This window comes from Gobio gobio (assembly GCF_949357685.1).
Source record: "Gobio gobio genome assembly, chromosome: 9".
Classification (NCBI taxonomy): Eukaryota; Metazoa; Chordata; class Actinopteri; order Cypriniformes; family Gobionidae; genus Gobio; species Gobio gobio.
Genome location: NC_137115.1, coordinates 53,356,443 through 53,428,531, shown reverse-complemented (window position 1 = coordinate 53,428,531; position 72,089 = coordinate 53,356,443). Strand labels below are relative to the sequence as shown.

The following is a 72,089-nucleotide window of genomic DNA, read 5'->3' as shown; positions in this document are numbered from 1 at the left end:
TTCCCCATTATGTGACATAAAACAAATAAAAGAAGATATTCTATGAGCATTACCAAAATAAAGGAAATGTTTAGCGGTACAGTACAGTATTTTAAAGGGACAGGTTTACTCAAAAATTATAATTTTGTCATTCAGCCCGTGTTTTGTTTCCAACTTTTGGCTTTCTAGTTCCCTTTCTAATGGTCAGTCGTACTGCGTCGAAAGACGCATTATGGGAAATAGGTTCTCCTATTCTCGAATACTGAAGCATTTATAAAATCATGAAAATCGCTCTGAGAGCAGCCGGACCCAGAGAGGTAATACACTGGTCATGGGCATCCTCCTGATGCAGGGTTGTGCTGCACCTAACACACAATTGTGACATGTGTACGTTCTCTTTTGTACTTAAAGGGTTAGTTCACCCAAAAATGAAAATTCTGTCATTAATTACTTACCCTCATGTCGTTCGACACCCGTCAGACCTCCGTTCATCTTCGGAACAGAAATAAAGATATTTTAGTGTAAATCTGATGGCTCTGAAAGGCCTCCATTGGCACAATGCACGGTTCACTCTCAAGACCCTTAAAAGGCACTAAAGACGTCGTTACAAAGTCCATCTCACTACAGTGGTTCTAAAATAACTTTATAAAGTGACAAGAATAGTTTTTGTGCGCAAAAAAAACCCTAAATAACGACTTATATAGTGATGACGATTTCAAAACACGGCCTCATGAAGCTTCGAAGCGTTATGAATCAGTGAGTCGATTCAGCAGTTTGGATCACCAAAGTCACGCGATTTCAGCAGTTTGACACGCGATCCGAATCATGAATCGACTCACTGATTCATAACGCTTCGAAGCTTCATGATGCAGTGTTTTGAAATCGTCATCACTATACAAGTCGTTATTTAGGGTTTTTTTGCGCACAAAAACTATTCTCGCCACTCCATAAAGTCATTTTAGAACCACTGTAGTGAGATGGACTTTGTAACGACGTCTTTAGTACCTTTTAAGGGTCTTGAGAGTGAACCGTGTCATTGTGCCAATGGAGGCCTTTCAGAGCCATCAGATTTCAACTAAAATATCTTCATTTGTGTTCTGAAGATGAACGGAGGTCTTACGGGTGTCGAACGACATGAGGGGAAATCATTAATGACAGAATTTTCATTTTTGGGTGAACTAACCCTTTAAGGATACACTGAAAAGTGTTTATCACCGGCGAGCGCAGAGGAGAAGGAGCGACAGCTCGCGGATTGGATGAGAGGCTGGATGGCTCGATTCCGCTGACGGCTCGTCTCTCACGGTAAGCTTATCTTCGTATTAGAAAGGCATCAGCGAGGATAGAAATCTTCGCTGAAGGAGAAAAATCTGACGTTTTGGGGCATTACAGTGTATTTTAAAGGTGCCCTTCGCAGGCTTTTACGGTCAGTTCGCGGGCTTCTGTGTCCAGCGTCACGGGCTTAGCGCCCATAGGTACGCTCAGATACGCTGTTCTGCCATTGGTTCATGCAGTTACCACTGGCCAGCCAATAGCGTGCGAGAAGTCTCGACTCCGTTTTGACTGTGCAGTAGCACTGCGTGATTTTATAAATGCTTCAGTATTCGAGAATAGGAGAACCTATATCCCATAATGCGTCTTTCGACGCAGTACGCCTTCCCTTATCTCAGGGAACCGAGTTTACATAAGTAACCGAGTACGTTCCCAGGAACACATCCAGGTTTGAAAGAACACACGAAGATGAGTGAAAAATGTAATTTTTGGGTGAACGATCCTCTTAATTCTCCCCTCATAAATCATCGAAAAGCAACTTGTAATAATAAAAGTGCTGGTGATTGTATAAATATCAACGTCAGATTGTATTCTATGCTTTCCACGTCACGTCTGAAATGGCCGTTTGCACGACACCGTTTTCAACTAAAGACGGACACTTTTTGTGCATTTTCACTGTTCATTTACACGACAACGGCGTCTTGGTGGACTTAAAACGCAAACTTTTGAAAAGGGGGTTGTAAGTGCATGTTTTTGAAAACGATTGTTTCGTGTAAACTACAAAAGGCGAATCTGTGGAAGCGGAGGCGCCATGCGCATGCGTATTAGTGCCCATGTTTCGTGTCGCGCGATCATAACTGTTTTGATAACTTTATCGTTAAACACATCGTTGTCGTGTAAACGTACCCCAAATAATTTATAGATAATCTAATGATTCATTTTAAAACATAAAAGCAACGTTGGCCCAAAAGACACAGCTGGTCTCAGTAACATTACGTTCAGTCACAGACTTCCAAACTGCATCAAACATACACTGAAAAGGACCAAACAAAACATTAACATGACAGATGAGAACATGTAAATACAATCTCAGTCAGTATTTTTTTCCTGGCCTTGCTAAAGTCCGTGTTTTATAAACATAACCGAACACAATGAACTAAAAATAAACATTTCATCTCTGTAACCAATTTCAGTAGTAATACAACCATTTTCAAATCACAATTGGGTGATAGATGAAGCCATTCAGGTAAAAAATATTAACATTTCACCTGAAGTGCTCAATTAGAATCAATTCTTTAGGAGGAAAACACACAAAAAGCTGACATGTGAATGTAGCAACTGCTTCATCATTCATGTATGATATCAGAATACAAGTTTTTTTTATATATATATAGAAAAAAAACTGCATCATACTAAAGACAGAAAGGCACCGGACCTCAAGTATTTGTAAGACAAATGCTTGATCAAATAGGCAACCGAGCAGTGAATGTCATGCTGTTACTGTCATGTATTGTGTATCTCGAGGTCTTCAATTTGGAATTAAAGCTCTGTTTTTTGGGGGATAATGGAATGCATATGCTGCTAATAATTTAATAGTAGAGTATATTCATCTATTTCAGTCCTCAGAGTTTAAAACCTGTCTACAGGCCTGCTGTAGTGTGACAAAAACAAGCAGTCACTCCGAGAGGAAAGGAAGTCCGGTAGAGACGGTTATTTGGCAACCCTGCATTGCCACGCAGACGGACTCTCATCTTGCAACCGCTTCATTTTCTTTCCGAAGAAGATCCACCAGCAGAGACCAATCACAACACACACCACAGACTCCACATAGTAGCCGTCCAGTGTTGTCACGCATGCGCCGCCCTCTCGGACGCAGAGCTGAAGACGATACAAGAACGGGTTAAAAACGAGAGGCATAGTGAAGTGGAAATTAAAGGGTTAGTTCACCCAAAAATGAAAATTCTGTCATTAATTACTCACCCTCATGTCGTTCGACACCCGTCAGACCTCCGTTCATCTTCAGAACAGAAATGAAGATATTTTAGTGTAAATCTGATGGCTCTGAAAGGCCTCCATTGGCACAATGCACTTTACACTCTCAAGACCCTTAAAAAGGTATTAAAGACGTCGTTACAAAGTCCATCTCACTACAGTGGTTCTAAAATAACTTTATGAATCGGCGAGAATAGTTTTTGTGTGCAAAAAAACCCTAAATAATCACTTATATAGTGATGACGATTTCAAAACACGGCCTCATGAAGCTTCGAAGCGTTATGAATCAGTGAGTCGATTCAGCAGTTTGGATCGCCAAATTTCAGCAGTTTGGCGGTTTGACACGCGATCCGAATCATCATTCGACTCACTGATTCATAACGCTTCGAAGCTTCATGATGCCGTGTTTTGAAATCGTCATCACTATACAAGTCGTTATTTAGGGTTTTTTTGCGCACAAAAACTATTCTCGTCGCTTCATAAAGTTATTGTAGAACCACTGTAGTGAGATAGACTTTGTAACGACGTCTTTAGTAGCTTTTAAGGGTCTTGAGAGTGAACCGTGCCATTGTGCCAATGGAGGCCTTTCAGAGCCATCAGATTTACACTAAAATATCTTCATTTGTGTTCCGAAGATGAACGGAGGTCTGACGGGTGTCGAACGACATGAGGGGAAGTAATTAATGACAGAATTTTCATTTTTGGGTGAACTAACCCTTTAAAAGAGGAGATAAAACCCTCACCCCTGCCTCTTCAACCGAGCCGCACGTCTGCCCTGGGGCTCCCTGGCACTCCTTAAAGGTCAGCGAGTCCACCAGCCATAGAGCCAGAGTGGAGGGCCAGTTCCCTCCTAGATTAGTCACAGTGTTCAGAAGGGTCATGTAGGTGCCACCGATCACAGGGTCACTGACCTTGGCATGAAAGGCCATGCAGGCGACATACATGCTGTATAGTGCCACCTAGAGGAGAAAGACATTTGACAATGAACAGAAGTACAAAATACAACCCCAAGTGTGATGATTTAATTCTATGAAATTAGTTTTATTTAATTTGTGATGTATTATATTGTTATATAAGTTTATATTATTATACATATAAATAAATATATTAAAAATGCATAAATATATTAAAAATAAATAAATATATAGGTATGCGCACACACATATATATATATATATATACATATATATATTTAATTGAGTGTGTGTGTGTGTGAGAGAGTGTGAGTGTGAGTGTGTGTGTATAAAATATAAAATATATACACACACACTTAAATATATTGTTATATAATTATGCATATAAATACATAATTACTATATGGATACTTAAATAAATATACACTTTTATATATATTTATTTTCATTTCATTTGTGAGTTTTGTTAGTTATATTTTATAATTCTAATATAATTAAATTAAATTATTGTAAATATAAATACAAATACATGTACATATATTGTTATATAATTATATTGTACATATAAATACACTAATATATTATATATATATATATATAATTATATTTATTTATTATTATCGTTTCATTTGTGAGTTGTGTTAGTTATAATATATTGCAATCTAATTATATTATAAATACATTTAAACACAATTATTTATATATATAGAAAATGTGTGCACGTGCAATTTTATATAAAAGTGCGTGCGAAATGCAAATATAATAAGTCTTAATTATATATATATATCGTAATTTTATATAAAAGTGCGTGCGAAATGCAAATATAATAAGTCTTAATTTATATATATATATATAATTAAGACTTATTATATTTGCATTTCGCACGCACTTTTATATAAAATTGCACGTGCACACATTTTCTATATATATAAATAATTGTGTTTAAATGCATTTATAATATAATTAGATTGCAATATATTATAACTAACACAACTCACAAATGAAACGATAATAATAAATAAATATAATTATATATATATATATATAATATATTAGTGTATTTATATGTACAATATAATTATATAACAATATATGTACATGTATTTGTATTTATATTTACAATAATTTAATTTAATTATATTAGAATTATAAAATATAACTAACAAAACTCACAAATGAAATGAAAATAAATATATATAAAAGTGTATATTTATTTAAGTATCCATAAAGTAATTAACAAAATGAAATCCAGAGAAATTTATATGAAATAACACTTATTAGGTTAAGTCTTAAAAAAACACATACACATACGTATGTGTTTTTTAAGACTTAAATTATAGGTTTTCTCTTTATTTCATTTTTTGAAGCATATATGTATATAAATTAATTGTTATATATTTATTATTGAATTTGTGAGTTATGTATATAAATTAATTGTTATATATTTATTATTGAATTTGTGAGTTATGTTATGGTTATATTATATGATATATATATATATATATACTAACTATAGTTAACATGACCTAACAACGAACAATATTTCAACAGCATTTATAATTCTTAATTAATATTAATTATAACTTACCAGCACATTTTTAAATCCAACATCATTTCTGTATTTACACTGTATTTGTGAATGCACTGAACTAATATGAACAAACTATGAAAAGTAGTATTTTTATTAACATTAACTAAGATTAATAAACACTATCACAAATATATTGCTCACTGTTAGTTCATGATAGTTAATGCATTGTTAACCATGTTGTAAAGTGTTACCATTATATTATAAATATAAATTTTTTTAAAATATATATTATGTGTGTTTGTGTATTTTTTCTTGATTTAAATTTTAATTTTGTGATGTATTTTTATTAGGGCTGTCAAGATTAATCGCGATTAATCGCATCAAAAATAAAAGTTTGTGTTTACATAATATATGCGTGTGTACTCTGTTAATTATTATTTATATATAAATACACACACACACACATTCATGTATATATTTAAGAAATATCTGCATGTATATACTGTATATATATATTTATATAATCTATATAAATATTTTATATATAAAAATGATATTTTTTTCTTAAGTATATACATGCTTGTGTGTGTATTTATATATAAATGATAATTAACAGAGTACACACACATATATTATGTAAACACAAACTTTTATTTTGGATGCGATTAATCGCGATTAATCTTTTGACAGCCCTAATTTTTATATGTTATTGTTATGTTATACAATTCATAATATTTATTATAATAAATAAACTGCTGACAAGATGAATATGAACTAACCTGATGCAATGCGTAGCTCAGCAGCACAACAGCATAATAATAGAGCGGAAAACCCTCGTCCTGACGAACACTCGGCGTCCACCACACCAGCAGGGCGTACTCTAGACCAATCAGCAGCCTTCGAGGAACACAAGCCACATGCAGGGTCCGGTTACTTTATACGATGCATGCATTCCCTCTAATTTACACATCACAGCTCTTAAAGGTCCCGTTCTTCGTGTTTTTTTTAAGCTTTGATTGTGTTTACAGTGTGCAATATAACATGTGTTCATGTTTCGCGTGTAAAAAAACACAGTATTTTTCACACTATTTACTTATCTGTAGGGTTGGGTACCGAAATCCGGTTCCAATATGGCACCGGTGCTTATATAACCGGTATGTACCGGACCGAATCAGAACGCAGATTTCGGTTCCTCATTTCGGTGCCAAAATTCAAACGTGCTTTCGCTTGCTTTGGCTGGCACAGAGCCAGAGACCGACGCTCAGCGCTCGTCACATCACAACTCACAACTATTCAGTGTTTTCAACCACATCATGTTTATTCCAGGTTTCAGACATTTAAATGCTCATAAGTACTAGCAAAAAACACACACTGATGTCTATGAAAGCGGCTATGACAATCCTTTCAGACGGTTATAATTTGACTAACGTTACGTGTTTTATTCACGTCAGATACATGCTTATTATATAGTAACTATATCGTTTACTCTATTCTTCTTCCAGTTCACTGGTCACTTACTTTCATGTATTTCGTGAGACGAGAATTAACTCAAGTGTTGTAAATCCGACAGATCCGATTCTGAGGCACAAACTAACATGGCGCCGCCCATTGCGCTTTATAGATCAACTAACACACATTGACTCACACATTTGAACATCAGATAGTTCGTGACACAGTTAAGAAGTTTGTGAATATTTCGAATAAAAAGAAAAAACGAAATAAACCCGATACAGCTGAGCTGCTATTGCGGCTGCTGTGTGTCATGTGAGAAACATGACGCGTCACCATGGAAACATTAAGGCGATGCGTTCTAAAATATTTAGCCAGAGAAAATGATCATATTTCAAAATAAAGCTGAAACTCGAAGCTGGTTAGTAGCATACCAAGAATACAGACGACTGCTGTTATTACTGTAACTGTTATTTAGAGTTATATTAGGCTTGTTGTAGTTGGTTAGGTGGCTTAGGTTTTACTGTGAATTTGTAAATAAGTAAGTTATAATTTGTAAATAAGTCAATTGTGTTTTGTATTTATTTATATTCATACATTTAAGTATACATTAAACTTTTAATAAATGGTTCAATTTAAATAAATAAATAAAAAGCCATTTAATGTTATCCACCTCGTTTTGTGGCCATTTAAAAAAAAAAGAAGAAAGTATCGGTTCAGGCACCGGAACCGTTTTACAAGTATCGGTTTGGCACCGGAATCGAAAAAAACCCAAACGATACCCAACCCTACTTATCTGTATACCGCTGTTTCCACTGTCCTAAAAACGGCTGGTGATTTCCTTGTTCTATAAAGTCCCTTCTTCAGAAACACGTAACGAGTTCTGATTGTGCAAGCGGTTCCTGTGCTGTGATTCGACCACAGCTTAGCGCACGTGAAAGCGTTTCCTGTGTTGTAATTTGACAGCAGCTTAGCGCACGTTGGAAAGGTCACGCCTCTTAACGGAGAGATGTATGCGTTCAATAATCTCTACAGCGTCCCTGGGAAAGCCAAACAAAGGTGATTTGACTCCTGGATGAAAATAACAGCGTCTCGATGACATGGCGATAAACACACTCAACAGTTCCTTTTCTCCACGCGACCGTCCGCTTCTCCACGTGGGACAGCAACAAGACCGCGCCCCCTTTTTCGCGTTTCTTTGTGGGCGGAGGTTAGTCTGTTCTACTGCTCTACTGACGTAATTAAAGCAGGAAGTACCAGGATGTAGTCCAAGCCAGCCGTTCGCTGTAGGCTTTGAAAGGGAACTTCTGTTAAATAAAATATCTCGCTTGGCATTGAACTTTGAGCTTTATAATTTTACAGGTATTATTTATGCTCTAACAGCAACATTACACACTAACTAAAGTTTGAACAATGGAATCGCGAAGAAGGGGACCTTTAAAGTCAAGAATCAAAGGCATGCGTGTGGATTTAGTTTGTACCTGAATGGGAAGGCCTTGTAGAAGACGTCGAGTGGACGTGGACCAGCTGTGTATTTACTAATAACTAGAGGAAGCAGGATCTGCAGAGGCACCATGGGAACTGCCAGCAGAGCCAGCTGCTCTTTAGGAACGCCGGCTTCCACTAGCTTTAGCCCCGTCACGGCATCCGCTGCGGAGAAACCCATCTGAAGAGAGACAGGGATGAATTAGAGCGATTTGCATACAACTACAGAGATACAGCAGCCAGGTGAACCTCGGCTTAGTGACTTTACCTTAGCCGTGAGCAGAAGAACACAGAAGGTCAAGACTGTGGGCATTTTAATGATGGACAGCAAAAGCTTGTAAGTCTCCATAACACCCTGCGTCTCCTCTTTAGGCTTCTTCTTAGTGTGATGGCGTCTGCTGTTTTCCTTTTTCAGGATGGCCACCAGAGTGGTAGAAACCAGGAACACGATCCCCCAGAAAAACAAAAAGTCTGAGACGGAGAAGAACAGAACAAAGTACAGCGTATCAGTAAACCTGCATCAAGTCACATGATTTCATTTATTTAGGCCTTTTAATACTGACAAAAAGACAAGGTACCGTATACATCACACACTACTTTTCAAAAGTTTTCTATTTTAAAGTGTAATTTATATCCTGTGTTCAAAGCTGAATTTATCTTCATTACTCCAGTGTTCAGTGTCACATGACCCTTCACAAATCATTCTAGAAAACAGTAAAGATCAATGCTGATAACAGTTCTCAATATTTTTGAGGAAACCGTGGAAAAAATTCTCTCAGGATTCTTTAATGAATTGAAAGTTTAAAAGAACAGAAATTATTTCAAATAGAAATGTTTTGTAAATATATATTTCTGATACCAAACTTTTGAGGTATGCATGTACACACAAGCACACACACACACGCATGAAACACACACACACCTACATAAACACACACAAAATCAATCAAATAAAAATATTAATCTTAAAAATGTGTGTATTTTTGTGTATGTATATACATGCATACACACACCACACACACACACGCACGCACACACCTGCACACAGACACAAAAAAAAACCTCTTGATCCCAAGCTTTTGGGGTATGCATGTACACACAAGCGCACACACACACGCAAACATACACACCTATATTAACACACACACACACGCAAAATATCATCTAAAAAAAATAATTAAAAAAACTCTTGATCCCAAACTTTTGGGATATGCATGTATACACGCACACACAGACATACACGCGCACACAGACACACATATACACACACAGAGAGAGAGAGACACACACACAGACAGAGACACACACACACAGACAGACAGAGACACACACACACAGACAGACAGACAGAGACACACACACACACAGACAGACAGAGACACACACACACACAGACAGACAGACACACACACACACACAGACAGACAGACAGAGACACACACACACAGACAGACAGACAGAGACACACACACACACAGACAGACAGACAGAGACACACACACACACACACACACAGACAGACAGAGACACACACACACAGACAGACAGACAGAGACACACACACACACAGACAGACACACACACACACACAGACAGACAGACACACACACAGACAGACAGACAGAGACACACACACACAGACAGACAGACAGAGACACACAGACAGACAGACAGACAGAGACACACACACAGACAGACAGACAGAGACACACACACAGACAGACAGACAGACAGACAGACAGAGACACACACACACAGACAGACAGACAGAGACACACACACACAGACAGACAGACAGACAGAGACACACACACACAGACAGACAGACAGAGACACACACACACAGACAGACAGACAGACAGACAGACAGACAGACAGAGACACACACACACAGACAGACAGACAGACAGACAGAGACACACACACACAGATAGACAGACAGACAGACAGAGACACACACACACAGACAGACAGACAGACAGAGACACACACACACAGACAGACAGACAGACAGAGACACACACACACAGACAGACAGACAGAGACACACACACACAGACAGACAGACAGAGACACACACACACACAGACAGACAGACAGAGACACACACACACACAGACAGACAGACAGAGACACACACACACAGACAGACAGACAGAGACACACACACACAGACAGACAGACAGAGACACACACACACAGACAGACAGACAGAGACACACACACACAGACAGACAGACAGAGACACACACACACAGACAGACAGACAGAGACACACACACACAGACAGACAGACAGACAGAGACACACACACACAGACAGACAGACAGACAGAGACACACACACACAGACAGACAGACAGAGACACACACACACAGACAGACAGACAGAGACACACACACACAGACAGACAGAGACACACACACACAGACAGAGACACACACACACACACACACACGCCAAGCACACTCTGGCTTGGCGTGCTCAGTTGGGGACACTACATTTTTCAACTAAACATCGAAATAAATCTAATTAATAAACTAAATTAACCATTTAAACTGAATTACTGATCGAATTATTGATCTAAAGCCCACACTGTCACTGTATGATAATTGAAATGAACTGATGACATTGCGTTTTTTCCAGAATGGCTATACAGCTGAATAAAAATATGCTGCATTATTTTCCTGTTTAACACTGTAAAGCTGCTTTGAAACAATCTACATTGTTAAAAGCGCTTTATAAATAAAGTTGACTTGACACACACACACACACAAATGTAAAATATTATCCAAAAAAAAAAAATATTAAAATAACTCGATACCAAACTTTTGGGGTAATCATGTACACACACACACACACGTAAAATTTTATCTAAAAAAAATAAATAAAAAAAACTGAGCCCAAACTTTTGGGGTAAGCATGTATACACATACACACACGCACGCACGCACGGACACACACGCACGGACCTGCAAACAGACACACTTGCACACACACAAGACACGCACCTGCACAGAATAAAATGTAAAATATTATCTAAAAAAATAAAATAAAAAAAACTCTTGAGCCCAAACCTTTGTGGTATGCATGTATACACACACATATACATTATATACATACATATATAATGAATATAGCAGTTGTGGGTATACCTGAGAGTGTTACAATGCCCCGTTCCTGCGGCTCAAACCTCAGATACTTGTTGCAGAAATCGGCAGACTCCAGAGCCAGAAACAGCACGTTCCCCAGGAAGTATCCGGCCGTCTGACCCACAGAGTTACAGGTCGAGGCATAGCCCACATTCTCCCGGGACAGCATCGTCAAAGCCCAGCCGTCCACAGCGATATCCTGAGTGGCTGCGAGGAAAGCCAGCATGAAGAAGACAGCGGTCAGCATGAACACATCCGGCCCCTTCTGTCCATCCGTCTGGAGCATCGAGTCCACAGAGAACGACAGGTAAAGCATGAAAAGCCCCAGCAGGTACTGAGTGGGCACCAGCCACGACTTCCTCCTGCCGAAGCGCTGCAGGTACAGAGAGTCCACCAGCGGAGCCCAGAGCAGCTTCAGACTGAAGGGCCAGAACACAAAGCTGAAATAGGCCTGGTCCCTGTAGCTGACGTTCTTACTCTGCATGATGAGAGGGATGCTCCCGGCCAATCCTAAAGGAATGCCCTGAAGCACATACAAGAACAATAACAGGGCCACATTGCTCAGTTCTCCATTGAGCCCATTAGACGCTTGTCCCTCAGCCCGGTCTGAGTTTGGAAGAAGAGCCTCCTCGTCATCCTCCACTTCTAGCTTGGACTCTCTCGCACGCATATCCGAGTTGGAGACCATTGGCTTCCGCTGCCTCCCGTTCTTGTGTGTGATAGGTTTAGACACTTCCATCTTAATCTGCCAGGCATCAATCCAAATAAACCCTCAAAACACCTGCACAGACAAAAAGCATTAAAACATCTGCACCACAACACAACATCTTATTGGAAGACTAGGGGGAAATGTGCAATCCTCTCCGACATCAAAACACACACACACACTCACAAATATATACACCTGTACACACACACACACACATTTATACACACACACACACACACACACACACACACACATTTATACACACCTGTACACACACACACACCTGTACACACACACACACACACACACACATTCACACACACAAAAATATATAAATATACACACCTGTACACATACACACACAAAGACAGAGAGACACACACACACAAATATATACACCTGTACATACACACACACACACACATAATACACATATACATACACACCTGTACACACACACACAAATATATACATACACCTGTACATACACACACACACACACACAAATATATACATACACCTGTACATATACACACACACACACACACACACACACACACACATATGATATACACCTGTACATATATACACACACACACACACACACACACACACACACACACACACACACACTTATATATACATACACATATACACACCTGTACATACATACATACACACAAATATATACATACACCTGTACATACACACACACACATATATGATATAAATATATACATACACCTGTACATACACACACACACATATATGATATAAATATATACATACACCTGTACATACACACACACACACACACACACACACACACACACACATATATGATATACATATATATACACCTGTACATATATACACACACACACACATATATGATATACATATATATACACCTGTACATATATACACACACACACACACACACATACACCTGTACACACACACACACACGTAAATATATACACCTGTACATACACACACACACACACACACACACACACACACACCTGTACACATATATACACGCACACACACACATATATATATACATACACATATACACACCTGTACATACATACATACACACACACACACACAACTGTGTCTGTGAACAAAACAAACAGCTTAACATCTTATTTGAAGACTAGGGAAATGTGCTTTCCTCTCAACAGATGAAGAAAGCAGATCCTCATCCCTGCTGAAACCAGCCTAAGCTGTTTAGATGGTTTTACACACGTCTGGCTGACCAGGCCGGTCTAAAACACCAGCTAAGACCATCCAAGCAGAGTCTATGCTAGTTTAAGCGTTTTGTTTTTCCAACAGGGATGTCACGTAAAGCTGAATAAACACATCAGATCAGAGACATTATCGTGCGACACATTCATTAAGGGAGTTAAATTACCGGACACACTCCGAGCGAGAGGATGAGATGGTAAAGAAGACAAACACACTGATTCATGGTTACCTTGCACTATGATGACACACCACATGACAAGTCAAGACATTAATGAATCAATGGACAAAACGAATGACGGAGAAAACACGCGGTTCTGTGACTTCGACCGAGCAGCACTTTACTGAGACACAAACATCCACGCAATGTATAGTATACCTAGTGTTTACAAGCCGCAGGGAAGCGCAGCGAGTACACCTGACTGCTGAAGTGAGGAGGAAGCCGGAGCGGTGCGTCCGTTAAATGTGTCCGAATGCTTCAGCTGACGTGTCTTACAGCGGCCGTTTTTAGTTCCGCCCGGTCTCATATTTTAGCTACACCGTTTCAGTTTTCTCAAGTCTCACGCATTGGGCGTGAAACACACGCATTTCAACCGATTTCAGCCCGTTCACACGTCACACCTTGTATTTCTCACGCAGAGAAATTTCCAGGATAATGCCCACCAAGTTGCTATTAAGAGGAATCAAGTGAGTTTCCACATAGCGTTCAGAAGGCCCTGCCACGCACCAGCCAATCAAATAAAAAATATAGCTACCGAACAGCCAATCAGAAAATAGCATTGCTGTATCCGGGTAAGATTTAGATATTACCGCAACAACAACGTTTACATTCTGCCACCTACTGGTGGTTTAGTTTAATGTTTTCTTTCCAACATTTCTTATTTGTATATTCAAAAATATTTAAAACAATGTCATAACATTTTTCAGTGTAAATTATTTATTTTGATTGGCAACAGCCATACAGTGTCTTATTCTAATTTAATTTATAGATCAAATTTAAGAATATAAAATGAAAGCTGAAGCATAGCCTATATTTAGTACGTTAATGGGAAAATGACCTTCATAAAAGGTAAAAATATCAAAGATATGCAGATTAAAATATATCATAGCTGATTGAACACTGATAAAACTATTGCTTCAGAAGAAATTATATTTACAACACAGTAAATTCTGAAAAAAAAAAAAAATTATATATATATATATATATATATATATATATATATATATATATTCCAAATTATTATGGATTATTAATTTGCCTCTTCCCTGACATCTTTGAAATAGATAAATGCAAGAATAAATACTACACACACACACACACACACACACACACACACACACACACAGAAATGTTGAATTAAATAATAATATTATAAAATAATATTATTATTTATACATTTTTCAGATTAGAATCTCGTCCCCACCCAAACTGCTGTCGCAAAATCTCACTCTGAACTCAAGAACTCAAGTTCAAAACTTGAGAGCCCTGCAATACATTTCACACTTTACTGACACACAAAAGCTATAAATATAGTAGTCTCGTTGTCGAGTATTATATAGTTATTGCAAAGTCAATGTTATTTACATTATGCTGTTTACATAATCGTGATACATTAATATGTTGTGTTTCTGCCAAAACAGCCCTGACCCATCGAGGTGACTCCACTAGACCCCTGAAGGTGATGTTAGCAGCAGATCCTTTAAGTCCTGTAAGTTGTGAGGTGGGGCCTCCATGGATCGGACTTGTTTGTTCAGCACATCCCACAGATGCTCGATTGGATTGAGATCTGGGGAATTTGGAGGTCGAGTCAACGCCTCAAACTCGTTGTTGTGCTCCTCAAATCATTCCTGAAGCATTTGTGCTTTGTGGCGGCGCGTTATCTGCTGAAAGAGCCACAGTCACAGGGAATACCGTTACCATGAGCAGCTGGACATGGTCTCAACAATGCTTAGGTAGGTGATACGTGTCAAAGTCACATCCACATGGATGGAGGACCCAAGGTTTCCAAGCAGAACATTGCCCAAAGCATCACTGCCTCCCCCGGCTTGCCTTCTTCCCATAATGCATCTGGTGCCATGTGTGAGATCAACAGTGTTATTCACTTCACCTGGTCATAATGTTATGCCTGATCAGTGTATATACATACATACATCTGACAATGTAATGCATTCTTTCTGAATTAAACAAACAAAAAGAAATCTTACTGACCCGGACATTTTGAAAGGTAGTTTACACTGAAGGCTGTATTACAATAAAAGTGTTCATATAATAACACAACACATATAAAGAAGCTCTTAACTATAGTGTATACACTATTATACTAAACTATTGAGTTGTTTAAAGGAATCAATGCATCCCTGTAACGTGTTTTTAATAAATTAATGTAATGAAGTAAATTTAAAATAATGAGCTGAATATGGTCTAGTTGTCAATATACATAGTGAAAAAGTCAAATAGATCTTATTACATATTTATATTGGTATGCAAAAATGTCTTCCTGATGCTTGTCAAAACATATTACCGGCTCATATTAAAATATAATGACCTTCTAAACACCAGAGCAAACTAAAGTCATAACTCATAAACTGAAACACATGTGACCATGGCCTGAAATAGCGGTGCACAGATGCAGTGTGTAATTAGAGTCAGCAGCCATAATTGACAAGGGGAAATAAAACAGAAAGAAAAATATGCACTTGATTTCTATGATACACATATTTGCATAATGTAACTAAACACTAAGGCTATATGTTGATCTTTAAAAAACCATAAAATCATACACAAAGCATGTGTTTTTTGAGCCGTTGAATGCTTTTGCTGTGAAAGCAGACATCAGAGATAATGAAAGGCTGAATGTGGAGTGTGTGGAGCCGCGTGGAATCGCTTTAAATGCATGTGACAGAGGATGCTGAGTAAAGACATGTGACCAGACGTGTGAGCGTAAACTAACTCAATCTCTTTTCCATTAGCAGCCACTGCAATCTTCATTTATTCAAGTAACCAAGTTGCTTCTGTCATGGCCCAAATCAAGACTACATAAATATACTTAAATAAAGCTTACAAAGCTGTCACTGGGACTTTTTCCAAACGTTTCTGATACCATTTAGGGGTAATTAAAGGGATAGTTCACCCAAAAACGAATTTTTTATGTTTATCTGCTTACCCTAAGGGCATCCAAGATGTAGGTGTGTTTGTTTCTTCAGTAGAACACAAATGAAGATTTTCAACTCCAGCCGTTGCAGTGTGATAGTCGTATAATGATGTCAATGGGGATATTTTAGAGGATCAATGAGAGTAAAAACACACAGACATACGAATCCTTATTAAACCCTGCGGCTCGTGGCGACACACTGATGTCTTAAGACACCAAACGATCGGTTTAATGTCATCTAGTATTCCCAGCGGCATAACTTCCGGCGAATAAGGTCAAAATACTGGCGCGATCAAAGATATATATATATACGTAGATGCCTCATTCGACCGATCCGCGCAGGCACTAATGAGGGCTCTATGTATATATCTATGATCACGCTGGTATTTTTCATGTATTTGGACCTTATTCACCGGAAGTGATGGTGCGGGGACGGCTGATGCAGAGCCATAGAAGAATATGAAATAAAGTTTTAAATATGGATATTTTTCTTACACAAGCGCATCGATTGGCTTCAGAAGACCTTTATTAACACACCGGAGCCACGTGGAGCAGTTATATGCAGAGGTGGACAGTAGCTAAGTACATTTACTTGAGTACTGTACTTAAGTACACTTTACTTGTATCTGTACTTTACTGAAGTATTATTTTTTCGGGAAACTTTTACTTTAACTTCACTACATTTGAAAGACAAATATTGTACTTTTTACTCCACTACATTTCTATCAAGGTCCTCGAAGTCAAAAGTAATTTCTGTAGCAACTTTGAAAGTCAGTGGAGGATTTTTTTCTTCTTTAAAAGTTTTTTGTTGTTGTTGTTTTTTCAGACAGCCTATCAGTAATCACGCTTGTATACGGTCATGTGAAGTTTCCCAACATTTTTTGAACACTGATCAGTTTATAGCAAAATGGAAGAAAGTGGTTCCTCTGTGAAGTGTGTGCACCCATGGCCATACTTAAAAAGTATGTTTCAGTTTTCTGAAAAGATTAAAGATGAGTTTAGTTGGCATACAATTGATCAAAAATGTAAACGTTTGGGAGAAAGGGAAAAGTAAACAGTTGGGAGAACATCGGATGTGTATCAGTGTATTGGATCCGTGCATTTGGCCTTAAAGTGACAGCAGCTTTGTGTAACTTTTATACAAGTATTGAAATGAGTTTAAGGTAGTCGTTTGCTAACATGTCGGATTGAGCTTCACAGACTGGCTTAAACCACCATAGTGGCATAATGTGCATTTATACAATAATAATAAAATAATGCATTGACATAAAAAATGAAATTTACTTTTGATACTTAAGTACTTTTAAATACAAATACTTCTGTACTTTTACTTAAGTAAAAATCTGTTTTTAGAACTTTTACTTGTAACGGAGTAATATTTGACCAGTAGTACTTTTACTTTTACTCAAGTAATAGAGTTGTGTACTTTGTCCACCTCTGGTTATATGACAGACAGATGCATTTCTTATGGACTTCAAAAACCGAGCAACTATTACTGCTATAATAAAGCTTCGATTAGCCAGAACATTTTTGATATAACTCAGATTGTATTCGTCTGAAAGAAGAATGTCATACACACCTCGGATGACTTGAGGGTCAGTAAATCACGGGCTAATTTTCATTTTTGGGTGAACTAACACTTTAAGGTACCTTGTAGTGTTGTAGAACTCAAGATTGGTCTTAAGACCATTTTTTTAAGGTCTTGGTCTTGTCTCGGTCTCAGAGGACTCGGGATTTAGTTTCAAGACCGGTCAAGACCACAACTGCTGGGATATTACTAAATTGCCGGTGCATTGTCTGATTTAATTATTAACATCATTAATATGATTGGATGTAATACTTACTGCTTCAGATGCAATCAATAACTTATTTCTACTTTATTTATTGTGCCGGTTCAGAAATGAATGAGGGATTGTGTCAAAAATGTCACCAAAATCAATACAAATGCGCACAAAATTCAAGATATTGTTGCAAAAAAGTATTATTTGAGCATGACTGTAAACATGATATTGCTTTTATAACAAGCTAAAAATTATTTAAAATAAACATTATTCTCAACAATATTTATGCATTTGTAATTTACTGATTCAGATGCATCTTCTGTACCACCTCTGCAGTGTAAAGATGAATTTTGCTGTTAATGATTTCATTTGATTGGTAACAGCTCTATATATAGTGTCTTATTGTAATTATGTTTATTGATTAAAATAAGTAATTTCTCAGGCACACTGTAAAAAATTATAGGATCAATAAGTTATGACAACATATGTTTTTAAGTTAATTTAACTCAAAATCAAAATAAGTTAAGCAATTTCAACTTTTTAATTTAAGTTATACAAGATTCAACTCAAAATTGTAAGTCAGTTGAATATAAATTGTAATATGGAGAGTTGAAATGAACTTGTACACTGTAAAAAAATATTATTGGTTTAACTTAAAAAAATAAGTAACCTGGTTGCCTTAAAATTTTTAGTTCATTGAAATTAAAAATTTGAGTTAATATGATGAAGGAAATTGGTTTAATAAATAGAAATTCAAAATATTATTGTATCTGAACCACATAAATAAATAAAAAACGTTGTGATAAATCATAAAAATAGCACAATTTGGCATGTTTCACTGCATAATTACAAATAAAACACAATTACGCAATATGCTTACAAAATATTTGAATAATATTTGAATAAAGGGTGATGTCGATTCTCAAATGTTCATTGTATTAACTCAAATTTTTTATTTCAATTAACTCAAAATTTTAAGGCAACCAGGTAACTTACTTTTAATTTTTATTTATTTATTTTTTTACAGTGCAGTAATGTGGATGTTTATGAATTTAAGGAGTGCTGGTCTGGTCTTGGATTATGTGGTCTTGACTACAACACTAGGACCTTGTGACAGCATACACTGTAAAAAATTGTCAGGTCTCCAATTAAATTTTCTGGTCACATCTAAATTTTTCAGTTGGCCAGATTGAATTTCTGTGAATTGATACAATTTTATTCACAGAAATTAAATTTGGCCAACTAAAAAATGTAGATGTGACCAGTCCCTAGAAAATGTTAAATTGTGGCTGTCATGTATAGGTGGATGTCACTTCTGAAACTTTGCAGTGTGTAATTGGCCGTTTGTCTTCTTAGCAGCATGAAAAACAAAACTTTTACGCAGTGGGTTATATAGCCTGAAAGCTCGCTCCCTAAAGACCTGTCACTCATCTCAGTTCATCGCGTCCTCAAAGACCCATTAGAATCAATGAAGCTGTCAGATAGGAGGACATGTGTTAGTTTACATGCTCATCCCAGCAGCTGCTTGCCTTACAATGCCTTACAATGTTTCTCTTTGCACATGTACAGTGTTTATGGGAAAGCATTGGTATGTTTTTATGTGTAGGTAATATTTATATATAGTATATGTCAGACTCTCTCAATAGGTTAGTGGTGTAGGTTTACTGCCTGGATTTATGTAAACCTATCTATCTATCTATCTATCTATCTATCTATCTATCTATCTATCTATCTATCTATCTATCTATCTATCTATCTATCTATCTATCTATCTATCTATCTATCTATCTATCTATCTATCTATCTATCTATCTATCTATCTATCTATCTATCTATCTATCTATCTATCTATCTATCTATCTATCTATCTATCTATCTATCTATCTATCTATCTATCTATCTATCTATTGTCTGTCTGTCTGTCTGTCTGTCTGTCTGTCTGTCTGTCTGTCTGTCTATCTATCGTCCGTCCGTCTGTCTGTCTATGTGTCTGTCCATCCATCCATCCATCTATCGTCTGTCTGTCTGTCTATCTATCTATCTATCGTCAGTCTGTCTGTCTGTCTATCTATCTATCGTCGGTCTGTCTGTCTGTCTGTCTGTCTGTCTGTCTGTCTGTCTGTCTGTCTGTCTGTCTGTCTGTCTGTCTGTCTGTCTATCTATCTATCTATCTATCTATCTATCTATCTATCGTCTGTCGGTCTGTCTGTCTGTCTATCTATCTATCGTCTGTCGGTCGGTCTGTCTGCCTGTCTATCTATCTATCATCTGTCTGTCTGTCTGTCTGTCTGTCTGTCTGTCTATCTATCTATCATCTGTCTGTCTGTCTGTCTGTCTATCTATCGATCGTCTGTCGGTCTGTCTGTCTGTCTGTCTGTCTGTCTGTCTGTCTGTCTGTCTATCTATCTATCATCTGTCTGTCTGTCTGTCTGTCTGTCTATCTATCTATCGATCGTCTGTCTGTCTGTCTGTCTGTCTGTCTATCTATCGATCGTCTGTCTGTCTGTCTGTCTATCTATCGATCGTCTGTCGGTCTGTCTGTCTGTCTGTCTGTCTGTCTATCTATCTATCATCTGTCTGTCTGTCTGTCTGTCTGTCTGTCTGTCTGTCTGTCTATCTATCGATCGTCTGTCGGTCGGTCTGTCTGTCTGTCTGTCTGTCTGTCTATCTATCTATCTCTATCTATGTATCTATCTATTGTCTGTCGGTCGGTCGGTCTGTCTGTCTATCTATCTATCTATCTATCTATCTATCTATCTATCTATCTATCTATCTATCTATCTATCTATCTATCTATCTATCTATCTATCTATCTATCTATCTATCTATCTATCTATCTATCTATCTATCTATCTATCTATCTATCTATCTATCTATCTATCTATCATCGTCTGTCTGTCTGTCTGTCTGTCTGTCTGTCTGTCTGTCTATCTATCTATCTATCTATCTATCTATCTATCTATCTATCAATCATCTGTCTGTCTGTCTGTCTGTCTGTCTGTCTGTCTGTCTGTCTGTCTGTCTGTCTGTCTGTCTGTCTGTCTGTCTATCTATCTATCTATCTATCTATCTATCTATCTATCTATCTATCTATCTATCTATCTATCTATCTGTCTGTCTGTCTATCTATCTATCGTCTGTGGGTCGGTCAGTCGGTCTGTCTGTCTATCTATCATCTGTCTGTCTGTCTGTCTGTCGGTCTGTCTATCTATCTATCGTCTGTCTATCTATCTATCAATCATCTATCTATCTATCTATCTATCTATCTATCTATCTATCTATCTATCTATCTATCTATCTATCTATCTATCTATCTATCTATCTGTCTGTCTGTCTGTCTGTCTGTCTGTCTGTCTGTCTGTCTGTCTGTCTGTCTGTCTGTCTGTCTGTCTGTCTGTCTGTCTGTCTGTCTGTCTATCTATCTATCTATCTATCTATCTATCTATCTATCTATCTATCTATCTATCTATCGTCTGTCTGTCTGTCTGTCTGTCTGTCTATCTATCTATCTATCTATCTATCTATCTATCTATCTTCTGTCTGTCTGTCTGTCTGTCTGTCTGTCTGTCTGTCTATCTATCTATCTATCTATCTATCTATCTATCGTCGGTCGGTCGGTCGGTCTGTCTGTCTGTCTGTCTGTCTGTCTGTCTGTCTGTCTGTCTGTCTGTCTGTCTATCTATCTATCTATCTATCTATCTATCTATCTATCTATCTATCTATCTATCTATCTATCTGTCTGTCTGTCTGTCTGTCTGTCTGTCTGTCTGTCTGTCTGTCTGTCTATCTATCTATCTATCTATCTATCTTCTGTCTGTCTGTCTGTCTGTCTGTCTATCTATCTATCGTCTGTCTGTCTGTCTGTCTGTCTGTCTGTCTATCTATCTATCTATCTATCTATCTATCTATCTATCTATCTATCTATCTATCTATCTATCTATCTATCTATCTATCTATCTATCTATCTATCTATCTATCTATCTTCTGTCTGTCTGTCTGTCTGTCTGTCTGTCTGTCTGTCTGTCTGTCTGTCTGTCTGTCTGTCTATCTATCTATCTATCTATCTATCTATCTATCTATCTATCTATCTATCTATCTATCTATCTATCTATCTATCTATCTATCTATCTATCTATCTATCTATCTATCTATCTATCTATCTATCTATCTATCTTCTGTCTGTCTGTCTGTCTGTCTGTCTGTCTATCTATCTATCTATCTATCTCTCCTGTGAATTATCCATATTTAAAACTTTATAAAGTAAATTATCTATGAAAGAAGAATGTCATATCCTCCTGGGTCCCAGAAAAAAAAAGTGTTTTGAATGTAGTATTTTTTCATGTCATTACATTGTTTAGAGCCTAAGAAACAATTTTTTTTGTGGAAAAAATTATATTTTATTCATATGTTATGATATGTCCTCTGTAGTGGACACCAGGACTCAGTTGTTTAAAAAATTAAAATGACATTAAATTGCATGTATAGGCAAAAACTATTTAGGTTTCAGGGTTTGTTTTAAACAAACTTTGTTTAAAGATGATTCTGAACTCTGTTATGAAAGATATAACGAAATGCATTGATATACCATTTTACTTTATGAAATATGTGGGTAAAATGGCCATACTTGGATTTTCCCATTCAATACAATGTATCTATACACTGCATCTAATTTGTATATTAATGTGTTCTTGGTGCAACATGTAAAAAAAAAAGATTAAAAAGAAGTGTAATAATGGGAGTAATAATTGGCAACATTTTCACATTAATATCTAATATTTAATAGGAATATTGATATATATTCACTTGTTATGTTTCCAAAATGCCTGATAAACATGATTTAAGTCCTGGTGTCCACTACTAAAATATAATGTCCACTACAGTGGACAAAAGTCTATTCGTGGGTCCCAAGAGGATAAACACCACCTGATGACTTGAGAGTAAATCATGGGCTAATTTTCATTTTTGTGTGAACTAACCCTTTAATTATGCAGAATATTAAGGCTTAATTTAATTTAAACGGATGAGTTATAAAAAAATTCACCCCCTCACAGTCGTCATGAAGGGCAAAATTAGCCGTATAGACCAAAAGCACAATTTGTCCCAGACTGTAAACATGTGTTCTTCTGCTGTAAAGTTGGGCATTTTAACATGAGCTCAGTGAGATTCTGCTCCTTCTGGAGTCTGTCCCTAGTGGCCAGTTGATGAACTGCAGTTTAAGTCACTTCCGTATTGGCTTTAAAGGATCACGCTGACTTTTTGGGACTTTATCTTATTTACCGTTTCCCCAGAGTTAGATACGTCCATACACATCATTCTCATCTCCGTGACATAACTCTGTCTGACACACCGCTAGCCTAGCTTAGCACAAAGACTGGAGGTAAACAGCTCCAGCTAGCCAATTAATTTTGAGCCGTCCCATGAGTGCAGCGGCGCAATGATATTACACAGCGCCTGAAAATAGGCTAACTTCCGTCAACATGACCAACATGACAACCTGCTTACACAGAAAGCACTGGGAACTATTTTCAGGCGCTGTGTAATATCATTGCGCCGCTGCACTCATGGGACGGCAGCAAAGTTCCTTGATTATTACGCAGGAATGAGAGTATAGTTCCAGCCATATCAGTCTAGAAAATCACAACTTTTCATTTTCCGTCGGTCTTAGTTAGTACACGATGTAACTATACACATCACAGCATGTAAATAGGAAAATGTTGGCGTTATTTTGTCACTTATTGAGCAGTCGGCTAGCTGGAGCCATTTACCTCCAGTCTTTGTGCTAAGCTAGGCTAGCTGGAGCCATTTACCTCCAGTCTTTGTGCTAAGCTAGGCTAGCTGGAGCCATTTACCTCCAGTCTTTGTGCTAAGCTAGGCTAGCTGGAGCCATTTACCTCCAGTCTTTGTGCTAAGCTAGGCTAGCGGTGTGTGTGTCAGACAGAGTTATGGCACGGAGATGAGAATGGTGTGTATGGACTTATCTAACTCTGGGGGATACGGCGAATAAGATAAAGTCACAAAAAATCTGTGTGTTCCTTTAAAATAAAAAATAAAATATTAAAAATGTAGGATTTACGATGCTGGTGACCGTTAAAACGCGTCATCACAGTCTGTGAAAAAGTTCCACCGTTGGGTTTCATCGATACTTTATATGGAATAACAAAGATATCTTGTACAAAAAAAAGTCAGTCTTTAGTAAGACTTGGTACGACAATGGAATTCTTACTGTTAGTCATTTGCTTAATGAACAAGGTTTACTTTTAACATATTAACATATATTTTAACATAACATATTCAACCCAAGTTGGGTTGAAAATGGACTAACCCAGCAATTGGGTTGTTTTAACCCAGCATTTGGGTTGTTTTAACCCAGCGGTTGGGTTAAATGTTTGCTTAAAACAACTCAATTGCTGGGTTAAAATAACCCAATCACTGGGTTAGTCTATTTTTAACCCAACTTGGGTTATTTTTAAACCAGCATTTTTTAGAGCGTAATGAAAGATAAATGCAGTAACAAATATATTAGAAATATTTTAAAAACAAACTATTTGCTTTGTTCAACAGTGTTTTTGTCTACTAAATATGAAAATATTAACTGGAAAAAAGTCTATGGTCAATAACAAATACGTTTTTTATTAATAATAAAATAAGAGAGGTATCCGATAAAATTTTACACAGAATTTACCCTGTTAAGGAGTTACTTAAACGTTTCCATTTGAATATTGAAAACTTGTGTGAATTCTGTGGCAATGCCAAAGAATCTGTGACTCATCTTTTTTATGATTGTATATATTAAAAAATGTTTTGGTTTGATGTCTCTAATTTAATTTCTAGATTGTTTGGAACATGTATAGAAATTGATCTGTATGACGTAATATTTTTCTTTGTACAAGACAATGTCGATTCCAAAAGTACAATGTGCTTCCTTATACTTTTCATTTTAATTGGAAAATATCACATTCATGTGAAAAAATGGGCTAAAAGCTAAGCCAAGCTTTGAACATTTTATAAAAGAAATTAAACAATATGGTAGGCTACTACATTAGATAAAATTAAAGACAAAAAAGCAAGAAAGACCTATGAAGTTAATTTAAATTGTTGTAATTTTACCCCTGGCACTTTAATTTTACATATTTTTTTGTTTTGTCTTGTTTTATAATTGTTGCGAGTTGTAAATGTAGGCCTACATTAATAAAAAAAACCGACAAAAAAAAAAAACCGTTGGGTTTCAAATTAAATTTTAAATTTTAAACCAACGGTTAGCTATCATTTTTAAATCTGATTATTTAAATCTGAAAATGATATATTTTTTTTAAATATGATTTATTTTTTCTTAGGGTTTATAACGTTATATGGAGTCAGAAGCAGAAGAAACCGAAGACCACCGGCGGCCCCCCAGCCAACACTTTCTCCGACTCCTCCCAATCAGCGAGCCGGCTGACGATACGGTAACGGAGCTGTAGTAAGTAAGCGGCCAGCAGGAGAGTGGGTGACACCGTCAACGATCACACGGAAGAGAGAGAGAGATAGAGAAGACCCGCTGAACACGTTCACAACAGAAACACGGCAAGACAGGAGTGTCCGCTCCACATCACGCACTCATGGCACTGTGTAACGGGGATAGCAAGGTCAGTAAACCGGCCTAAGCATTGAACAGAACCCAAACTCTTCTGCCCGTGCTTGTGCGTATCACCGGTACTCGCCACCGGTACTCCCCGCTCACACGCGGCCTGTCTGCGCTGGGAAACTTACAGCGCGCGGCGACTCGCGGTTTACCGCTTTGGCTGATTATTGTACATTTAATAACGCGTGTTTGCCCTTATGGATGATTTATATGGTCGGTCCTTGCCTACGGGACTCTACCGGGCTGATGTCGCGGTGCTGGATGTGATAAAGTGAGCATATCACATGCCCCGGGCGAAGCTCAGAGGCTCGGCGCGCGCAGCCCAGCTCGTGCGTTCGGTTAGCCGGGGCTCGAGCGCACAAGCTAATGCTAGTTAGCCTCAATCAATGTGACATGCCGAGCTTCCAATGCTAATGAGGACTGAAATGAACAGCCACCCGTGAAACACCTTTGAGTTTTTACGCAGCTACAAAGCATTTATCGCACATCGCTGTGAAAAGTTGAGCTGTTCTGTGTTAACATGCTATTATGGGCTGTGAATGGTGTACAGGCCAGTGGATTTTCACACTGGATAATGGGCTGTGTTTGCTATTTGTTTAATCTTCGCATATTACATGTCTGCACTCGTCCATGTGTTTATTTAAACAACTTTTACCGGTATTTTATACTCTTTTGAGTCAGTTATAAAGTGTTGTTTTCTTGCGCACTCAACCCACGTGGGAGGGTTTCGTACTTATAAACTGTAGTAAGAAATACATGGGATTGTATTACAATATCTGTCTTTTCTTAAATAATCTATTTTTACCTCACTGTTATTATTTAATGTTGATCATTCTTGATGGTATGCAAGTACATACTCCATATTTGAAGGCCATACAATAAAGTAAAATATGTAGTAGTAATAATAATAATGTAGAAATAAGACCAGCCATAGACAGTTTTGTACTTTTAGAAATAAACTAGTTGTTGTTAATGTCAATACGATATCTTATATACATGTATTAATATATACAGTTCTGGTCATAACATTACTATTTTTAATGTTTTTGAAAGAATTCTCATCAAAGAGATCAAAATAAAAATACAGAAAAAACTGTGATATTGTACCATTTAAAATAATGTTTTTTTTTAAATATATAGTCAAAATGTAATTTATTCCTGTGATCAAAGCTGTATTTTCAGCATCATTACTCCAGTCTTCAGTGTCTCATGATCAGAAGTCATTATAATATGAGGATTTATTATTAATGTTGAAAACTCTTACGCTGCTTAATATTTTTTTGGAACCTGTGATACTTTTTTTTCAGGATTCATTGATGAATAAAAAGTATACCAAATATTTTCTTACAATATAAATCTTTACTTTAAATCAATTTAACACATCCTTGCTGAGTAAAAGTATTAATTTATTTAAAGAAAAAAAGTGCCTGACCCCAAACATGTGAACGTTACTGTAAATTGTTACAAAATATTTATATTTTAAAGCTGCAGTCCGTAACTTTGTGTTCAAGATTTACAAAAATTATATAATATGAATGTACAATCCATGAATCCATTTTCAGCTTTAAAATAGAAATATTTTGTAACAATTTACAGTAACGTTCACACGTTTGGGGCCAGGCATTTTTTGTTCTATTTTAAAGGATTAGTTCACTTTCAAATAAACTTTTGCTTATAATTTACCCCCTTGTCATCCAAGATATCCATGTCTTTCTGTCTTCAGTCGAAAAGAAATGAAGATTTTTGTTGAAAACATTTCAGGATATTTCTCCATATAATGGAAGTCAATAGCCTCCAAACAGTTCAAGGTCCAAATGAGAGGTTCAGTACAGCTTCAAAAGGGCTTTAAACCACATCAAACGGTACCAGACGATCAATAAGGGTCTTATCTAGCGAAACCATCGGTCATTTTTTTTTTATAAATAAAGTTTAAGTTTTATAAGCACAAATGCTCGCCTTGCTCTGTTCAGTGATGCGCACTCGTGACGTCACGTAAAACACAATTACGTTGAAAAGGTCACGCTGCACCTTTAATATCACTAAATATTAAAGGTGCACTATGTATCTTTTCCGTCCGCTAGAGGTCGCCTGTTCAAAACAAAGGCGTAGTTCGATGACGGCACATTTGAGCGCAGAATCTTGGGACATGTGGTCTTCACCTCACAGCCGGTGGGAAAGAATCGGGACAGGACTCGGGCAGAAATCATGTTGATGTGATTATTAACGTTACTGTAGTGAAGCAGGAGCGAGTGTTGTGGAGCTGAGGAACCGCTGGAGCGATTGTTAATAAGATGAACGCAACACACGCCTCGCGAGCAGCGGGACTTTTATTATGGCACAGTCGCCGGCGCCACTTCCGCTCATGAGTGTGAGGAAACGCAGCTCTGTTGATCATATTACACACATCTGAGTGTGTTGATGACAGAGGTGGACAGTAACTAAGTACATTTACTTGAGTACTGTACTTAAGTACACTTTTTGAGTATCTGTACTTTACTGGAGTATTATTTTTTAGGGATACTTTTACTTTAACTTCACTACATTTGAAAGACAAATATCGTACTTTTTACTCCACTACATTTCTATCAAGGTCCTCAAACTCGAAAGTCATTTCTGTAGCAGCTTTAAAAGTCAGTGGATGATTTTTTTCTTCTTTAAAAGTTTTTATTTTATTTTATTATTTTGCAGACAGCCTATCAGTAATAACTCTGGTATAGGGTCATGTGAAGTTTCCCAAAAAATTTTTTTTACACTGATCAGTTTACAGCAAAATGGAAGAAGACGGTTCCTTAGCACAGTGTGTGCACCCATGGCTATACTTAAAAAGTATGCTTCAGTTTTCTCAAAAGATTAGTTTAGTTGGCATACACTTTGATGCATGTCTCATAAAATGTTAAAACATTTAAATGTCTGGGAGAAAGAGAAGAGTAAACAGTTGGGAGAATATTGTATGCGTATCAGTGTATAGGGTCCATGCATTCAGCCTTAAAGTGACAGAAGTTTTGTAAAGAGCGTTGTAACTTTTATACAAGAAATTGAACATTTCAATACTTGTATAAAAGTTACAACGCTCTATACAAATGTAAAGAAATTAGTTTAAGGTATTCGTATGCTAGCATGTCGGATGGAGCATCACTGACTGGCTTAAACCACCTTGACATTGTGCATTTATACAACAATAATAAAATAATGCATTGACATAAAAAAGGAAATTTACTTTTGATACTTAAGTACTTTTAAAAACAAATACTTCTGTACTTTTACTTAAGTAAAAATCTGTTTTTAGAACTTTCACTTGTAACGGAGTAATATTTGACCAGTAGTACTTTTACTTTTACTCAAGTAATAGAGTTGTGTACTTTGTCCACCTCTGGTTGATGATGGGATGACGTTACTCTGTGCGTTCTCTCGCCGGCTGCTATGACACTTGTTCACACTGCAGTGAGAGTAAAGCGTTTCTGCAGAATAAAACCGCTAGGGGAATCGACAGGCCACGCCCTCACACGTCCCGGTTTCTCGGTTAAAATAGCAATTTCTCACGATTTACAAATAGTTGGAAACATTTGGGATATTGTAAGTGCTCAACTGAACAAAATATATAACACTGGCCTAGTGGTTTTTTGATATTTTTCAGAAAAAATGTTACATAGTGCACCTTTAATCAGCACAACTAATAAAACATTGATAATAAATCCTCATATTAGAATGATTTGTGAAGGATCATGTGACACTGAAGACTGGAGTAATGATGCTGAAAAGCTGCTAAAAGTATATTAAAATAAAAAAAACATTTTTTTAAATCGTAATATTTCACAATATTACAGTTTTTTTTGGTGAAATAAATGCAGCCTTGATGAGACTTTAAAAACATTAAAAATAGTAATGTTTTATAACTTTTGACTGGTACTGTATATAAATGCATGAAAATGTATTTGATATTTAATAAGATGGACATATTTATACTTTTTAATAATGTTTTAAACAATTTTACCACTAACTTTACCAAACCAGACCAAAAAAACTATATTTCACATGCCTGATATCACACATTTTTAGAATACGTTCAAATCTTGTCTGCATTAATTCACACACACAGTGTTCAGAACTGGTGTATGCCTTACATTGAACATTTCCTTCCACATGACCGCAGTTATCAGAAGCATCACATCTGTAGTTTCCAGTCACATGCAAACATGTGCCTTTAAATGCATCACAAATTGAATTAGTAGCGTTTTGCTTGCCTAACATGGGGAATTATGTAACACGTGTTTGTCATTGTGTATCTGCAGCTGGATATCGTCGGAGAGCCTAAAGATGGTTTATGTTCCTACGAGGGTGCCGTGGTGATCCTAGATGCGGGAGCGCAGTATGGGAAAGTGATTGACAGGCGGGTGCGAGAGCTGTTCGTCCAGTCTGAGATTCTGCCTCTGGAGACGCCCGCCTTCGCCATCAGAGAGCAGGGTTTCAGGTGAGCCCGTCGCTGCCAAGACTCGTCAGTAGATGCTGTTTGGTTCTCATGTTAAAAAGTGCCAGGGAAGCCTAATTGAATTGCAAAGTTGAAATGTTTGATATGGGATCCGACAGGCTTTAGTGTCAGAACTAAAGCAAGGACAGGGTTAATCCTGGGTCAAAAATGGTCTTCGTGGTGGCTCACAGACATGGTCATCCACACACACACACACACACACACACACACACACACACGCACGCACACACAGTAAAAAAGTACCCTACCCACGTGATCTGTGAGCGCAAAACTGGCAATAAATGTAAAATAAATACAAAGAAACTGGTGCTTATCTTATTTTGATATCTGACATTATGTATGATGTCTTACCTTAATGTTTGTTTGTTTTTTTGTTCCTCATTTTTTACACTATTTACTGATAATTGTTTTATGATCAGTGTTGGGGAAAGTTACTTTGAAAAGTTATGCATTACAATATTGCATTACTCCTTTAAAAAATAACTAATTGAGTTACTTTTTAAGAAAAGTAATGCGTTACGTTACTTTTGCGTTACTTTTTCTCACCTGGGCTGGGCTTGTTTTTTTTGTTTTGTTTTTTAATAGCAAAAAAAGTTCTATTTTTGTGCAAATGTAAAGACCTCTTCATACCAAAATTGAAATAATAGGCCTCAGGCTGAGCTAAAAATGTGCTGCCATTCTGGATAATGGAATAATTCCTATTTTTCTCGCAGGAGAAAAAAGTTTTACCAATAAAAACAAAAAATCTAGTAATATTTGCTCATGGTTTAACTGAATCATCGAAGGTCAGCAGCAAGACATTAGTTAATAAAGGTAGATTAAATGCATAACAATATTTGTTTTATTTAACATTTATATATGTGAGGTTTGCATAGTACTCTGATTTTGCATTTGACTGATTTTATTCATTTTGAACTACAATAACACATTTACACACAACGCCTCTGCACTTACTCTCGATTTTTCTCAACATGGGGGCTGGAGAGCTGTCAGTTAAATAAATGTGAAAAAGTAACGTGCGTTACTTTTTTGAAAAAGTAACTCAGATATTTTGTTGTAAATTTGAAAAGTAATGCGTTACTTTACTAGTTACTTGAAAAAGTAATCTGATTACGTAACTCAAGTTACTTGTAATGCGTTACCCCAACACTGTTTATAATCATATCAATATTAAGATTGATAAAAAAATGTGCATTAAAAAATATTAACAAATAGCCGAATTTTCTACCATATACAGTTTAATAAAATGATCAGCTAGCTAACAACAACGTTGTTCATTTTTTTCACCTAGCTCCATTCTAAACTAAATGATTTGATATATTTTACTACACATTGTCAATATAAATAACCTGAAAATACTGTGGATTATCAAGACTAATTCTTACTAACCACTCTTGCTAAATTGGTTAAGCATTTCAGATGTTTTCTGAGTAAATGAATAAACTGATTCGTTAGTTCAGTGTTGGACAGATCAGTAGGGGTGGGAGAAAAGGACGATGCATCGCGATTCGTTATCTAACGATTCAGAATCGATTCTCAAAAATTCAGAATCGATTCTGTGTTCAATTCAAACTTCCCCTTCACCACTGTGTGCGTGTGAGCGGTCACTGGCCAAACAGAAAAACCTGTTGATAGACGAACGTTCGTATGCTGGTGATTTGAAATGTAAACCACAAATAGCGTTTTGTGGCTCTTTAACGTGTGTTATTCGCTGGAACGCCTCAGTTAAAGCTACTCGTGAACCGATCATCTCTTCCTTCTAGTTCATTGATAAGCATGAAATAAACATGAAAAAGAAATGTTGTTTCAACCGTGGAAAGACGTCAGTACACACCGTTTTTCCAAGTTCAAGTCCACCGACGTTAATCTACTAACTCTCCTGACTGCTTTGTCGGACAAACCGGCAGATTCGGCGATGTGATTGGTCAGATTGCCTGTCAATCAAACTTGCGGCAAAGGGTGAATTTGAAGATAAAATGGACAAACTACGACCTGCTCCATCAAATTTGAAATCGACTGTGTGGCAATATTTTGGATTTTCTAACACCGAAAAAGGTGTTGTTGATTAAAGCTATACTGTGTGCAAAGTCTGTGGCACCAAATTCAGACATTTTGACAACACGACTAATATAAAGAAACATTTTACGCAGTTACACTCCGAGCTGGAGAAACAGCAAAGATAAACTATGGTAGGTTAGGCCTTGATGTTGAATATTTAAATTCGTTTTTAATTTGTCCCCTGCTGTTTTTCTTCTGCATTAGCCTATGTTTTAAAGATTTTGTTTTGTTTTGTTGCTCTAACCAAAGTACAGCACTTTGGCGTAACTCCGTTGCTGTTAAATGTGCTATATTAATAAAATGTAACTTTATTTTTAGCTTTAAAGACATTTTTTTGTTCTAAAGAAACTGAAAAATAGTCACACTTAGTTTTAAATTGAGAACTGTTTATTCTTAATGATTGTTCTTTGCAATTGTATGGCTTACCATGTTTCAGTCAGAGCTTGTTAATCCTGAATATAACTTTGTTAATAAAATAAAAGTATTGAAATAAATCTTCATAATCATTTTTAATATGGCAATACTGTCAAACAGATATTCTAACTATAAACAAAAAGCATAGTAACTCTGTTTTGGTTCAAATTTAAAGTTCATGTATTTGTAATTGCACAGCCGGATAATTAGTTACCAAAAAAGTGTGTTAAGAATCGTTTCGGGAATCGGATCGTTACTCCCAGAATCGGATCGGATCATTAAGTGCCTTAAGATTCCCACCCCTACAGATCAAGTGTTCTTAAAATGACTCTGTTCAAAGGAGTCATTCGGTCGCGAATCGGACATTAGCAGACGCGTTGTGTGCGAATCCCGTCTGTTAGAACATCGCAAAAGATTTGTCAACACTCAGAAAACACTTAATAACTGGACAGGATTTGTTACACAAAAACTGATCAAATAAGGCTTTGGCGGGACAAATTCGTTTTGGCGGCTGCCAAAAAAATATTCAATGCAGGAAAAACTCTGAATGAAAGCATTGTTGGAGATCGCAAACACATTTTGTTATTGTACAGTTCTAATCATTCAGCTGCTGCTCTTTCAAAAAACGATTCTACAAATGTGTCAAACCCCAGCCGGTAAAGATAAACAGGCACGCTGGTTTGTTTGTCCTTGAGAGAACACAGTGTGAGTTTGTTCGAGTGCTGTGCATTCCACCTGTGAGAAACGTAAAAGGCAACAAAGCTGATGAAGCGCTGAACATTGAGACACAAACTCACATGTTGGAGAGAGATAAGTGGATCACATGATCTGGCCTTTGCATTAGAACTTTCCCAGACTCTTTCCATCTTTCTCAGCCACTTGATATAATTACAAAACTATTTTGGTTAATATAAATTGGTTTATAATGTGCATATCAAATTATTGTCTCCAATGGTAGGGCCATTATTATATCCGGAGGGCCAAACTCTGTCTACGCTGAAGATGCACCCTGGTTTGATCCAGCCATATTCACCATCGGGAAGCCAGTTCTGGGAATCTGCTACGGAATGCAGGTGAGAAACTAATGACTAATTATTAATAATAATAATAAATATTATCATTATTTAGTTTAAAAAGTAATATTATTTTATTATGAATAATGACAATATAATCACATTTAAATACCAAATACACTAGATTTTTTTATGCTTTTGAAAAGTAATTTTTTAAAGGCACAATATGTATTTTTTTGCCACTAGAGGTCACTTATTCAAAACAAAGGCGTAGCTTGATGACACTTTTATTCTGCTGCAGACGAGCGCTTTCACTTCTTCTGCTCATGTTTATTAGGGCTGTCAACGAATATTCTAAATTCGAATATATATTCGAATAGTTTTTAAAAAACGAATTTCGAAGGTGAAAATTAATATTCGAATAAATAAAAAAATGTGTAAAAAAAACGCCCGCTGTAGTAGAGGCGTGGCTGTCTGCTTTGCGAGTGGACGCGCTAGCGCGCCTGAAGCCTTGTGTACTTTGGCCCGTCTCCTCCGCTGACTGCGCGCGCTCCTCCCCAAACGGATGACGTGTTTATACTTGACACGCTCGCTGTTGTGCTTTTCTTTGAAACGACAGATGGCGACTCGGAGTAATTGTTCTATAAACTATCAGGAAAAGCGTCGAGAAGAAGTGGGCTAATGTACACAGGTGACGATATTTATTTTAGTACACTTCACCGAAAACCACACTACAAAAGAATCATGTAAAACTGATCAAAATAAACCTTGATATTACTTGTGACATGAGAACAAAATGTATGTAGAAATGTAACGTTAACTTATACAACTCAATTTATGATATCTAAATGTTTCCTAATTTCACTAAACACTTTAGTGAGTTTTCACTTAGCTTCGTGAACTTTTCTTTATTAAACAGGCTTTTTTATGCTTTTGTAGGCTCGTTTTGTAAATATAAGCAACTAATTTGTATGTGCAAACTGGACCAGCCTTACTTTGCATCGCCCGCCGCAAGCTCTCTGTCTGCAACACGACAAGAGGCCATAACGGAGAAATTAATTTTGTTCATTTGTAAGGACATGAGAGCGATCAGTGTGGTGGATGGGGCTTCAGTGAGTTCTGTCAAGCAATGGAACCGAGGTACTGACTGAATAGATATTGCATGAATAAAGGATAAATGCACTGCTTCCACTGGTTTGATTATTTTCCGTTTCATGTCAAGGAAAAGTTCCAAGGTTTCTACAGCACAGCTCGCTCGGAGCGTTCAATAATATGCTGTAAAACTTATATTAATATTTGTTTCAATCACTGAATGAAGCCTGCTATATTTGGGACAAGAGTCGCGACCTTAAATTGCTTGCACAAAACTCTTGATCAGCTCTCAAAATGTGTGTGTGTTCATTTAAAGGGTTATGCGCAGAGAGCGTGAGGGCGAGAGAGAGTGAGGTCTGCGGTCTTAGCCATTAGTTGATTTACTTGTTTTTGTGTAGGTAATATTTTGTCAAATATGTTTAAACTTAAATAGACTACCTATATAAGTAGTTATGTCTCTTTGTATTCATTTGTCCTGTTATTGACGTAATGCGCGTCATTGATAAAATGCGCAACCAGATGTTCGAATAGTTCGAATATTCGTGCTTTTTTTAGAGGGAATATTCGAACGTCATTTTTTAGCAATTTTGACAGCCCTAATGTTTATCAACCCTCTATGCTCACCTTGGCAGTAGAATCACCATTGGCTAGAATTAAACTAGAAATTGGATTAGAATTAAATTAGAATTGACTAAATTTTTTAGTTTAGTTGCCAGACTGATTTACTTATATTATACGTGTGTGTGTAATTATATATATATATATATATAATGATACATTTGTTGGAATATTCCAACAAATGTATCAATATCTTTGTAAAATGGCACAGCTTTTTAAATATCTCTTATCATCAGTCAATCAAAGCATTAGACTATTTTATGATATTATGATAATCAAGCACTATTTGTCCACCTCGAGAAAACGAACAAATTTCTCTGTTCTTGCAGAGTATGTTCCAAGCTTTAACAAGCGCTTGTGCACGGATGGGAGGGGCGGGTGACATTCATTTTCGGTTTACGTTTTCGGCAGTTTTTTTTATTTTATTCATTTTCGGCAGCCGAAATTTCGGTGCACCCCTAATTCTAAATGAACTCTGGTATTTTGATTTATTTTGGTCGATTTTGCGTGGTATTTAAGACTCTCGCGCGTGCGCAAGTGTGTGTGTTCACACTAGAGTTTACGTCAGATGAGCTGATTTGAAATCGTATAGATCGCTATAGAAGTGTTCAGTCAGAGTGTTCAGCCAGTGAAAATATATCTTTGATAAACTTATTCTTAGCCTCTAACACACACACTGGCGAGTAAAATCTGAGAATTTATTAGCCAATGGCTAATGATAGATATTATTTAGTCGCCCTGAGTGACGATTTACTCGCATATGCGAGTGATTTACTCGCATTCTAGAGGATTGTGTGTGTGGGGTAACGCAGTGCTGTTTATCATATTACACACATTTGAGTGTGTTGAGAGTTATGTTATAATGCTGCTCTGTGCGTTAGGGCTGTCAAAATTGCTCAAAAAAAAGCACGAATATTCGAACATCTGGTTGCGCATTTTATCAATGACGCGCATTACGTCAATAACAGGACAAATGAATACAAAGAGACATAACTACTTATATAGGTAGTCTATTTAAGTTTAAACATATTTGACAACGCATTACCTACACAAAAACAAGTAAATCAACTAATGGCTAAAGACCGCAGACCTCATCTCTCTCGCCCTCACGTTCTCTGCGCATGACGGTTTAAATGAACAAACACATTTTGAGAGCTGATCAAGAGTTTTGTGCAATCAATTTAAGGTCACGACTCTTGTCCCAAATATAGCAGGCTTTATTCAGTGATTGAAACCAATATTAATATAAGTTTTAAAGCATATTATTGAACGCTCCGAGCGAGCTGTGCTGTGGTAAACATGGATCTTTTCCTTGACATGAAACGGTAAATAATCAAACCAGTGGAAGCAGTGCATTTATCCTTTATTCATGCAATATCTATTCAGTCAGTACCTCGGTTCCATTGCTTGACAGAACTCACTGAAGCCCCATCCACCACACTGATCGCTCTCATGTCCTTACAAATGAACAAAATTAATTTCTCCGTTATGGCCTCTTGTCGTGTTGCAGACAGAGAGCTTGCGGCGGGCGATGCAAAGTAAGGCTGGTCCAGTTTGCACATACAAATTAGTTGCTTATATTTACAAAACGAGCCTACAAAAGCATAAAGCTGTTTAATAAAGAAAAGTTCACGAAACTAAGAGAAAACTCACTAAAGTGTTTAGTGAAATAAGGAAACATTTAGATATCATAAATTGAGTTGTTTAAGTTAACGTTACATTTCTACATACATTTTGTTCTCATGTCACAAGTAATATCAAGGTTTATTTTGATCTGTTTTACATGATTCTTTTGAAGTGTGCGTTTCACTGAAGTGTAGTAAAATAAATATCGTCACCTGTGTACATTAGCCCACTTCTTCTCGACGCTTTTCCTGATAGTTTATAGAACAATTACTCCGAGTCGCCATCTGTCGTTTCAAAGAAAAGCACAACGGCGAGCGCGTCAAATATAAACACCTCGTCCGTTTGGGGAGGAGCGCGCGCAGTCAGAAACATTTGATTATTATCCTGTCCAATACAGTTGTGCTGCTTCATATTTTTGAGGAAACTGATCAATTATTTCAGGATTATTTGATCAACAGAAATGTCAAAAGAGGAATATTTATATGAAATATGGTTCCATTATGAATGTTTTTGTCACTTGATCAATTTAATATGTCCTTGCTGATATGATTTATATGAAATGTATACACTTGTGTCAAAAGACGAACTGTTTTTTTTTGTGTTCGCCAGATGATGAATAAAGTTTTCGGAGGCACGGTGCACAGGAAGAGTGTGAGGGAGGACGGTGTTTTTGACATTGCGTTGGACAATTCCTGCTCCCTCTTCAGGTACTGTCCCTTTGGCAAGCTTTGGTTTTGTCGTGTCACTCGACGTAAGTGAGGGGGAAAAGTGTATAGAGCTGTGATATCTTGTGCTGAAACTCTTTTGTGTGTTTCAAGGGGCCTGCAAAAGGAGGAACCTGTTCTGCTGACACATGGAGACAGTGTCGACAAAGTAGCAGAAGGATTCAAAATTGTTGCACAGTCTGGAAACATTGTTGCAGGTGGGTGGACCTGAAGATGATTTCCTAGACACTTCATATCCTAAAAAGGTGTTTCTGAACGTGTCTGGCGCTGGATGCTTTGTTATTGCTGTGAGTGTTTATGGTTTAAGACGTTTCCCGTGTCCATCTCGGTTTCAGGCATTGCTAATGAGCAGAAGAAACTTTATGGCACTCAGTTTCATCCAGAGGTTGATCTGACTGAGAGAGGGATGGACATGCTACGCAACTTCCTGTTTGAGATTGCCGGCTGCAGCAGTAACTTCACCGTACAGAACCGCGAGCTGTCGTGCATCGAGGAGATTAAAGAGAAGGTGGACAAATCCAAAGTTCTGGTAAGGACCGTAAATCCCTTTTAAAACATCATTGATCAGGTGAAGTGTGCTTTTTTTTTTTTTGAGTGACTTTGAGGCGAGATCTGTTATATGGACCGATGGCAGCGTGTCTCAGGAATTCCTTATCTTTGCAAAAACATATAGGCTGCATCTGAAATCGCTTACTTCCCATCTATATAGTAGGCGAAAAGCATTATGTGACAAAAGATGCATGTCCACAGTACTGATAAAAGAGTAGACAAAAAGTACCCGGATGACCTAACACTTCCAGTGAGATACGGAAATGTGTGCATCCGATGGACACTTCACTATCCCATGAGGCCACGGGAAGGATTTATGAATGACAAGTGAAGCGACGCAACTGATGCTGGTAGGTCACAGGATAATGACAACATGGCGAATATATGTATGTACAGATTACACGCATGATACACTAGGGCTGTCACGACTCCTCGATTGCAATTTACACATGTCGAGTAACCCACAAAATACCGGAAGTGGCGCATTCCACTGACAAGAATCCATGAACCGCATTATTAAACGGTTTTCTGAGACTGCACAATGTGTTAAAACTAGGGATGCACCGAATCCAGGGTTCGGATTCGGCTGAATATTGGGCTTTTTGATGGGGTTTGCTTTCTACCGAACCTTAGAATTTTTCTTGCGTGCGTCTCAGAGCATTGTAAATGTTATCATTTACATGCGTGGTGTCTCAAACTCCATCTTTGAATATGCTGTGAGTTTGGGTTGCTTATATCGTTCATCTGTTGTTCATCGCAATGTGCGCCATGGCACCAGATTTGTAAGGTAAATGATACATCAATATGATTCTAAAGATGGTGGTCTAGTGGGTTAAACCACTGAACTGATACGCAGAAGGTTGTTGGTTCGATCCCAGTGGTTTGAGCAAGGCACTTTACTCCATGTTGCTCCAGGGGAATTTCTCCCTGTAATAAGGGCACTGTAATTCGCTTTGGATAAAAGTGTCTGCCAAATGCATAAATGTAAATATGCAACGCATCATCATCAATTTCAAAATACTTTAAATGTCTTTGCCTGTTTTGATGTCCACATGTTCTTGTTCATGACATTACAGTGGCTGTAGCATTTCTATCATAAAGAAGTGGGCAAATATTAAAGATTAAGTAAACATTGGAATTAAATGTTTGGCCAAAATACTAAAAACTGAAAATATAAAAACAAAAGCTAATTCCAGGGATGTGCCCAATGCCGAATGCCTTATTCTGAAAGGAAATGACGGATTCTACAGAGCACTAAAGGGACATGGTGATCGGAAAAATATAATTCAAATGATTTTGCATTCTCTTGTAATTATACTCATGGAAATAATATTGAACGGTGAAGAAGCAATAACATGTCAATACTGTAGAACCAATTTAACTGTAAAACAGGCTTTTAAAATTCCCAATTTTTTATGTTATGAAACGGCGCTTTTTATCAGGACAAACTTTTAAGGGTTTATTTATGGATCCAGAAAATCTTTTACAATTTTTAGCACTAGAACATTTAAAGAATATAGTTTTTTTTGTGTACATGTACTTATTTTAGTTTGTTTGTTTTTTAAAATGTTTGTTTTCATTATATTGTAATTATGAAATGTTGTTAAATGTTAAATATGTATCTGCCATGTAATAGCCAGTGATGCTGATATGGTAATAAACTTAAATACTACTACTATATCATTTGTGGGTATCAGGGAGCTGCCATAAAAATGCCGGGTTTTGAAATGCAAATTCGAATCACGTGTACTCTGTGTATAGGGAGCGGCGGTACTGACCACATATTTTACTAGATCAGATATTTGTTGTACATAAGAAATACGAATGCCTTGTGTAACACTGACTGCTGCAGCAAGCCTAACCATGTCCCTTTAGGGGCTCCATAGAATGCGTTACTCATTTTCTGTGCCTTTTCCGAATAGGGTATTCGACTTCTGGCACATCCCTAATATGCTATATTCAGACTGCCAGAAAAAAAATCAGATTTGTTGCATATCCAGATGGGTTTTTCAATGTCTGGACCGCAAAAACACTCAAATCTGATTCAAACCACATATGAAGGGGATTTGAAATGCGATTCCCATCAGAATTTTACACATGTGTCTCAGTCTGGATGCTCTGGCTGCACAAATTGGATTTAAAATGGTCTTTTGCATCACCTAAACCTAACGTGACTAAGATATATACCAGTCAGTGATGATATGCGACTCAACGGGGAGCTCATTTGGAGAGCGGGATGATGTCTCCATGCATCTGTTTTGTAAGCCTTGACACATACGTGGGAATGCCTACATCATTACCAAAGCAACTCATGCAGATAGGCTGGTTATGTCTGGACACAAATCTAATTTGATCACTTGCAATTAATATTGCTGACAATCAGCTAGAAAAGATCTGATTTGAGAAAGAAACCTGCAGTCTGAGCATAGCCATACATACTATAATAGTAAATAATGCTAGAATAACAGTTATAGTGGCACAGAAATTACACATTTAATGAGAGAAATCATTCTCTAATTATAATAATTAACAGATTGGTATTGAGTGAAAGCTTGGATTTAATTGGTTGGCGTGCGTGTGTGTGAGGGGATGTTACAGTTATTGTGGGCTAATGCGATATTGATCTTCCTTGATCTGTTTAAAGCCCTTTTTGTTTGGTTTGAGGCACATATGTGATTAGTGCCATAATACTCTAATTTGTCTAATTCTATATTAATTGCTGTTGCTCGAGGCAGTGGTTGGGCGGAGTGTGTGTGTGTGAGGGTAACTAATTAAAAATGCCAATTAGTCACTGCTCTTTCCTAAAGCAAGGTGATTTCCTCCCTGAGCTTCTGCAAAGTGGGTCTTCTCTCTAGAGGGTGAACTGAGGATTTATATTGGATTTATAATCTATTAATGAGCATAATATAATAGTAATTGTCCCCCTAAAGTCATCTCTGGTGTACTGTTTATTCGGTGTATTTGAACATTTGGTTTTATTGGATGTGTTGTTTACAGTTGCAGTCCTAAATCAGGACGTGTGTGTGTGTGTGTGTGTGTGTGTGTGTGTGTGTGTGTGTGTGTGTGTGTGTGTGTGTGTGTGTGTGTGTGTGTGTGTGCAGGTGTTATTGAGTGGTGGTGTGGACTCCACCGTGTGCACGGCCCTGCTGAATAAAGCCCTGAACCAGGAGCAGGTGATTGCTGTTCATATCGACAACGGCTTCATGAGGAAGAGAGAGAGCCAGAGTGTTGAGGAAGCGCTGACTAAACTCGGCATCAAACTCAAAGGTAACATTTGATACACGGGTTTAGTCAGTGAAATTGTTTAGCATGTATTAAATAAACTTTAATTAAATAAAGTTGTTTAAGCATAATTGTAATTTATTTATAATTACATTTTTACTAGAGATGCGCCGATACCAATTATTCAACTTTCTTAAAGAAAAAACAAATTCTCTCCCAACTAATGATGTAAACTATATAGGGAACCCTCTCATTTGGCACATTACTATAATATTAGAGGTTAAAATTAGCAACAGAGCCCAAACTATTACATTCAACTGCTATTTATTTTCAGATAATACTTACACACACGTTTGTATAAAACCCATGCTCAAGTTACAGTTTTCATTAACACTTGTCTTCATGACAATTTAATTCAAGTACACATGTATCATTAACAGTAAATAAGCTCATCTCTAACTAATTAACTGTACACATTGTACTTTCATTGAGGTGAATTTAAGGTTGTGACATTGTCCACAAGCATCTTTCCGCGGTTGAAACACTGAGCGATTACATGTGACATGATACATGAAGTTTTACTGTATCATTCAACATACCTTTTAATGTTCATGCTTGTTTTTTGTGCTATAAGTTGTATTAAAGAGGAAGAAAAGACTGCAGCTTGAACTGAGGCGATACAAAAATCTGTCACGTCACATTTAAGAGTGTCAATTTATTGCCATTTATTGTTTGGATTTTGTGATAAAATGGACAGAATTTGAAAAGCTGAGACTGTTTCTTACCAAAGGCAACAAAGCTCTTTGTGATTATTGGATGGGAGAATGGAAGAACATTACAAATAATGTTTGATGTAGGGAAAAAACGCAGACCTGGCTTGAACTACAGGTGATTCATAGGGTCAAATAGAGCCTGCATTAATGTCGCTATTTTAATTTTTTGCTGTTAATCATGGTTTCTGCGGTTCTTAAATAGTCTTAATTTTCCCTTACACAAACCAAGGCATTAAAAAGGTCTTAAATCAGAGTAGAAATGTATACAGTCACGGCATAAATGTTCCATAAATTAGCAAAAAATGTATATCTTCCTCAATATTTTTGTCCTGTTTTCCTATACAAATATCTAAACGTCTTTAAATCAAGATGCATTTACTTGAGATGCAAATGTAAGTCTTGGAAAAAATGAACATCTATATCAATAAGTTAAGAGAACTTCCCTCTGAATTAAGTTTTTTTTTTTCTCAGCCCATTGGCAGATATTTGCTCTATCATAAACTCCCTTCATTTTGATAATTTTCACAGAAAACAAGACTTCATATTTAAGTCATTTTGTATCTCCAGTAAATGTATCTTGATTTAAGAATATTTAGACATTTTGCACTGGGAAAGACGACAAAAATACTGAGGAAGAATCACTTTTTTTGTAGTGTGATCAGAAGATACAGTAAAAGTTATTTTCATATTCTACTGGTTGGGATCACAGGGATTCAAGCTGCTACTGTGTAAAATTAATAGAAAAGTGATGGATATCTGTTGGAAGTTGTATTTTCAGACTCTGAAGTGTTGCTAATACAACTCATTGTGTTTCTTCCTGGACATTTACCTTTAGGGTGCTTTCACACTTGGTTCGATTGCCTGGACTGAACCCGAGTTCGATTGCTTCCCCGGCCTCCGCTGGACTGTGTTCATATTATATTATTTGGGTCCGAACCGGGGTGCGTTTGCGTCATCAAAGCAGCAGCTGTTTACCATGTAACTTGGTGACGGCGAACGAGAGGGTTGTAAAATGCATAGCGTTGCTCACCTCACTTTTATATTTTTGTGTTTGAACCGTTGGTTTTGTTATCAAAGCTACCAAAGTACCGGAGTTCACATGAACCAGACCCCAGACCACCTTTTTAAGCGGACTCTGGTATGGTTTGCGGGTGAGCGCCCGAATTCGGAAGACAGCCAATCATCCAAACGAACCAAACTCTGGCATCAATCGAACCTAGGTGCGCACCAAAAGTGCTAGTGTGAAAGCATCCTTAGAGAACATATTGACATATTGTGTTCACTTCAATTTATTCCTTGAATTTTCTTTACTTGGTCTTCAAAAGGTCTTTAACCCTCTGGTGCTCTTCGGTCTGAAGTGTTAAAAATCACAGCTTCATCAGAATGATATGAAACTTGGTGACTTTACTTGCATTAGGTATGTAAACACACAAAAAAATTGGGGTCATGATTCGAGCATGCTAATTGGTCGTAAAAAAAAAAGTAGCGTTCATTGTCTTCGGTCATAAATGACTGACCATAGGAAATGGGCAAAAACACAAAAATTCACTGAATATTTTTGTGTACAATCTACAAATCGGCCACAATGCAGAAAAAACGTACACAACAGTAAAGGGGTGACACTCTAAAACATCATCAGTGTGATATTGACACATCCACTCACACACACACACACGCACATACGCACACTTATACACACACACACTGAGCCTATGAACCACATTTTGAATTTTTTTAAATCACAGCTTCATCGGAAAAATATGAAATATGAAACTTGATGACTTAAAAAAAAAAAGTATATAATTTTCAATGGCAAAAATAGACCATAATTATTGCATAAATATAAAAAAATACCATCAAATCATCTCAAAATACAAAATTAAAAAGAAAAAATATAATTAAAGAAAAATAAATTGCATTGGTTTTACTGAGGTGGAGGAAGTTTAATTTTTAGGTGTCCGGTCACTTCTGACCGGGAAGACAACCAATGCAACCCCTAAACAAAGAGCACCAGAGGGTTAAAAAGTCTTACATTTGCCTTTATAATACCTGCAGAAACCCTGGCTAATGCATTATTGTCGCATTAACTTCAACAGCCTTAAATTCAACACGAGACATTTTCAGCCCCTTTGATTGACAGATCATCAATGGTGAAAATAATTGCTTTTGTCGGGCGATACGATTATTGGCCGATACGTCGGTGCATCCCTTACTTTTTACTTTCTGAAACACACATCAGTGTTGTAACCATGACATCACTCTCTCTGATTCACAGTTGTAAACGCAGCACACACCTTTTACAATGGAACAACGACCCTGCCAATCTCAGAAGAGGACCGCACACCCAGGAAACGCATCAGCAAAACTCTCAACATGACCACCAATCCAGAAGAGAAGCGGAAGATCATTGGGGATACATTTGTAAAAGTGTGTAGCTCTGCTTTTTGTAGATCCGCCCTGATGTCGTCATTATTATCAGATGGTCCTGTAATGATATTAGAGTGGGCAACTGTCGACGTCATTATTGATTCGCTTAAAATGTCTTGTGTACACATCAAACAAGACTTCGCCTGGAGAATAAACCTATTACAGAGCATTAAAGTCTCTTGAGTTGCGAAGTGATCTGAGAATGTGTAGCAGATGATGGACTATAATATGAGAACAGTGAGTCTCGAATGTGCTGTGTCTCTCTCAGGTGGCGAATGAGGTGATTGGAGAGATGAATCTGAAGCCAGAGGATGTGTTCTTGGCACAAGGGACGCTCAGGCCAGACCTTATTGAGAGTGCGTCTCACCTTGCTAGCGGGAAGGCAGAAGTGATCAAAACACACCACAACGACACAGAGCTCATCCGCAAACTCAGAGACGAGGTAAAGATTAACGTCAACCAAATTTGTGTTGAGCAATGGTGCCGAAATGGCTTTTGCAGGTTCGAGCCCTGCCTGTAACATGTCCTAATATAAGCCGAACCTGTGTTTCCTCATTAATGTCCTGTAACTCTCCATTGAATCCAGGGCCAGATTTACCTCATATTGTGACAGGCTAAATAAAAATAATTTCCTAATGATTTTCAAATAATTATTTAATATAAACAAGAGTTGATATTGTGGCTTTATAAATGGTCAGATACTTGCATGTGTCATTATTAGCATTTTACCAAAATCGAGCTCAAATGGAGTTGCGAGGGTTTTGATCCATCAATGTTGGACATTTTGTGTTTTGTCCATCATTTAAAACGTAGTTGTGCATCGCATTACATTTATCAACTTACAAGCTCTAAAGTTTACTGTACCCATGTTGGGTGTCAGTCGTTTCTGTCATTTGGCCAAAATCTCATGTTATACAGGTTTAAGACTGTATTGGCTATGACTCGATGACAGATGTTCGACTAAGACACTTCTCCGCTCCTCAAATACAAAACGAAACCATTCGATTTTATATAATAGTGTTTCTTGAGTAGAGAAAATGCTGTATTTATTCAAGCAACCAGTTCTTTATTTACTCTTGCATTGCAAACAAGCAGAGATGTTCCAAACTGTGTGTCCCACTTTATTCATGATAGTGGTGGGCGGAGTTATGAGGTTTGACTGACAGTTTGAGTATCCAATGGAGTTAAGAAATTTAGACACAAGTGCTGCGTCCCAATACGCATACTATACATCCTAAATAGTATTTGAAAATAGAATTAGTACGTCCCAAATCGTAGTATATTGAAAAGATTATTCCAAAGATACCCGGATGATCTACTATTTTCAGTTAGAATTTGAAGTGCAGATCGACGCACACTCTAAGGGCTGATATTGCCCACAACCCATTGTGAGTTGGACAAGGATTTGATTAGAACTACAAACGCGGATAAAAAGTGTTAAACTACAAACATGACGGATGTGTGAGTCTGACGGTTAAGTAGAGAGGTTTAGATTAATGGTTTGAGTGGTCAATTATCAGTATTTAACCTGACGAAAATAAATGTATTCAACGTTATCCTCATTATATTTCACCTGCAGCAGCATTGAGAACTTTTGTAATGATACGTTTAGACATTAACTTTTAAATGCATCATTATATTCAAACTGCAAACACATGAGGAGAGTTTCTGCATTAAAGACCCACGAATGGCAGGTCGACGTGCTACTACATTTCTCTCCTATACCCGGTAGGAAATTAAATTGAATGTTGAGGATTTGAACTGTGATGATGATTGACAGGGCAGTTTAAACAGTGACGAATGCACGTAACTAAGCAACAGAGTCCGTTAAAGATGACGGAGTAGTATGTCCCAAAGCTTGCCTACTCTTCTGCTACACACTCAAAAGTATGCACTTTTTCTTCACAAAAAGAGCACATACTTTTAGGTCGTAGTATAAGTAGGCGAATTGGGACGCAGCAAAGCTCTTTTTTTAATACTTCTCATTGGTTAAATATTGGCAAAACCCACAGGCAGATATAAATGGTTACCAATAGGAATGCTTTATGAAAAAAATTTAAATTACAAAATATGGAGAGGTTACTGCCCTACAGCAATGATACATTAACTTTTGTTAATTATATACACTTTTGAACAGTCTTCCTCTTTACATCAGATTATTTCCCTCTATTTCCACCTTCAGATCTGCTCTAAAGACCTATTCTCTTTGACTTTCAGTACTCCTTTATCTTCGGTTCGATTATTGTTTTTTTGTACAGCACTTTAGTCAGCCTTGGTTGTTTTTAAGCGTGCTTTTTAAATAAATATTGTGTTGTATTATATAGTAATTTGACAGACAAGGCTTAAGATAGTCCCAGACTAAAATTCATGTTTGAGCTGTGTTAACGGAAAGCAACTTCACTGATATATCTTAAAACATTGCCCTGAATTAAAGTGACGGCGTATTATTCGCATTAAAATAAACATGTATTGATGCGAAAATTTTAGTAATTTCACCACCGATGCATATAATTTAAAGTCTTCTCTGTTTCAAAGTCAACGCATGGCTTTTTTCCTTGGGTAAAGCAAGGAAAACTACACCTTTACATGGGATTTAGGTAAAAAAGGAGACATAATGGATAGCATTTGTCCTTTCTTGGAGGTGGAAAAACGAATTCCGTTATGACCTGCAGGATTTCTTGTAAAAAATATTCAAAAACAAAAGAAAAGATGAGTCTGCTTTTTTTTCGAGCCTATTGTAAGTTTTAATTTAAAATGTTTGTGATTTTAGGCTATAACACCTATGTTTAAATGTTTTGCCTCTCTACTGAACATGCTGACTAGCCATGTTCAGTAACAACTTTTGGATTTGAAATAAAAAATAATGAATAAATGCTGTATTTGTGGTGTACAACGGCGGATCAGTTGCGCACTGAAAAGCACAACAGCGCGTGCTGCTCCTGCATCGAGTATGTGTGAAAACGGGCGTAATCCTGTCTTAATCTGTGAAATCAGGCCTTAGTTTTTTACCATTTAAAGTTAAATAATATGAATGATTAATTTATCCCCCATGTAGCTTGGTAACTGGATATTCTTAGATTATTTAATTTTTTTGTACTGATAAATCTTTATCTCTGATGCATGTGCAATTATTTATTTAAAATGTTCACATTCATGCCGTTTCTTCTGTCAATATTGGTGAACTCAAGCAGGCAAAGTGGTTTTATAATGTATTTGGTGGCAGTATTCAGAGCCCCTGCGGTGTGACACAATAGAGGCACGCAATAGGGAGTCTCTTCCTGTTAGAGAAACTCTATTATGCCGCCTTCATAACTGTTATTTGCTGACTCTTCTGAACGTTGTGTCCTTCAGGGTAAAGTAATCGAACCGCTGAAAGATTTCCATAAGGATGAAGTGAGAGCACTAGGTCGAGAGCTGGGACTCCCTGAAGAGATCGTCTCCCGACACCCTTTCCCTGGTAAGAGCATCAGAAACCTTCAAATCCCCCATTTCTAATTTTGAAAACACTTTATTTTAGCGTTCAGTTTTCACTATTAACTAGTTCCTTATTAGAATGCATATTACTAGGATATTGGCTGTTTATTAGTACTTATAAAGCACATATTAATGCCCTAGTCTGCATATATTTCACAATAATACTGTTTTTACTGTATTTTTGATCAAATGAATGCAGGCTTTGCAAGAAACTAAAAAATCTTACTGACCCCCAAAATTGTGAATGTTTAAATTGGGTATACATTTTAAATGCGTGATGTACATGTAACGATGAATGACTTGTGAAATGTGCTTTGCTGAAGTTGTGTGTAATGTGTGTTGCAGGTCCGGGTCTGGCCATTAGAGTGATCTGTGCTGATGAGCCTTACGTCTGTAAAGACTTCGCCGAGACCAACAACGTCCTGAAAATCATCACAGACTTCTCTGCCAGTGTCAAAAAGGTGCATGTTTAAACATTGTTGGCTGAATTATTGGGACTGACCTTACATAATTGATCTTTTCAACTTCAAGGTGCAGTGAGCGATTTCTGAGAAACACTGTTGATATCTGAAATTGGCACCCGAACAAACACACCCCTCTCTTCATTGCTCCGCCCCCAACATATCAAACACGCTATGCAACACAGACAACCACTAACCGCATCAGGCAGCTCGCACAAGTATGAATGAATCAGCTGTGATTACAGAAACATACAACAGCATATCTTGGTTCTGTGAAACGGCAGAAACAAAGCAATCTCAGCATCCGTTTTCAGGCCTTCCTGTTTACACTGGAAAGCTTTGATCATAACCAGAGATATTCCTCTGATTCCTTTTCTCTTTTGTAATGTCTCTCAGCCATCTCTCTTTCTACAGTCTTACTTCAAATCTCCCTTTTGCTCACACTCCTCCCCAATCACAAATGGACACGCCCCCTACTGCTGATTGGCTACAGGAGCGTTGTGCTGCTCGGTCTGATTGGTCTAATCCACTTTTTTTCTCCTATTTACACAGCCTGGACTATGCACAGACACGTTTTTTCAGCACACACAAAGAACAGGCATCTAGCAAACATTCACACAATAGTTTGTTTAGGTGTTGATTTAAGGCGTTTCTCAGAAATCACTTACTGCACCTTTAACAGTAAGTTTTGTGATTAAGTTGAAAGTGGATACTTGAAAGCGCACAGTCCTTTTTTCAGTGCTTCCTTTGGATTATATATGGCCCGCTATAAAATATTAATCCTTTTGATGTCAATCCGTTCAGCCTCACACCCTTCTTCAAAGAGTGAAGTCATGCATATCAGATGAGGAGGAAGAGAAACTCATGCAGATCACCAGCCTTCATTCACTAAATGCCTTTCTGCTGCCAATCAAAACTGTCGGTGTACAGGTAAGCCTCGTCATCCACGCACCATTCAGACATGGTGAATAATTCTAATGCTCACATTATGAATTCTTTTTGTTGCATTGAACAAAATGTCTTTCACTGGTACTGACACCTAGTGGTGTGGATCACTTTTTAAATACAGATGGCATTGTAGAATTGCACATAGCAGTCAGCTTTCAATCATTTATTCCACATGCAAAAGTGTTCAATAACTGAGATAATCGTATTTGGCAGGACATGTAAAATGAACCCGCTCGTATGAGGTTACTAATTGACTAGTCTTGATCACTGATCTATGTAAAAGAGTCGATTGTTCATTGTGTTCTAAACTGCCAGCAGGCAAATTCTCTGGCTTTTTACTAGCATGTCATTTTGCATAGGAGTTAAGTGTTATACACTGATGAGCCAAAATATTATAACCAGTCACAGGTGATCTCCTAACAAGGCCACATATTAAGGTCTGAGTTAGGGATGTTAACGATTAATCAATCAATTGTCAATAATAACTTTAATCGATAACTTATCGATCGTCGATTAAGCAGGGCCATGCGCATGCGTGCAGCTCAACCGCCAAACATTAAGCAAGTGCGCCGGAGTTATGTTTGGGACCATTTTACAGCTGGAGTTACGCTGCATTCACACGGGGCGTCTGCGTTAACGCTTCTCATTTACTTTGAATGGGTGACGTCATGCGTTGCCGAACTGAATTGTGGGTTCTGTCGCGTCGCTTCACTCGCGTTGCAAGCGGCAGAAGTTGAAGATTTCTCAACTTTTCAAGCGCCAATGCAGGCATCATCCAATCAGATCGCCCTATGCAAATACCCTAGAGCAGACGCTAGCCAATTGCGTTCATGCAACCCCAGAGCAGACGTGTGATTGGCTGTTGTCACTATGATGGTCGCATCAGCACGAAGCTTCAGCCAAGCGTTAACGCTGACGCCCCGTGTGAATCCAGTGTTACACCTTCACCATGACTATACATTTGCGTGTGTATTCACTAGGGATCGACCGATTTATTTATTTATTTTTCATCAGACTTAGCCGATGACTGATACGGGCTGCCGATATTTGGAGCCGATGTTGCTTTTGCTCCCTCAATTTTAGGGTTGGGAATCGTAAGAAATTTTCCGGTTCCGGTTCCGCCTAACGATTCCGGTTCCATTAAAATTATTAAACAAATAGTGTTAAAGGAAAAAGGCACAATACACAACTCAAACAATCCATTTTGTGTTTATTACTTGCTCTAAAATTAATTTGCAGGTTGGCAATGTCAAAAAAGTTTACATTTAAACTTATGTAAGTTTAAATGTAACATAAACTTACATTTATGTTTTTTGTGCAAATGTAAGTTATAATATTGTTTCTTTTATGTAGGCCTATACAGTGAGGAAAATAAGTATTTGAACACCCTGCTATTTTGCAAGTTCTCCCACTTGGAAATCATGGAGGGGTCTGAAATTGTCATCGTAGGTGCATGTCCACTGTGAGAGACATAATCTAAAAAAAAAATCCAGAAATCACAATATATGATTTTTTTTAACTATTTATTTGTATGATACAGCTGCAAATAAGTATTTGCTAGAATTCTGACCCTCAAAGACCTGTTAGTCTGCCTTTAATTTATTAGATGCACCTGTTTGAGGTTGTTAGCTGCATAAAGACACCTGTCCACCCCATACAATCAGTAAGAATCCAACTACTAACATGGCCAAGACCAAAGAGCTGTCCAAAGACACTAGAGACAAAATTGTACACCTCCACAAGGCTGGAAAGGGCTGCGGGGAAATTGCTAAGCAGCTTGGTGAAAAAAGGTCCACTGTTGGAGCAATCATTAGAAAATGGAAGAAGCTAAACATGACTGTCAATCTCCCTCGGACTGGGGCTCCATGCAAGATCTCACCTCGTGGGGTCTCAATGATCCTAAGAAAGGTGAGAAATCAGCCCAGAACTACATGGGAGGAGCTGGTCAATGGCCTGATAAGAGCTGGGACCACCATTTCCAAGGTTACTGTTGGTAATACACTAAGGGTGTACTCACACTAAGCACGATTGCCTTGTACCGTGCTCGAGCGCGATTGTCCCCCCTCCCCACTCCCCCGCTGGCCTGCACTCACATTGCACTTAACGTCCCGGGCCGGAGCACGCTTAAGTCATTCACGATGCAACTTTTTGTTTTGAAGAAGACAGGAAGAAAAGCGCTTTCGCTAATAGACTGCCTAATACATTTATAATTTATGCCGCGCAGCGATTTTCACTTGATTGCACTGCACATATCAGAAGATTATTACGGAGGCAGCTGACTTTGACGGAGGAATTTGCAGCTTTACCCGCAAACTTCAATTCATGTTCATCAATAAGGTGAAAACCAGAACCATTATAAACCTAAATATTATTGAATTAATTGAAAAGTGTATCCAAGTAGTAATAGTTTGGTGTTTGCTGTTGTAATGTTGATAGTAGCGCGCAGCTGTTCCGTGCTCCAGCACGGTTAGCGCTCACACTGCATGCGAACCGCGCCCGAGTCCAACTGAACCGTGCTCTGGCCCACCTCTTCCAAGCGGGCCAGGGCCGGCTAATCGAGCCGTGCCCGAGCACGGTTCGGATCACTCACACTAGTCAAACGAACCGCGCTTTGGTGGTCAAACGCACTCGGTTACGGTTCAAACTGGCTAGTGTGAGTACACACTAAGACGTCATGGTTTGAAATCATGCATGGCACGGAAGGTTCCCCTGCTTAAACCAGCACATGTCCAGGCCCATCTTAAGTTTGCCAATGACCATTTGGATGATCCAGAGGAGTCATGGGAGAAAGTCATGTGGTCAGATGAGACCAAAATAAAACTTTTTGGTCATAATTCCACTAAACGTTTTTTGAGAAAGAAGAATGATGAGTACCATCCCAAGAACACCATCCCTACTGTGAAGCATGGGGGTGGTAGCATCATGCTTTGGGGGTGTTTTTCTGCACATGGGACAGGGCGACTGCACTGTATTAAGGAGAGGATGACCGGGCCCATGTATTGCGAGATTTTGGGGAACAACCTCCTTCCCTCAGTTAGAGCATTGAAGATGGGTCGAGGCTGGGTCTTCCAACATGACAATGACCCGAAGCACACAGCCAGGATAACCAAGGAGTGGCTCTGTAAGAAGCATATCAAGGTTCTGGCGTGGCCTAGCCCGTCTCCAGACCTAAACCCAATAGAGAATCTTTGGAAGGAGCTCAAACTCCGTGTTTCTCAGCGACAGGCCAGAAACCTGATTGATCTAGAGAAGATCTGTGTGGAGGAGTGGGCCAAAATCCCTCCTGCAGTGCAAACCTGCTGAAAAACTACAGGAAACGTTTGACCTCTGTGATTGCAAACAAAGGCTACTGTACCAAATATTAACATTGATTTTCTCAGGTGTTCAAATACTTATTTGCAGCTGTATCATACAAATAAATAGTTAAAAATCATACATTGTGATTTCTGGATTTTTTTTTTTTTAGATTATGTCTCTCACAGTGGACATGCACCTACGATGACAATTTCAGACCCCTCCATGATTTCTAAGTGGGGGAACTTGCAAAACAGCAGGGCGTTCAAATACTTATTTTCCTCACTGTATATTGCAGTGTAACGATTAATTGGTCGTTACTTGAAACAACGCTCGATCATGGGAATTTGTGTAAATGAACATCCCTAGTCTGGGTAGAATAGATGATAAGCAGACAATCAGTTCTCGTAATAAACAGAGATGGGCAGGAATTATGATCTGAGCCACTTTGACAAGGGCCAAATTGTTATGGCAAGGCGACTGGGTCAGAGCATCTGTGAAACGGCATGGCTTGTGTGTTGCTCCCGGTTAGCAGTGGTGAGAATTTACCAACAGTGATCCGAGGAGGGACGGACACCCGAAGCTCATTGATGCACAAGGGCAACGAAGACTGTCCCATCCGGTCCAAGCCAACAGACAGTCTACTGTGCTGCAAGTCACAACATTTTAATGATGGCTTATGGGAGGACTGGTGTGTCAACACACCAGTCAGAGTGCCTATGATGACCCATGTCCACCACACTGCTCACTTGTTTTAGATTCAATTCATATTGTCTCCAAAACAACCTGTCTGGCTGCATAGCGCCAACATGTTGACATTTCTGTGGTTGGCCTTTCAAACACTTTCATTTCTCTCTCACACATGCACACGCACAAGCACGCACACACACACACAGTTGCTTATTCACTCTCTATTGCTTTGTTTCATTTGGGTGTTATTTATAGTTCTGATGAGAATGTCAAAGAGCAGCACTTTCAGTGCAGTACAGTCTGTATCATATCAGCATATAGAGTGATCGCTCCTCTGCTGCTATGTGCTGGTCTCATGATGTTTGTATTTATAAACAGGTTTTCAATCATACTGCTAGAGGAGGCTGGTTTGCGTCTGTTCTTAGTCACTGGTCCAGACAGAGCCGGGCAGCGTCTCACCACATTGGTTGATGATGCATGGCTGGGTGTTCCTCTTACAAATGGCCTACTACTATACCACAGCTGTGCTAAAATTACCACCGTCTCCAGACTCTGAGCTGGGACATGCTGACACACAGAGGGGGAGGAAGAGTTTTAAATACCGTGCACTGTATTTGTGCATGTTGTTGTTGTTGTTAATGGTTAATAGTTTTAACAGTTGGCGTCTTCTCTACAGCAAGGATGCACTCATTCACACAAATGTTTAAAATGAATATTTCTGTCTTTCCTGAGATGTTGGAGCATGTGTTAACTCTGAGTCCATATGATCCGTCTGTACAGGGTGACTCCCGGTCATACAGTTATGTGTGTGGGGTGAGCAGTAAAGAGGCTCCTCACTGGGATTCGCTGATGTTCCTGGCCAGACTCATCCCTCGGATCTGTCACTCCATCAACAGGTAATGACACATCAGTTTGGCACTTTGCTCCAGCTCTCTTCCCACCAACCATGTTAGACAAAAGATTTCTGTTCATCAAAGAATTAAAAAAAAAATGTATCATGCTTTGCACAAAAATATGAAGCAGCTTTTCAACTTTTGAATGGAACTGTAAGTGGGACACAATTTTCATGTATGAAATAGTCCTTTAATGTGTGCCTTAAAGGGTTAGTTCACCCAAAAATTCTGTCATTAATTCCTCACCCTTATGTCGTTCCAAACCGCAAGACTTTCATTCATCTTCAGAACACAAATGAAGGTTGTTTTTGATGAAACATTTGAATGAACTAGTGATGCACCGATCACATGGCCGATTCCGATTTTTTTTTTCAAGCAAACTGGCCGATTCCGATTTCCTTTTTTTTACACAATGAAAGTATACATGATTAAGATGTTTATTTGGTATTTAACAGGCCAAATTAGCTTTTGGCCAATGAAAACAAATTCAGTGCAAAGAAAAAAAGTCTTTACCAGTGAAATTAAATAATAAAACCAAAGTATATAATTGTTCCAAAATGTTAAATCAAATAATTTTTAGTGCAACAAAAAAAACTAAGATGCTACAGCAGGTGCTTTTTAAATCAAATTAAGTCAATATAATTTTAAGGTAAAATAAAAATGATCATCCTATGCAGAACTGATTGTATTTCATTTCAAAAGTGCATGCATGTTCTTTACAAAAATAATTATTTCGGCTTTGTCACAAGTTAGTCTTTTTCGTTCTCATCCGATCCAACACGTGAAAAGCTGAGCTGAACAAACGCTCACCATCTGCGCTTGTCCAGGGCGTGGAGAGGTAAGCTCGCGCAGGAAAGCGGCTCTTCATTCCCTGTCTCTTCCCTCAGTTCTCCAGTTGCCGTTTGTAACACACAAGTTACAAGTGACATGTTCGCGAATGATTGCAATATAGGCGTATGTGCACGCGGGCACACTTCCGGAAAAATCGGCAGAAAAATACAAAGAAAAACGATTTTTGTCCGGTCAACCGGTGCATCCCTAGAATGAACCTCATTGGTTCTCGCTGAAGCTCAAACATGCTGTTTAACACGAGAATGAACCTCATTGGTTCTCGCTGAAGCTCAAACATGCTGTTTAAAACGAGAATGAACCTCATTGGTTCTCGCTGAAGCTCAAACATGCTGTTTAACACGAGAATGAACCTCATTGGTTCTCGCTGAAGCTCAAACATGCTGTTTAAAACGAGAATGAACCTCATTGGTTCTCATGCTTGAGCTTCCGTTTACCACAACTGATGTGATGAATGTTTATGTGAATAAAAGCCTAAATTCAATCTGTTCATCATATAAAGCGATAGCCTGGCTCCGCCCTCCTACGTACTTCCGCTCAATTTTAATTTTCCTTCAGTACTCCGTCTGGGACTGCGGTTTATTCTTAGGTTTTCTCCGAACACATTTTTACCGGTCCAATTAGCAAACAGAGGGAGTGGCTGAGAACGATGAGGTTGATGTTGTGCGCTAGTTTGAGATGACATGCGTCACGACCAAACGTTAGCGATTGGTTATGGCAGATCCAGAGACAATAGTTTTAAACTTCCACAGAGTTCCCGCCTTCAAGGAAGTTAACGCTGGTCAATGGAGAGTGGCCAGACTCTCTGTACAAATGAAATGTACCAGGCTAATAAAGCGATAGTCTCTTCAGAAAAATCAAACTAAACCTTTCCAAGTTTTATGATGTTTTTATGAACTTAAAGCGTCAAAGTGGTAGTTGTGTAGCTGTCAATGGAGGGACAGAAAGCTCTCAGATTTCATTCAAAATATCTTTGTGTTTCGAACATGAACGAAAGTCTTACGGATTTGGAACGACATGAAGGCAAGTAATTAATGACATCATTTTCATTTTTGGATGAACTAACCCTTTAATAAGTTTTCTGATAATGTCAATAAAGCTCTTATTCTTATACCCTTCTTGTTCATCTCTTCCTTTGCAGAGTTGTTTACGTCTTTGGGTCACACGTAAAGGAGCCGCCCACTGACATCACGCCCACCTTCCTGACCACTGGTGTACTGAGCACGCTAAGACAGGCAGATTTTGTAGCGCACTCCATTTTAAGGGAGTCCGGTAAGAGCTGGCTGCCTCCACTGTCTGCTTCATTATTGTCATAACCTTTCCATGTGTAAACACTCCCACCACAGCTATGGCTTCTGCGAGAGCCGTGTACACACTTCACCACAGTCACGTCTCTGCTTGGTTAGACAACATCACACTGCAAATGTTACTGTTGTACTGTTTTTTTTAATACGGATTTAACTGTTTAACCCTTAATCGTCCCTTGGGGTCCAGCTGACCCCACTGGACTTTTCCTCCATTTTTAAAAAGTGTTCCCTTCATCTCAGGGCCATGAGACTCTGTGACTTTTCCTAAATACATGCAAAAAAAAAACATGCACACAAAATCTGGGCTTGATTTGGTTGTTCTAAAGGTGTGTAAAAAAAAAATTACCGTTTAAGTCCCTCGGGGTCAGATTGACCCCACATTGAAAATGAATGGGAAAGTGTAAAAAATATTTTTTTTTTCACTTTTTTTGTCAAAAAAAATTAACTAAATCCAGTATAAATCTGAAAATTTCCACATTTATATCAAGGTCTGGTCCTAGAGCATAAACACAAAGTAGAACGAACTTTCTATCTCATACACACACACACACACGTACAAACACACACAAACACACGTGTGTGACTGCAACAGAGAGTATTTTTATTGAAATTGGCAAATAAAATCAACAAAACTGGAATAAATCTGAAAAAATTCCATACATAAATGAAGGACAAATACTAGAGCACAAATGCAACATGAAACAATCATGAGAAAGAGAGGGAAAAGGGCAAATAAAAGAAAGATGAAAGGCAGCTTAACTTCTGGATTATTTTCCTTCTGGACCTCTAGTGGATCATGTGGTCATTGCACTCTCTTTCTCTTTAACTATAATTCCTAAAGTTTTTCCACAAACCTGCAGATGGCGGTATTCTATCCCTAACACATAGAGCAATGTCCAAAAACTATTTATATTTATTTAAGATCATCATTCAAGTGATTTTTTTCAGAATTTTTTTTTTTTTAATGAGCCAATTTATGACATAGTTAAGTATTTGTGCAGTAAATATGTAAAAAAACTACCAAATACCCACAAAAACACAGCATAAATGTATAGTTGAGAAGTAAATAAAAAAAATGATATATAGTTTTCCATGTAAAAAAATTCCTATTTCCTTATGCAATCGCTCTGTAAAAGTTTGGGGTCTATCTGACCCCAAGGGACTCAAACGTAAACCCTACTTGAGGGACGATTAAGGGTTAAAGTTATCATCTTTGGTGTGAACTGGCCGTAACACCCATAATTTAATGTGATCCAAAAAAAGTCCCCAACATTTTTTGGATGCGTGTAGATGTCTCGCTTTTGTCCTCAAATGATTCTGTGTGGCACTAGTAGCTACACATGGCATCATCATTGTCTTTTTTTTCATTTTATGACTGGTGGCAACCAGCATTAAAGGGATAGTTCACCCAAAAATGTAAATTATCCCATAATTAGCCATCCTAGGTGTGTATGACCTCCTTCTTTCAGCCGAACTCGCACTATTCAATGCCATTATAAAGCTTATATATTTTTTAATATATCTTAGATTGTGTTTGGCTGAAAGAAGAAACTCATATACACCTAGGATGGCTTGAGGGCGAGTAAATTATGGGATAATTGTCTCCTCTGACACATTCTTTAAAGGTGCAATACCCTCACCTACTATGTTGGAGTGTCAGCTAGACTAGATGTATTACTGGTGCTAGATATTATCATAGAGCCATTACTGTTTATGTATTCTGTTTATATACTACCATTACCATTATGTATTGTGCTTTATATCCAGGCTACTCGAGTAAAATCAGCCAGATGCCAGTCATCCTCACCCCACTGCACTTTGATCGTGACCCGCTGCAGAAGCAGCCGTCCTGCAGGCGGTCCGTCGTCATCAGAACCTTCATCACCAGCGACTTCATGACCGGCATCGCCGCTACTCCAGACAACCAAATCCCTGAAGAGGTGAGAGATCAGATCCTCCAGCCACACGTGTGCGATATTGACAAATTATAGCTCTATATTTTCTGGGATTTTCTCGATAACGATGATTAGTGTTGTGAACTTCTGTTGTTTCTTGAAGTAGAGACCAGGAGAACTTGGATAGGTTTTTCAGCAGGATTCTTTATTGAGAAAAACATACTGTCTTTCCGCTGAGGTTCCAAGTCTGACTAAAGCCAGTTGAACATTGTATTTTATATACATTTCAAGAGGAGGGATTATACAGCAGGGGAGGAGACATAGGAAAATAGAGACACACCCCAAACATTCCTGTCTCATCAGCCGTAATTCAATCAGCAGAATCCAGAACCCAGAAGTGCCATTCAAATGCATAGATGCTAATCCAATCACTCAGGCAGTATTGCTCTAAACTTGTCATGGTAAATAGTCAGGAAGTGCATAAAGACAAAAGACTTAATGTCTCAACCACTTACACAGCCTGACGTGATCTCCTTAGAATTTCCTCAAGTTTATTTCAAAATGTAAAACACAAATATAGATAATGTTTTCAGTTATATTCTATTACATTGGAACCTAGATATAACAATGTATAAATTTGTAATCCTACATTAGACGTCATTTTGTCAGTGTATTTGTGTTGGTACCTGGGTCTCCTCGAAGTTTTTGATATTCTTCATAGTCTGTAAGGTTTTCAGTTCGCAGCAGTGACACAAATCATCTTTTCCAATATGTTTAAATTGATTTTTACCTTTTTATGGCAATTTTTATCTTTTATAAAGCCATTTTTTTAAAGCCAATTAAATGTATGCATCATCTTCTGTGTCAAGTTCTTACATTTAATCAAATTAAATTAGAATAATAAGACCCAATAGGGCTGTTACCAATAAAATTAAATCAGTATCAACAAAATGAATCTTTCTGGGAAACAGAATCGGAATCTGAAATGGCGTTTAGATCATTTACAGAGACTGTTTAATGAGCTCAGAGGGATATGAATGCATTCAAACGGCTGATTCATTCAGGAACGAAGCATTTGACTGTCTGAATGAGTTGGTCATTGAATCATTCATTCAAACGATTCATTCAAACAGCTGATTCATTCAGGAACGAAGCATTTGACTGTCTGAATGAGTGAGTCATTGAATCATTCATTTAAACGATTCATTCAAACGGCTGATTCATTCAGGAACGAAGCATTTGACTATCTGAATGAGTCATTGAATCATTCATTCAAACGATTCATTCAAATGGCTGATTCATTCAGGAATGAAGCATTTGACTGTCTGAATGAGTGAGTCATTGAATCATTCATTCAAACGATTCATTCAAACGGCTGATTCATTCAGGAACGAAGCATTTGACTATCTGAATGAGTGAGTCATTGAATCATTCATTCAAATGATTCATTCAAACGGCTGCTTCATTCAGGAACTAAGCATTAGACTATCTGAATGAGTGAGTTATTGAATCATTCATTCAAATGATTCATTCAAACGGCTGCTTCATTCAGGAACTAAGCATTAGACTGTCTGAATGAGTGAGTTATTGAATCATTCATTCAAATGATTCATTCAAACGGCTGCTTCATTTAGGAACTAAGCATTTGACTGTCTGAATGAGCGAGTCATTTAATCATTCATTCAAACGATTCAGTAACGAAACACCACCGTGTGTTGCTCAGAGACTCAAAACCGTCCGGTAGCTTTGTTTGGAACTATTTTCATTGCCGAAATGGAGCAGAAACAGGCAATATTGTGTCTAAAATTTAAGTCACTTAAAGGGATAGTTCACCCAAAAAATTATAATTCAATCATAATTTACTCGCGCTTTAATTGCTCAACCTGTATGAATTTGTTTCTTCTGCTGATTACAAAATAAGATGTAACTTTGAGGACCAAACACCCTTTGACTTCTATAGCATGGGAAAAAAATACTATCAACCCATCAACTGTTTGGTTACCAAAAATATCATCTTTTGTGTTAGGCAGAAGAAAAAAGGTTTGCAACATTTAGAGCGAGAGTAAATGACGAATTGTCATTTTTGGGTGAACTATTTCTTTAATATTAACGTCTTGTTTATTGAACCGTTGTATAAAATCAAAAACACATTAGTAATCGTACTGATATTTGGAGAAAAAAACAGTGCTCCATGTGTTAACTATATAAATATAATAAACATAGAGGCATTTTTGCCCCTTATCTTGAATATTAGGGGCGTTATAAATGCATTTTAATGTACTATATCACACAGTGAAAGCATGCACTCTAAATGCACTAGTGTAACCTACTAGACTACATCAGGTGGTGTATGTGTGCACTCTCTAGATGTGTTTGTAAAGCGAGGGACATACTCCATAATGTCAGACAACAACAATCACGATATAGACGCTATATATCGCACACCCCTCCCTCCCTCCATCATCTTCATCCACTAACCCGTGCTCCTCTGGCCACAGGTGGTTCTCAAAATGGTCAACGAGATCAAGAAAATCCCGGGCATCTCACGGGTGATGTATGACCTGACGTCCAAGCCTCCAGGAACCACCGAATGGGAGTAGAGCCGTGGACTATTGTACCTTCTTATCCTCGTCGACTCCTCTTCTACCTCCCCCTTTCCCGGTACTGTAACATTCCCCCCCTCGTCTCCACTCCCACTTCCCCTTTAGGCACGCCGCCCTGTCATTGTCCCACTGAGACCGGAACATTCCCTACAATGGCAGGTTGTACTGTGATCGGCGCTAAGCTGACATCGCTACTTCAGTCCGGCCACATTTTTTGGGGTCGGTTGTAATATTATTGGTATTATAATTGTTGTTGTTGTTATCCTCTTCACTGAGAATAATGATGATGATACATTGGATTAGTTTTTTGTATCAGCTCTGTGTGTTTAATGCATTGTGACAGGTCCATATTTTCTGTTATAAGGCAGTCGACTGTCCACACGAACAAAACACAGTTTTTTTTTTTTAAAGAAAAGCAAATCCACTGATTTAAGGATCAAGTGTTGCCGCTTTCTGCCTTTAAGAGCTTGTTTTCACGATCCCAGGGTTGATTTGGGTTTGGATTTCTTGCCTGAACTCTTCAGCAGTAGTTTCTTAAACCGTGACCAATCGATGTTTATTTGCCAAATACAGATCAGAGATCCGATTACGCGGACGGGTTGGGTTATCACAGAGGTTTTGCTGTGAAGGAGACTCTCCTAAATCTGGAGGCTTCCTGAAATTTGTGCCTGTTTTCCTTTTTTTTTTTTCAGGGATATGACATTATTTTATGCTGCATTATTTTCTCATTTCAAGAAAAGGATTATTAACGTTTGAATAGTGACGCGTGTAATATCTGATGTCTGCATTTTAAATGAGTTTGCCTGGGCCGGTCTTATAAACGCGTGAGATCGACAGTGTTCTTATTTTCACCAATAAAGGCCTTGGTATTTTTTTGTGCTAGGTAGAGCAATAGTGTTCCCGAAGGTAAACGAAAGGAGATTAAGAGAGGGAGGAAGAGCAGGCGATTGACAGGGGCGAGTTGGGCTTAAATGAATCTGGAGCGCGAGTTACTGTCCTCCTGTGTGCGTGTGGCCTCGTTTTTAATATTCCACTCCTTTAACAGAAGCGTGCTCTTGTATGTATAGAGGGAGGGAGGGCGACCCTCTAAATTATGATGATGTAGAGAATTGTTGTGATATGAATTACATGCTCGGTATTTATTGTCTTCAAATATTTCATTTCGAAACCTTCTGTTGTCACGATAGCAAACCAACTCAATGCAAGATGAACTTACTCCCTTGTCTTAATTGCTCTTAATGTCTTTTTCTCAGTGTCACATTTGCCATGTGTATATTTTACTTGTCTATTAAAAATACGACTAACAAGTTAAGTGGGTAAACTGCAATATTGCATATGATATTCAGTTTAATTTATGCAATTCTATGTTGAACCCGACCCCCCCCCCCCCCCCTCCCCGCCTCCTTTTTTTTGTCTAAACATGAACAATGCTGTTTTACCTTAGTATTGTGCCTCAGACCAAGCCACCGCATGCAGTTTGAAACTGATATTTGTATAATGCAAACTGAGCTTTAATAAAGAACTCTGTGTTCAGATTTCTCTCATCACAAGAGCTTTCATTCATTGATTTCTATAGAAATTGCATTTGATTCACAAGCTGCTATAAATATACATATGGTGCAAATCGCATGACAAATTATCACAGAATAAAACGATTTAAAAGATGGTAATTGCAACTTTATATCACACAATTCTGACTTTTTGGTCTCTATCATACACCCGGCGCAATTGTTTTTTGCGAGTTTCATCCTGACACAGTTCTCTTTTTCATGTCCAGCGTCACGTTGTTTAAATAGCAAATGCACTGCCGCCCATCTGTTCGCCCATGGGCATGCTGGTCTGAAAACCAGGGGCCTATACCATGAAGCCGGTTTAGCTGGCTAGCCAGATATGTTTAAGCTTAGTTTGTGCTAATCCTGGGTTTTAGGTACCATTTAAAGTGGTTTGGCTTTTAGCAGTGTTCATCTCCATTGTAACTTATGCTCCACGGCTAACCTGCTCCAGGGCAGGTTATGTTCTGGATAAGAGATCTCAAACTGAAATTGGACCAATCAGCTGTGAGCAAAGTGACACGCCTCTGATGCAATAAAGCCACTCCCCGTTTCTACTCTAAATTAAAGGTCACTACAGAGCAAATGTTTTAAAAAGACTAAAGCGTTTGGCTTTTAACAATGCTTTTTTTATAATAATAATAATTTTGAATTATCCTTTGATATAATCCTTAATCAATTACACATGTATCATTTTAGTTAATCAATCATTAATAGGCACTTTGTTCAAATGAATATAAATAGCCCATACAAATAAGCTTTAAAATCAATACAGCAAGCTATAAAATGACTACATGTGAGCTTAAATGTTCAGTTCTCTCTCTCTATCAACTAAACTAACTTCATAACCTTTACTTGCACAGACGTAGTAAGATTTCTCCTCTTTCATAGACGGCTCTTTTCATCTGCCAGGGGCCTGTACCATGATGGTAGTTTAACAAACTCAGGCTTACAGGATTAGTTTCGGGTTGACAAAACCAAACCAATCAATTCAGGCTTTGTTGGTCCCATTATGCTGATCATCAGCTCAGGCTTTGATCCTGAGTTTAGCCGTGACATCAGTAGTGAACAGCCAATCACACGCTGTGGATCAACTGAGATTCACTTCTCTCTTCTGCCGAATATTACATGATTGAAAAATATTAAGAATTTAAATTAATTTACACAGCAAGAAGAAAAGAGCTGTCTATGAAAGAGGAGAAATCTTACTACGTCAGTGCAAGTGAAGTTAGTTTAGTTGATATATAGAGAGAATTGAACATTTAAGCTCACATGTAGTCATTTTATAGCTTTATTTATTGATTTTAAAGCTTATTTGTATGGGCTATTTGTATAAATTGTAACAAAGTGCCTATTAATGATTAATTAACTAAAATGATATATGTGTAATTGATTAAGCGTATAATAATTACATAAATGTTATCTAAATCATTCATTATTTTTATTATTAAGCACTGTTAAAAGCCAGACGCTTTAGTCTTTTTAAAACATTTGCTCTATAGTGACGTTTAATTAAGAGTAGAAATAGGGGGAGTGTCTTTATTGCATCAGAGTGGTGTCATTGCTTACAGCTGATTGGTCCAATTTCAGCTCGCATGCAAATAGCGAATCCGCCATGACGCCAGCTCAATGCCAATGGACTGCTGGCCAATGGAGGTCGACGTCCGCGCCTGGCGGCCATCTTGTCACAGTCGGCTCGCTCACTCATAACATTGTGTTTTAATGGTGCTTGTACTTTTTAAATAACCATAACTTGCTCAATTTTCTACTGATTTTCAAACTGTTTGGTTTGTTATAAACGTCAGAGATGTATTTATGACACTACATACTTATGAATAATTATAATTACGTATAATTATAGCCACGTTAACAACTGGCATTTAAAGGGAGTGGGAGATGAGACTCTGATTGGTTTATTGCACGTTACACCCAAAACACACCCATGACTCAATAAGAGACGAGGGACAACCATTTTGTATCATGTTCTGGGCCCGCCGACTGATTTTCCTGTCGTTAAACTAGCAAAAGTGGATTCAGACACGCCCGAAGTGCACCTGAACCGTGAGCTTAGATTGCTAAAATATGGCCCTGTGTCCCGCAATCGAGAGTCTATATCACGCAATTCTGAATTTTTCTCAATTGTGAGTTTGTATCATGCAAATTTTGAAGAAAAAAAGTTGCAATTACCTTGTTTTTATTTTTTATTCTGTGGTGCAAACAATCTACAAATTGACCATCTATCTGTGTGTAAAAATACAATAATGATGCTGCCATCTTTCTGAAATCATTTTTGCTCCCGTGGAATGTGGTGAAATTGTCATTTTGACCCTCATCCACAAAATACTGGTTCACTCCGTAAATATTCATCCATGGATTTGAATCACTATAATTATCACTATAATAAATGTTCGTCTTGCAATTAATTGACAAATATGAACAAATTTTATCTGGGGAAGTTTCCAAAATGACAATATTCATTCCCAGAAATCACTCGCTGATCAGTGTTTGTTCATTTTATACACTTTTATAGTACTTATTCATATTTTGAATAGCTTCCAAAGCTTTTCACCTATTATTTATATTTTATTTTAGCTTTATTTCAGGTCACAAAAAACTATTTTTGACCTCTTCGGCAGTAATGAAATATGATCATTTATTAGCTAATACTGTATATGTGTGGCAAATGAGCTGTTTCTCAATATAGCCGAGCTCAAGAGGGCGAATGCGCCCACTAGTGGACAGAGTCACTATTGAAGCCCATAATATGCTTTCCACCTACATCTAAAGATATTTTACATGCGTTCTTTAGCTGTTTTTGCATGTATTTGTATTACAATTCGCACTTACCTAAGAAAATAATGGGCATTACAAGGGAACTACACATGGGTTAAGGTTAGGTTTAGGGGTAAGTTCAAGGTTATTACTATAAGTACATCCAGAACAGGATTGTAAAATAAAGTGCTACCCAATTAGCTGAAAAAAATGCAGCAAAGAAACGCTTTAAATATTAATAAGTAATAAGTGTTATGTTGCACTTTACCAATTGCTCAAATCTATTAGGAAATTCTGTCCCACTTTATATTAAGTGTATTATATAAATATGTAACTACCCTGTACTAAGTTAATCATTTGATACAATGCACTTATTGTGTACATGCACGTTTTTACATTGTACTTATGTTTTTAAAAATATGTCTTGTGTGTAATTACACCGCTGTCCATTCCCTCACACCTTAAAGGGACAGTTCACACAAAAATGAAAATGTTGTCATCATTTAAGCTGCGTTCACACTTGACGTCTTTTTTGAAGCTGCCAGCGTCTGTTTTACATTATAATCCTATGGAGAAAACAGTGTTTTCAAAAAAGTCATTTTAAACGCCAACGCCAACGTCTTTTTCTGCAGCTCAGCGTGTCTTTTAAAGTTGAAAAAAGTTCTACTTTTCTGATTAAAAACGTCAAGCGCCTTTTTGACAGCTGACCAATGACAAGCGAGTAGCAAGACCTGAACGTGGAGAAGGTTATCTCTGTATGTATATTTTACAATAAAACGAAATATGTCATAAAACACAACCCTGCCTCTTTTCGTTTACATTTAAAACAATATTATACATATTAATATGTGGTTCAGAGAAGTGTGTATATATGATTATCACTGTAATAAAATTAAAAATGACATAAAACACAACCCAGTCTCTTTTTGTTAAATGTAAGCTTATGTATGATAAATAATTATTATAATAATAATATAAGAGTATAAGTAAAAGGTATAAGAAGCCATACAAGAAATAAAGCACACAATTCAGTCAAACAAAGTCAGTGCTAGTCGGCTACAACGATAATGTAAAGTTAAATAGCTTTACACAAGTACATCATCACCTGAAAGAGTCTTAAAACTAAATTTCGTCACACATTAATAACAGTAGTATTTTTCAATTTTGTGAGGTTTCAAGACATTTTGTATCTGCACCACACACGCACTCGGCTGCTATTTTGAACCAAATGCTGCCAGCTTTTTTTTTTTTTTTTACTAAAAGAACGCTCCTGTCAACAACGCTCCTCAAGACTTTTCAATGTTAAAGGGGCTATATGCAACTTTTTCCCCAAAATAAACGTAACAATAGCCTTTTTATTTTACCATTTATGACTCAAGCATCTCCTGATGAGCATACTGACACCTTGTCCGCTCACAGTGGGTGCACCTATAAGCCTGTATCCTATTTTTCCTATTTTCTGGCGGGTCGTTTTTTCCCGCGCTGTCTGCGGATGTGACGTCACCACCGCTGCGAGAGCGAGCAGAAAATAAGAGCAGTTCTGTTTTTTGGCCACAGGTGTCAGTCGCGAGTTTAAATTTCAGAAAAACGCATATAGCCCCTTTAAGTCAATGGAAAGGTGCGTTGACGCGCGTCTGGAGGTCCTGCGGCGCGATAGACGTGATTCCGCCTCATTCGCGCATCGGACGCGAATTGAGCGTCTTGTGCGATACGCGCGTGTGGTGCTTTTTGTGCATTCACGCATTTGAAGCGAATTCGCGTCTGTCAGCTGAGTTGAAAAATTTGAACTTTGGCGTCAATTCGCGCCGCGTTAACCAATCAGGAACCTGCTCGCTGCTGTCACGTGGTAAAGTGACGTGATGAGAAACCCTGCAGAATTTAAAAATACTACTATTGTGTCACAAAATGAGGTTTTAAGACTTTTTCAGGTGAGAATGTAGTTGTTTAAAGCTCAAATCTGTGGTTTATTAATAAAGAGAGCACCTATTTAAAAATGTGTTTTTGGAGTTGTGAGATCCAGGCGATCACCGGGCGCTCAGCGCTCATTAACCCCAGCGAGAGCAGCCTTTCCTCGGCCAGTCCTTCTGACGTTTGCCACTGGCTCTGATGTCCTTTAGTGGTTCGTCTTGTGTGGATCTAACGGGCGATCTTTGCTCTCATGAATCATCATTTGTCTGCCAAATGGTTTTGACTGAGGGCAAAGAGAAGTTTCAGAACTTAATTTTTTAAGGATATTTAAATATACATGCAGTGAAGATAATGTAGGAGTCGCCTGGAGCACATTTGTTATTCTTTCAAATAAACTTTTGCTTATAATTTACTCACCCCCTTGTCATCCAAGATATCCATGTCTTTCTGTCTTCAGTCGAAAAGAAATGAAGATTTTTGATGAAAAGATTTCAGGATATTTCTCCATAAAATGGAAGTCAATAGACCCCAAACGGTTCAAGGTCCAAATGAGAGGTTCAGTACAGCTTCAAAAGGGCTTTAAACCACATCAAACGGTACCAGACGATCAATAAGGGTCTTATCTAGCGAAACGATCGGTCTTTTTTTTTTATAAATAAAGTTTAAGTTTTATAAGCACAAATGCTCGCCTTGCTCTGTTCAGTGATGCGCGCTCGTGACGTCACGTAATACGCAATTACATTGAAAAGGTCACGCTAGACGCAGGCGGAAGTACCGAGTCCGTGTTTACAAATGAGCGGAAGGAGGACCGTATCCACATATTCAAACGTCTTTCCGCCTGCGTCTAGCGTGACTTTTTCAACGTAATTGTGTTTCACGTGACGTCACGAGCGCGCATCACTGAACAGAGCAAGGCGAGCATTTGTGCTCATAAAACTTAAACTTTATTTATAAAAAAAAAATGACCGATGGTTTCGCTAGATTGATCGTCTGGTACCGTTTGATGTGGTTTAAAGCCCTTTTGAAGCTGTACTGAACCTCTCATTTGGACCTTGAACCGTTTGGGGTCTATTGACTTCCATTATATGGAGAAATATCCTGAAATCTTCTCTTCAAAAACCTTCATTTCTTTTCGACTGAAGACAGAAAGACATGGATATCTTGGATGACAAGGGGGTGTGTAAATTATAAGCAAAAGTTTATTTGAAAGTGAACTAATCCTTTAATATATATTTTTAATGAAAATGAAAAGAGGCAGAGAGGTGTTTTATGACATTTCTCCTGGAGCGCCTTGAACGCGCGTCTATTTAACTTCAAACGCTCAATTTATACGAGCGTCCAATTCGCTGAAGACGTGCGAATGGATTCAAAATGTTCACGCGTCCAACTAGACGCGGTAGACGTGATTTTGACGCTCTATTTACGTTTGAGTTTCTTTCTTCTGCTGAACGCAAAAGAAGATATTTCGAAGAATATGGGGACCCAAACCGACTTCATTGACTTCCTTAGTATTTCCCCCCCATGCTATGGAAGTCAATGAAGTCTGTTTGGTTCCCTATATTCTTCAAAATATCTTCTTTTGTGTTCAGCAGAAGAAAGAAAGTCTGAGTTAAACTATCCTGTTAGCCCAGCTTTAAACCATAAGACCAAACCAGGCCACTTTTTGTGCATTGCCAGATTGATCTTTGTGTCAGGATATGTATTTAAGCCGTGCGTGTCCTCACCTGTGTCAGTTCTTCGAAGCGTTAACAGTTGTGTAACGTGACAGGCTCTTGTTTGTGAACTACAGTGTGCTTGTGTGTGTTTCTCCCCTTCACTTGGGAAGAGGGTTCAGGTGTGTGTCGACATGTAGTGACAAGCACATCCACAAACAGCAAGATCCCAAAGGATGGTAAAGATACAGTATGAAGGCGATGATAGAGCTAAACGGCAGGGGAGAGAACAAGCTGAAGCATGCAGATCACAATTAAATCATGCGCTGCTCCCCCATCTCTACAGTAACTGCCCCAGACTGAGCTTTCATTAAAATGTTTTCAATGCTTTCAAAAATATATAGAGGTCTTTTTTCACTGATGTGACACTGATGTTCTTGGAGAGCCAAATCGAGTGTGAGAGAGTGACGTAAAATATTACAAATACAGCAACATAATGGCCACATACTGTAAGTTCTCATGCAAAAGCAAACAAAATATATTCCAGTCGTCTATATTTAGCATATTTCTTTGCTAGAATCTTCACAGAATACACCAACACAATGAAATTATTATTAAACACTTTATGATTTGTTATTTTTATGTATTTTTTATTAGTATTTTTACTGTTTTAAACCGTCATTTTATTAATTATTTGCTCCTGAAAAATAAGGTTGCATTTTAATATACATAAATACAGAAAACAATAACACTGAAATATTTAAAATGACTGTAATATATTTAAAAATGTAAATTAGTTCTGTGATTAAAGCATTTTTTTCCCAGGGCTCTTTGATGAATAGAACGTTTAAAAGAAGAGCATTTATTGGAAACTTGAAACATTATACACCGTTCAGGCATAACATTATGACCGCTGAAGTGAATAACACTGATGATCTCTTCATCACCTGTTAGTGGGTGGGATATATTAGGCAGCAAGTGAACATTTTGTCCTCAGAGTTGATGTGTTAGAAGCAGGAAAAATGGGCAAGCGTAAGGATTTGAGCGAGTTTGACAAGGGCCAGATTGTGACGGCTAGACGACTGGGTCAGAGCATCTCCAAAACTGCAGCTCTTGTGGGGTGTTCCCGCTCTGCAGTGGTCAGTCTCTATCAAAAGTGCTCCAAGGAAGGACCAGTGGAGAACCGGCCACAGGGTCATGGAGGACCAGTGGAGAACCGGCCACAGGGTCATGGAGGACCAGTGGAGAACCGGCCACAGGGTCATGGAGGACCAGTGGAGAACCGGCCACAGGGTCATGGAGGACCAGTGGAGAACCGGCCACAGGGTCATGAAGGACCAGTGGAGAACTGGCCACAGGGTCATGGAGGACCAGTGGAGAACCGGCCACAGGGTCATGGAGGACCAGTGGAGAACCGGCCACAGGGTCATGGAGGACCAGTGGAGAACCGGCCACAGGGTCATGGAGGACCAGTGGAGAACTGGCCACAGGGTCATGGAGGACCAGTGGAGAACCGGCCACAGGGTCATGGAGGACCAGTGGAGAACCGGCCACAGGGTCATGGAGGACCAGTGGAGAACCGGCCACAGGGTCATGGAGGACCAGTGGAGAACCGGCCACAGGGTCATGAAGGACCAGTGGAGAACCGGCCACAGGGTCATGGAGGACCAGTGGAGAACCGGCCACAGGGTCATGGAGGACCAGTGGAGAACCGGCCACAGGGTCATGAAGGACCAGTGGAGAACCGGCCACAGGGTCATGAAGGACCAGTGGAGAACCGGCCACAGGGTCATGAAGGACCAGTGGAGAACCGGCCACAGGGTCATGGAGGACCAGTGGAGAACCGGCCACAGGGTCATGAAGGACCAGTGGAGAACCGGCCACAGGGTCATGGAGGAACAGTGGAGAACCGGCCACAGGGTCATGAAGGACCAGTGGAGAACCGGCCACAGGGTCATGGAGGAACAGTGGAGAACCGGCCACAGGGTCATGGAGGACCAGTGGAGAACTGGCCACAGGGTCATGGAGGACCAGTGGAGAACCGGCCACAGGGTCAGGAAGGACCAGTGGAGAACTGGCCACAGGGTCATGGAGGACCAGTGGAGAACCGGCCACAGGGTCATGGAGGACCAGTGGAGAACCGGCCACAGGGTCATGGAGGACCAGTGGAGAACCGGCCACAGGGTCATGGAGGACCAGTGGAGAACCGGCCACAGGGTCATGGAGGACCAGTGGAGAACCGGCCACAGGGTCATGGAGGACCAGTGGAGAACCGGCCACAGGGTCATGAAGGACCAGTGGAGAACCGGCCACAGGGTCATGAAGGACCAGTGAAGAACCGGCCACAGGGTCATGGAGGACCAGTGAAGAACCGGCCACAGGGTCATGGAGGACCAGTGGAGAACCGGCCACAGGGTCATGAAGGACCAGTGGAGAACCGGCCACAGGGTCATGAAGGACCAGTGGAGAACCGGCCACAGGGTCATGGAGGACCAGTGGAGAACC

The 72,089-nt window shown here is 38.3% G+C and overlaps 2 protein-coding genes across 3 annotated transcripts; one reads left to right on the top strand and one right to left on the bottom strand.

Annotated features, from left to right (window-relative positions):
• Positions 1-1,676: 1,676 nt before the first annotated feature.
• slc33a1 (solute carrier family 33 member 1) lies at positions 1,677-14,198 on the bottom strand. 2 transcript variants are annotated; one of them, XM_079824752.1, is made up of 7 exons: positions 14,111-14,198; positions 11,775-12,552; positions 8,888-9,090; positions 8,616-8,800; positions 6,465-6,582; positions 3,984-4,199; positions 1,677-3,126 (listed from the first exon to the last, which is right to left on the bottom strand). In XM_079824752.1, exons 2-7 carry the CDS (start codon positions 12,508-12,510, stop codon positions 2,959-2,961), a joined length of 1,626 nt encoding a protein of 541 aa, XP_079680878.1. In that variant the 5' UTR covers positions 12,511-12,552; positions 14,111-14,198; the 3' UTR covers positions 1,677-2,958. The 2 variants fall into 2 exon arrangements, with proteins under 2 accessions (XP_079680878.1, XP_079680879.1); XM_079824753.1 differs by having other exon boundaries at positions 1,691-3,126; positions 13,964-14,198.
• Positions 14,199-26,106: 11,908 nt separating this feature from the next.
• gmps (guanine monophosphate synthase) lies at positions 26,107-63,250 on the top strand. The gene is made up of 16 exons (XM_079825792.1): positions 26,107-26,289; positions 30,575-30,753; positions 34,202-34,316; positions 38,202-38,299; positions 38,411-38,514; positions 38,653-38,846; positions 41,968-42,133; positions 45,137-45,288; positions 45,557-45,730; positions 48,640-48,745; positions 49,108-49,223; positions 50,028-50,153; positions 54,936-55,051; positions 57,039-57,169; positions 58,972-59,144; positions 61,598-63,250. The coding sequence occupies exons 1-16, from the start codon at positions 26,263-26,265 to the stop codon at positions 61,697-61,699; spliced, it is 2,079 nt and encodes a 692-aa protein (XP_079681918.1). The 5' UTR covers positions 26,107-26,262; the 3' UTR covers positions 61,700-63,250.
• Positions 63,251-72,089: the final 8,839 nt, after the last annotated feature.

Coding starts and splice junctions, on each gene's coding strand:
- slc33a1 (XM_079824752.1), bottom strand. CDS start 12,510: ATGGAAGTGTCTAAACCTATCACACACAAGAACGGGAGGCAGCGGAAG. Junction 9,091..11,774: donor GGGCATTGTAACACTCTCAG/GTATACCCACAA, acceptor TCTCCGTCTCAG/ACTTTTTGTTTTTCTGGGGG. Junction 4,200..6,464: donor TGAGCTACGCATTGCATCAG/GTTAGTTCATAT, acceptor TTTCTCCTCTAG/GTGGCACTATACAGCATGTA.
- gmps (XM_079825792.1), top strand. CDS start 26,263: ATGGCACTGTGTAACGGGGATAGCAAG. Junction 34,317..38,201: donor GAATCTGCTACGGAATGCAG/GTGAGAAACTAA, acceptor TGTGTTCGCCAG/ATGATGAATAAAGTTTTCGG. Junction 59,145..61,597: donor ACAACCAAATCCCTGAAGAG/GTGAGAGATCAG, acceptor CTCTGGCCACAG/GTGGTTCTCAAAATGGTCAA.